Source organism: Prionailurus viverrinus, chromosome C2 (genome assembly GCF_022837055.1).
Source record: "Prionailurus viverrinus isolate Anna chromosome C2, UM_Priviv_1.0, whole genome shotgun sequence".
NCBI classification, from domain to species: Eukaryota; Metazoa; Chordata; class Mammalia; order Carnivora; family Felidae; genus Prionailurus; species Prionailurus viverrinus.
The window spans coordinates 34,868,216-34,940,304 of NC_062569.1; the positions used below are offsets into that span (position 1 = coordinate 34,868,216).

The 72,089-nt window shown below is 39.5% G+C and overlaps 2 protein-coding genes across 4 annotated transcripts; one reads left to right on the forward strand and one right to left on the reverse strand.

The window, feature by feature from the left end:
• The first annotated feature begins 4,231 nt into the window (after window positions 1–4,231).
• Window positions 4,232–25,517, forward strand: MRPS22 (mitochondrial ribosomal protein S22). 3 transcript variants are annotated; one of them, XM_047874745.1, is made up of 9 exons: window positions 4,305–4,436; window positions 14,694–14,799; window positions 14,901–15,064; window positions 16,134–16,298; window positions 18,147–18,290; window positions 19,178–19,261; window positions 20,521–20,666; window positions 23,959–24,067; window positions 25,022–25,158. In XM_047874745.1, exons 3-9 carry the CDS (start codon window positions 14,936–14,938, stop codon window positions 25,115–25,117), a joined length of 873 nt encoding a protein of 290 aa, XP_047730701.1. In that variant the 5' UTR covers window positions 4,305–4,436; window positions 14,694–14,799; window positions 14,901–14,935; the 3' UTR covers window positions 25,118–25,158. The 3 variants fall into 3 exon arrangements, with proteins under 3 accessions (XP_047730699.1, XP_047730698.1, XP_047730701.1); XM_047874743.1 differs by lacking the exons at window positions 14,694–14,799; window positions 25,022–25,158 and adding an exon at window positions 25,301–25,517 and having other exon boundaries at window positions 4,232–4,436; XM_047874742.1 differs by lacking the exon at window positions 14,694–14,799 and having other exon boundaries at window positions 4,233–4,436.
• Window positions 25,518–25,664: 147 nt separating this feature from the next.
• On the reverse strand, window positions 25,665–57,483 carry COPB2 (COPI coat complex subunit beta 2). Its single transcript, XM_047874741.1, has 22 exons — window positions 57,296–57,483; window positions 50,983–51,120; window positions 47,431–47,517; window positions 47,106–47,232; window positions 46,113–46,261; window positions 43,634–43,780; window positions 42,217–42,316; window positions 41,466–41,608; window positions 40,759–40,958; window positions 38,761–38,871; window positions 36,958–37,046; window positions 36,767–36,873; window positions 35,469–35,612; window positions 34,698–34,828; window positions 34,177–34,384; window positions 30,008–30,118; window positions 28,399–28,613; window positions 26,918–27,010; window positions 26,644–26,824; window positions 26,428–26,496; window positions 26,249–26,320; window positions 25,665–26,021 (listed from the first exon to the last, which is right to left on the reverse strand). Exons 1-22 carry the CDS (start codon window positions 57,296–57,298, stop codon window positions 25,929–25,931), a joined length of 2,718 nt encoding a protein of 905 aa, XP_047730697.1. The 5' UTR covers window positions 57,299–57,483; the 3' UTR covers window positions 25,665–25,928.
• Between the last annotated feature and the right edge of the window lie 14,606 nt (window positions 57,484–72,089).

Consider the following 72,089-nt stretch of genomic DNA (forward strand, 5'->3'; position numbering starts at 1 on the left):
TCTGTCTGGCCCCAAAGCTCTTACCATGAATCTGCTCCCATTCCCAGGCCAGTAGACACATGTGAACACATGCATGTTCACCTGTACACAGAAGAGACCACATAAACACACACATACACTCACTTTGCATATACACGTATGTACTTGCACACATGGACATACATGCATATTCATATGTATTTGAACGTGCACACAAAATGATCACCCATGCATGTGTACACACGTATGCATGCATCTATGTCCCCAGATGACACACACATATACACGTTTGCATGACACAGCCAAACACACACATTTGCACATACACATAGGCACACACACTTAGGGCACCCTAAGAATCTATATTCTGCTCTTTTGGCTCTGGCTTCCAACCACTGCAACCCACTGCCAGCTTCTCCCGGTCCAGGCCCCAGGAATCTTCAGGACGCTGAAGTTCTGAGGCCAAAGTGAAATTATGCTCAGACCCTTGATCTGGGAACTGCATGCAAGTCAGGGAAATCAGATGCATCACATTTTCTCATGAAAGAAATTTCTGACAGGCTTATTAACCTTTGAAAATACCAGTTCTCCATCCAAAGGACTTCCGGAGTCCAGATCGAACTGAAAAATAATCTTGTGACAGACCACCCGGTTCTGAGCTGATGGGAATTACTTTCAACCCAGGCCAGCATGTCCCTCTGACAAAATGTTCCACATACCAAACCTGACAGCAGCCAGCTCTGGGGAGCAAGGGAGCCAAGTGTCAGCTATTATAGATCATATCCATGATGGCCATGACATGGGGTGATTACTCTGGGCCTCCGTCATTGCGAGGGCATCTGGGATGGCAGGAAGGAGCCAGCCTAAGTGCCTTTGACATTTATGTCACTGTGCTATAGGACAGAGGGTCTGCCTGTTATCACAGACAGATGTAGCTTTGGCCTCTGGCGATCATTTTCTGTCTTGAGTGTTCAGTTTTGGGTAGAATTATAGTTGAGCGGGTGCTGTCAGAAGCAAGGAGACAGAGTGTCATGTGGAAATTTGGAGATAAACTGATAACTCCAGGGTTGGAGGAAATGACTCATTCACTCCCACTATTTCAGGGTGGAAGACAGTCTTCCTGCTTGCTCTCTTTTGGGCCACCTTCTGGACTCAAAAGAGAGTCTGTATCATCCCTGGAAGTCTCAGTGTTTTTCCTTACCCCAGGAAACACATGTGAAACAACTTTTCCACCATAATAGCTGCCAGGGACCCTAGAGTGTACCTTGTGTTTGCTTTGAATAAATTGGAAGGCCTTGGGCAAGCCCAACTTTGGAGCCTCAGCTTATATGTATAGAAGATGGTCATATTGGTGCCTGTCCTGTCTGCCTCACCAGTTTGCCAGGAAGACCAGCAGGACTGATGAGAAAACAGTGCCCTCCGAATGAAGGGATGATGGCTGTGCTTTGTCACATCTTTCAACATCCTCACCATTGCTCAGGATGTTTCTGCTCAGGTACAGATTTTCACAGGCTTCCAGGCACACATTATTTCCATATTCCTTTAGAACTATCAGGAATAACTTCCAGGCTTCCAGATCCTGGTTCCTCTTCTCTTGCACTGCTGTGACTGCTCCACCACTTGGTGGACTGCTGTTCGTTCAGGTTCTGGCATCACAGCCAGATGTACAGCCCCCAGGAGCACCATCAAACTTCTTGCTCCTGCAGCTACCAACACAACCCCATTTTTTCTCAACCAATGGCTTTGCTTTCTGTTGCCTGGAGAACAGAGGCAGAGAGGCAGGAAGGCCCTCTGATTCCTTCCTCAAGACCTATCCACACTCGACTCACCTTAAACTTCTTGCCTCCTGGTACAAAGATTGCTTCCCATCAGTGGCCAGTTTCCCCATTTAGGGCCTCATTCTCTGCAGCTTCCTTGGGAGCCTCCCATCATTACTTGTCCCTCCTCATTTCACTTCTTGCCTTATTACCCATCTCTTCTCAGTGCACAAAGGGGCTTTGACCATGGAATTTGTGTCTGTGGGAACATGTTGGGAGTTGGGACCTGAACGGGGGCAGGGAAAATACACTCTGGGTGAAGACCCAAATGGGGCAGATGTGGTCCTTCGGGAAGATGGTGTTTTGAAGACCTGTGGAAGTTTCAAGGGTTTGCTGGAGATTGCAAGGGCTCTTGGATTTTCCACACTGTGACTTTTCCTTTTCAGGCCCTGTCCTTCCTCTTTCCATCTCTCTACATCCCTCTTCCAGTATTCTGCCTTCAGATCATCATATTGAAGAATTCTAAAAGCCCAGGGCAAAATCCCAGTCCCTTTAGGAAAATAATGAAAATTCAGACCCTGTAAAATCACTGGCAGTTGAGTAATTGAAATGTCACTATACTTTTGTTTTACAAATAATACCCACTCTTGCTCCACAGAGCTGGTGATCCCAGATTTGACCTGATGAATCCTACCACTGGATGCTTCTAGGGTGTCTTAGGACTGTCCGAGGGCCAGCCCTCCCCATTTCCCAGGGTGTGAATAGGACCTCACCTAGGCCAGTCAGTTTCTCTCACCAGGAACTCGGCTTTGATGGAAAGCAAGTAGTTGGGACCAAGGCATTCTGACAGCAGCCTCCTGGAGAGATTTCTCTTGAGTTCCTGCCTCTGGGAACCCTGGAGCTTCCATCCTTCAAGGCCTTCCTGCGGCTTTGCTATTCACCTTTCCCTTTCACTCTGTGAGATAGTCAACATCTTTCCCAACACTTCCATCTCTGTTTTAGACAGGAAATATTTGTTGCTTATAACCAGATAGCCTTCACTGATAAGTGTTCCCTCTGAAGATCTTCAGACAGGCCCCGACTTGCTGCCACCCAGCTGTCTTGCACCCACCCCATTTATGAAATGCCAGACGTCAAATCCTGAAAGTCCTTTATCCTCAAAGTCTGCAAGGTAAGTGCTCTCATTATAGCCATTTTGTAGGTGAGGAACTGAGATTCAGAATGACGTGGGCGACTGTCCATGGTTACAGCTAGAACTAGGAAACTTGGTTAATACTTGTCAGTAAAACTTAGTGTGGCCTGAATAAAGGAGATTAATGAAAGGAACATGGGAGGGTCTCTGGCCAAGATAGCACCTTTCCTCATCTCTCTTTTTTTCAAAGCACATAGTCAGCCATCTCTACAAGAAATATAGCAGCCAATGGATTCATTCCTCCTGCATTAGGTGTCCACTCATTGTCCAAACAGTATTATTCAGGGGAGTGATATACAAAAACATAGCCAGTGAGGCCTATCCTCTCAGCAGTGCCTATGGGAATGAAGTAGGTGGGCGATTCTTAGAGAAAGGGCACGGGCTGGGAGACACTTGCATGCATTTCACTACCACTCCCTGACACTTGCTACCTGCTATGATGTAGGTGTGAGCGGAAGTGTTGGGAAGCATAGGGCAGCAGCCATCCCTGAATGCAGCCTAGAGCTCTATGCTCCCCCACCCAATCAGGGAATCTGTTCAGAAACAGAGATCTAAATGAGCCATGGTGGAAAAGAGGTTAAGGTTAGAAGATGAGTCTACCTGTCCAACTAACTCAAACAAGTGTTAACATCCTCCTTTGGCCAGGCCTTGGGATGAGTTCTTAGCACAAGTGCCAAACTACAGGGAAGAGAAAGACCTACACATCCTGGACAGCTGGTAAGAAAATAACAGGATCACTTAATCATTCATTCAGTCATTTATTCAACACATGTTTGCTGGACATAGACATTCCAGGTTAGGTGACATACGTAGAGTGATTGTCTTCATGGGATGAGAAAAATAAGCAAATAAATGAGCAAAATAATCACAAATTGAGAAAAGGGCTATGAAGTAAAGAGGTAAGGTTCTGAGACAGAATGAAGTGTATGAGTTGGTATGGATGAAGTTGGTGGTGGCAATCGGTTATATTTGTCATGTGGGAGGGTCTGTGATAAGCTGGAATGGATAAGTAGAATAGGCAGTTGGATTTAAACCTGGGGCATGGAGAGGAGGTTTGGGCAGGCCATGGAAATCGGTTAGAGCCATGGAAACCGAAGGAAAGGTCCAGGAAAAAATATATAAGGCAGATGTTGTACGTTTTACCTTTGGCTGTATGCATACACAGGACACGAACATTTTCCACGTGGTAAGAAGCGGGTTACAAGAAAATCGTAAAGCTGCGCAGCTTCGCCTCCCACCTCCCGCAACCAGACTACATTTCCCAGAATGCCGCGCGAAGTGCGCGAGACCCGAAATGGCTCACAGCCACTTCCGGCGCAGATGGCCCCGGATAATCATGGCGACCCTCAGAGCGTCTGTGTCGCTGTGGGGCCTCCTGACAGGTACTCGGAACATCGAGCGGGTCTCTTTCCCGGCCCGAACTCGGCTCCATCTCGGCACCCTGCTCCAGCCGCTGCCCAGGCTCTGCGGGGCGGGGTTGCCATGCCGTCGGCTTGCCTCTGAGGCGGGTAAGTGACCTGTCAGACGTCCGCTGGCGCGTTTTCCTGGGAGACCCAGAGCGTCCTTCTGGCTGGCGAGAACCACGCGGGCCCCACCCCCTCATCCCAGTCTCCGGCTCCTCTAGCAGTGCTCCCTTAGACCCAGCCGGCTTCCTTCTGTACCTTGTACCTGAAGGGTCTGTTATCGCCCACCTTTGTAATTCTTCACTCGCTTAACTAACAGTGCCTGAGTTCGGTTCCTTGCAAAGCACAGCTACGTTTGGGGAAACGGCCAACTAAACTTTGAGGGAACTCGTGGCCCAAGGGGGAGGTGGCAGTGTAGTGTGACTCAGGCACAGGGGATCGCACATAAGAGTAGCGCTCAAACTAGGTTGGAAGGGGCAGGGAAGGGTTCCTGGAGATGATGACGAAAGCTGAGACCTGGCTAACCACGCTATAGGGAGAAAACAGGAAGCATTTCAGGCAGAGGAAACAGCATAAGCAAAAGTCCAGAAATGAGACTGAAATACAGGTAGTTTGGAAACCCATGTTTTAGGTAGGATTGATAAGGGTTGGTTATGGCTTTGGCTCTAAGTTTAAAAGGAGAAATCAGTGTTGCTTCTCAGGTTTCTGGCTTGCACAGTTGAGTGGAGAATAATCCCATTTATACCAAGACAGAAATTGTAGGAACAGGTAGGGAGGTGAGGGAAGAAGAGGCAGGAGTAGATGAGATGAGCTTGGCAGGAAGGCAGAACTAAACGTCTGTTTGCACACGTTAAATTTGAGGTGCTTTTGAAATTCTAGTGTAGGTATCTAATACGCAGTCATATCTGAAGTGAGAAACATCTGGTGAAAGTGGTAACTCAAGCTGGGGGAATGGGTGAGACGGTCTGGGAGAATAGTGCTGAGCACATATTGTCTGCCAGGTGCTTTAAGTGACCTGGGTGTTAGAGATGAGTATAAATAGACAGGGTTCTGGCCTTTGGGGGAGCACGTTGTTTAGTGGGGGATATAGTGAGAAAGCAGACTGCCTTAGTTTTTTTTTCTAAGTGATATTGGAAGTCATTGGTGAGTTTCAAGCATGCATGATCTTGATCATATTTAAATTTTTTTGTTTTATTGAGATACAATTAACATACAGCATTGTATAAGTTTAAGGTGTACAACACAGTGATAATATGTTGTGAAATTCATATGTCATGAATTTTTACTACAGCAAGATTAGTTTACATATTTTCTCCCCTGTAGATACAAAGAAAAGCAAAAAACATTTTTTCTCCTGTGGTAAGAACTCTTAGGATTTACTTTCTTAACAACCTTCATATATGCTTTTCAGCAGTGTTAACAGTTTTTATCATGTTGTACATTGCATCCCTAGTTCTTATTTATCTTTTGGCTGGAAGTTTGTTTCTTTTGACCACCTTCTTCCAATTCCCCCTCCTCCTACCCCTTCATCTGGTAACCATAAGACCACAAGTCTGATCTCATTTTCTTTTTTCCTTTTAAATATTTATTTTGAGAGAGAACCCATGAGTGGGAAAGAATCTCAAGCAGGCTCTGTGCTGTCAGTGCAGAGCCAGATGTGGGTCTTGGTCCCACAAATCATGAGATCATGACCTGAGCTGAAATCAAGGGTCAGACGCTTAACTGACCTAGCCACCCAGGCACCCCTGATCTCTTTTTCTGTGAGTTTTTGTTTGTTTTAAGATTCCACATGTAGTTGAGATCATACATTATTTGTCTTTCTCTGCTCGACTTATTTCACTTGGCATAATGCCTTCACAATCCATCCATGTTGTCCCCAATGGCATGATTGCCTCCTTTTTTGTGGTCAAATAATATTCTTTTACACGCGTGTACATGCACATACACACACACACACACACACACACACACACACACACACATACCCCACAACTTTATTATCCATTGATGGATACTTAGTTGTCTCCATATTGTGGCTGTTGTAAATAATGCTGCTTTGAACATAGGGGCACATATATCTTTTCAAATTAGTGTTTTGGCTTTTTTTGATAAATAACCAGTATAGTGGAATTAACTGGGTCATATGGTATTTCTATTTTTAGTTTTTTCAGGAACCTCCATACTTGTTTTCACAGAGGCTGCACCAGTTTACATTCCCATCATCATTGCGCTAGAGTTCCTTTTCCTTCACATCCTTGCCAACATTTGTTGCTTGTCTTTTTGAGTCTAGTCATTATGACAGGTGTAAGGTATTATCTCAATGTGGTTTTGATTGGCATTTCCCTGATGAGTAGGGATATTGAGCATCTTCTCATGTGTCTGTTGGCTATCTGTATGTCTTCTTTGGAAAGATGTCTGTTCAGGTCTTCGGTCCATTTTTAATCAGATTATTTGCTTTTTTGGTGTTGAGTTGTATTACCTTCTTTATATATTTTGGATATTAATCCCTTATCTGATTTATCATTTGCATTCTTCCATTTAGTAGGTTGCCTTTTCATTTGTTGGTGGTTTTCTTTGCTGTGCAAAAGCTTTTTATTTTGATGAAGTTCCAGTAGTTTGTTTGCTTTTGTTTCCCTTTCCTGAAGAGTTCTATCTAGACAAATGTTGCCATGGCTGATGTCAGAGGAATTACTGCCTTTTTTTTTTTTTAATTTTTTTAAAGTTTATTTTCGAGAGAGAGAGAGAGAGAGACAGAGTATGAGCAGGGGGAGGGGCAGAGAGAGAGAGAGAGAGAGAGAGAGAGAGAGAGAGAGAAGTAGACACAGAATCCAAAGCAGGCTCCAGGCTCTGAACTGTCAGCACGGAGCCTGACGCGGGGCTGGAACTCACAAACCACGAGATCATGACCTCAACCAACTGAGCCACCCAGGCGCCCCTCTTTCTTTTTTTTTTGTAGGAGTTATGCCTTTAATCCATTTTTAGTTTATTTTTGTGTATGGTGTAAGAAAGTGACTCACTTTCATTCTTTTGCATGTAGATATCCAGTTTTCCCAGTATCATTTATGGAAGAGACTTTTTTTTCTCCATTGTATATTCTTGCCTCCTTTGTGGTAGATTAATTGACGACATAAGGGTGGGTTCACCAGGGATATTGGCCTGTGGTTGTATTTCTTTTCTTTTCTTTCTGGTTTTGGTATTAGGGTAGTGCTGGCCTCACAGAATGTATTTGGAAGCTTTCTTTCCTCTTCTACTTTTTTTTTTTTTTCTTAAAGTAGGTTATATATGTAGTGTAGAGCCTAATGTAGGGCTTGAACTCATGACCCTAAAATCAAGATCTGAGCTGAGATCAAGTCGGATGCTTAACCCACTGAGCCACCCAGGTGCCCCTATTATTTTGGAATAGTTTGAGGAGAATGGGTACTAACTCTTCTTTACAAGTTTGGTGGAATTCACCTGTGAATCCATCTGGTCTGGACTTTGTTGTTGTTTTTAAATTGTGGTTTAACTTTATCACTTGTAAGGGGTCTGTTCACATTTTCTATTTTTACCTGCTTCAGTTTTGGAAGATTGTTATATTTCTGGAAACTTACCCATTTCTACTAGGTTGTCATATAATTTTTCGTAGTAGTCTCTTATAATCCTTTGTATTGCGGTGCTGGTTGTTACTTTTAATTCTGATTTGGGTCCTTTTTTTTTTCTTGATGAGTCTAGCTATAAGTTTATCAATTTTGCTTATCTTTTCAGTGAACCAGCTCTTGGTTTCAGTGGTCTTTTCTATTTTTTATTCTGTTTCATTTATTTCTGCTCTAAATTTTTTTTATTTTATTCCTTCTAATGTTGGCCTTGTTCTTTTTCTAGTTTCCTTCAGGTAGAAGGTTAGATTGTTTATTTGATACTTTTCTTGTTTCTTTGGTAGGACTGTATTCCTATAAATTCCCTTCTTAGAACTGCTTTTGTCATGCTCCAAAGATTCGCGGCTGTTGTGTTACCATTTTCATTTGTCTCCATATCTTTCTTTTTGATTTTTTTTTTGACCCATTGGTTGTTCAGGAGCATGTTGCTTAGCCTCCATGTGTTCGTGTTTTTTTGTTTTGTTTTGTTTTTTTCATTTTTTTTCTTTTAGTTGATTTCTAGTTTTATACTGTTATGGTTGGGAAAGATGCACGATATGATTCAGTCTTAAATTTATTGAGACTTGTTTTGTAGTCTTAACATGTGATCTAACCTGGAGAATGTACCATGTGAGCTTGAAAATAATGTATATTCTGTTGTTTTTGGATAGAATATTATGTATACATGTGCTAAGTTCATCTGGTCTAAAGTGTCATTCAAGAACATTGTTTTCTTACTGATTTTCTTACTGGATGTTCCATCCATTGATGTAAAAGTGGTGTTAAAGTGCCTTGCTATTATTTTATTATTGTTAGTTTCTCTCTGTATGTCTATTAATATTTATTTTATGTATTTAAGTGCCTCAATGTTGGGTGCATAGATATTTACAATTATATCTTCTCATTGGAGTGATCCCTTTATCATTATGTAATTCCTTGTTTCTTGCTACAGTCTTAGTTTTGAAGTCTGTTTTGTCTGATGTAAATATTACTATTTTTTTTTCTTCCATTTGCATGGAATATCTTTTCCCATCATTTCACTTTCAGTCTCTGTGTATCTTGAGTTCTGCAGTGAGTCTCTTGTAGGCAGCGCATAGATGGGTCTTTTTTTTTTTTTTTTTTTTTTTTTAATCCATCTGCACCCTGTATCTTTTGTTTGGAGCATTTACTCCATTTACATGTAAAGTAATTATTGATAGGTATTGTACTTATTGCCATTTTAGTAATTGTTTTCTGGTGGTTTTTTTTTTTTTAGCTCTTCTCTATTCCTTTCTTCTTTTGCTTGTTGTTTGGTGGCTTTCTTTACTGTCATGTTTAGCTTTTTTTCCCTTTTTTGTGTGTGTGTGTGTATTACAGGTTCTTGATTTGTGGTTACCAGGGGTGTATATATAACATCATATATGTATAGCAGTCCCTATTATTAAGGTGATGGTTGCTTAAGTTTGAACACATTCTGAAAGTACTATGTTTTACATTTTTCCTCCATGTTTTATATATGTATGATGTCATATTTTACATCCTTTTATTTTGTATATCCCTAATATTTCTTTTAATTTTTGTAGATATAGGTGATTTTACTGCTTTTGTGTTTTAACTTCCATAGTGGCTTTATAAGTGATTAATGTCCTACTTACTATATGTTTGCTCTTACCAGTGAAATTTTTTCCTTTCACAATTTTCTGAATTGTAGTTATTGTCTTTTTTTTTTAACCACTTAAAGGATTCTCTTTAACACTTCTTGTAAAGATGATTTAGTGGTGATGAACTTTAATTTTTGTTCGTCTGGGTAACTCTTGATCTCTCCAATTCTGAGTGATAGATAATTTTGCTGGGTAGAGCATTCTTGGTTGTAAATTTTTTCCTTTCAGCACTTTGAATATGTCCTGCCATTCCTTTCTGACCTTCAGATTATTTGCTGAAAAATTAGGTGATAACATTATGGGAGTTCCCTTGTTTGTAATTGTTTGCTCTTGCTGCTTTTAATATTCTCTCTTTATTGCAAGTTCTGTCATTTTAACTATATGTCATGGTGTGGACTTTTTTTGGTTCATCGTGTTTGGGGATTTTTGTGTTTTCTGAACCTGAATGTGTTCCCATATTAGGGAGATTTTCAGCGATTACTTCTTTAAATAAGTTTTCTGCCCCTTTCTGTCTCTCTTTTTCTTCTGAGATCCCTATAGTACTATGTTACTGTGCTTCATGATGTTATAGAGGTCCCTTAACCTATTCTTACTTTTTGTTATTTTTTTTCTTTTTGCTATTTAGGTTGGTTGTTTTCCATTACACTGTCTTCCAGATCACTGATCCATTTTTCTGCATTCTGTAATCTGCTGTTGATTCCCTCTCGTGTATTTGTTCTTTCAGTTATTGTATTCTTCAACTCTCATTGATTATTTTTTGTATTTTCTATCTCTTTGTTGAAGTTGTGAATTCATCTATTCCTCTGTCTCAAGTCTGGTTGGGTATCTTTATAATTGTTACTTTGATCTTTTTATTAGGCATATTCCTTATCTCTATTTTGTTTAGTTCTTTTTCTGTAATTTTTGTCTTGTTCTTTCCTTGTGGACATATTCTTCAGTCTCCTCATTTTTTTCTCACTCTCTGTATCTGTTTCTGTGTATCAGGTAGATATGTCTCCTGATCTCTAAAGTAGTATCCTTGTGTAGAAGAGGTCCTGTGGTGCCCTGTAGCACAATCCCTTCTTGTCACCAGACCACATGCTCCAGGGGTGTCCCCTGTGTGGACTGTGTATGTCCTCATTTTGTGGCTAGGCCACAATTTCTGTGGGCATCCTGATGGGTTGGGCTGGCCCTTAGCTCAGTGGGCTCCATGTCCTGCTTCATTTGCCGCAGGCACAGTGGGCAGTGTACTGTCCTGTTGAAAGGCCTGGCTGCGGCTGCCATGGGCTTGCCGGTAGGTAGCCTGGTTGTTTCCAGTTAGTCGTTGCGACAGCTGAAGGGGGCAGGGTTTGTTCCCCATGCAGGCAGTAAGAGGCCTGGCTGGCAGGAATTGAACACATGTTGGTGTGTGGGACTATCTCCCCCACTCCCCGTGGCAGGAATTGCTTTGGAGGGGTGCCTACCAAGGCAGGTGGGTTGGGTGGGACAGGTCCACGGGGCAACACTGAGGCAAGGCACATGCTGCTAGCAAGGTAGATGAAGAGTGTGTTAGAACAGGCTCCGTCAAGAGTCTGGCCGTCTAGGCTTGGGGAGGGCAAGAAAAATGGCACCACCATCACTTTTGTTCCCAGGGAAGTTTCCTGAAGATTCCTGTCTTTCTGGCATACGTCCTCAGCTTTGTCCATACATATCTTTCACATATGCCCTAGGTGCTTTTCCAACTGCTGCTTTTGTGCTGTGTCTGCGGTGAGTTACTTAGCATGCTGGGTCTCAGGTTTTTTAACCTCTGGCTGTCTCAGAGTTTAAAATCAGCATCACTCATTTTCAAAGCCAGATCTTGTGGGGACTCCTTTTCCCAGTGTGGGTCTGGGAAGGAGTCCAGTCTGGGAGTCTGATCTTCTTGCTCCTCTTTGCTTGTGATATCCTTCTTGTTTTCGGTTAGTTGAGCCAGGGGTTTGATTACTGACTGTGTTTCCACCCATCCTACCCTTTTTGATGTGGCCTTATTTCTACAACCAGCTGTGGGAGATCTGTTCTGCCAGGCTTCAGGTCATTTTCAGGGTTAGTTGCCATACATGTAGTTGTTGCCTCTGTGCATCCTTGGGGTGAGGTGAGCTCAGGATCCTGCCACTCCACCATCTTCCCTGCATTCCTCCTCTTTGATTTCTTTCGCCTCCTTGGCTAAATTTATTCCTAAGTATTTTATTGGTTTTGATACTGTTGTCGATGGGATTGCTTTCTTTCTTTTTCACATAACTTGCTGTTAGTATAGAAATGCTACTGATTTTTAAATGTTAATTTTGTATCCTGCAACTTTACTGAATTTGCTGATTAGATCTAATAGTTTTTGTTTTTGGTGGGTTTTTTTTTGTGGAGTTTTTAGGATTTTCTACATACAAAATCCTATTGTCTGCAATTGGATACAGTTTTACTTGTTCTTTTCCAATTCTGAGAACCTTTTCTTTTTCTTGCCTAATAGATTGGCTAGGACTTGAAGCATTATGTTGAATAGGAGACATCCTTGTCTTATTCCTGAACTTAGAGGAAAGGCTTTCAGTCTTTCATGGTAACTGTGGGTTTAGCATATATATAGCCTTTATTATGTTAAGGTATGTTCCTTCCCTACCTAATTTGTTAAGAGCTTTTATCATGAACCAATGTTGAAATTTGTCAAATGCATTTTCTGCATCTGTTGAAATGATTATATGATTTTTCTGTCATTCTGTTAGTGTCATGTATCCATTGATTTGTGTATGTCAAACCATCCTTGCATCCCAGGGATAAATTCCACTTAATCATGGTGAATGATCTTTTTAATGTGCTGCTGAATTTGGTTTGCAAGTATTTTATTGAGAAATTTTACATCCATAGTTATCAGGAATATTGGCCTGTAGTTTCTGGTAGTGTCCTTTTCTAGCTTTGATATCAGACCAGATTGGGTGTGTTCAGGGTGGTATGGCTGTAGAGTCTGGCTTTGGTAGCAGGATAGTGCTGGCTTCATAAAATGATGTTGGGAGTGTTCCCTCCTGTTCAGTTTTTTGGAGGAGTTTAAGAAGGATTGGCAGTAATTCTTCTTTGAATGTTTGGTAAAATTCACCTGTGATGCCATCTGGTACTGGCCTTTTCTTTGTTGGGACATTTATTATTGCTGATTGAACCTCCTTAGTAGTAATTGGTGTGTTCAGATTTTCTGTTTCTTCCTCAGTCTTGGTGGGGCATATGTTTTTAAGAATTTTTCCATTTCTTCTAGGTTGTCCAGTTTTTTGCCATGTAATTGTTCACATTAGCCTTTTAGGATCCTTTGTATTTCTGTAGTATGAGTTGTAATGTCTCCTTTTTCATTTATAATTTTGTTGATTTGGGTCCTTTCTTTTTTTTCCTTGCTTAGTGTAGCTAAAGGTTTGTGAATTTTCCTACCTTTTCAAATAACCAGCTCTTAGTTTCGTTAATCTTTCCTGTTGTTTTGACTGCGTTTTTAAGAGATTACTCTGGTTGTTCTGTGAACAATGGTCTACAGTGGTGTCAGAATGGAGTCTGAGTCATTCTTGGAGTCAGGGAGACTGGTTAGGAGGCAAAGGCAAGAGATGAGGATGGCCTTGATCAGAGTAGTGGCAGTGGGAAATGGAGGATTAGAGAGATTTATGAGGTGTAACAGGCAGTATGTTCTGTGTTAGTGTGCTTTTTTTGTAAAATGGGGATAATTATGGTATTGCTGGGGTTGTGAAGATTAAATGTGCTGAATACGTAACATTTTTAGGTCAGTAAGTACTGGTGTATAGTAAGCACCTAACAAATGTTATTTGTTATCATTGCTGTTGCTGTTACTACTGCTCTTTGGCTAGATGTGGAGAGTAAAGAAGTCAGGAATGACTGCGAGATTTCAGGCCCACATGACCTATGGATGCTGCTAAGATAAGGAACAATAGGAAAAGCAGGTTTAAGATGGGAGAAAGTTGATGGGTTCTGCTTTGGCAGTACTGGGGTGCAAGTGAGATGTCCATGGATTAGGTGGTTGGAGGATGATCTTAACTGAAGATTCAGATTTTAGAGTCACTAGCATATAGAAGTAATTAAAGTTGGAGTGCCTGGGTGGCTCAGTTGGTTGAGCATCTAACTTCAGCTCAGGTCATGATCTCACGGTCTGTGAGTTCGAGCCTCGCATTGGGCTCTGTGCTGACAGCTCAGAGCCTGGGGCCTGCTTCAGATTCTGTGTCTCCCTCTCTCTCTGCCTCTCCCCAACTCATGATCTCTCTCTCTCAAAAATAAATTTAAAAAACTTGAAAAAAAAAAGAAGTAATTAAAGTTATATTGCTAGGATATCATTCAGGGAGAATATAGGAAGGGAGAAGAGAAGGATTTTTAGGGGACTCAGCATGTACAGGACTAGCAGAGGAAGAGGTGGCTGGGAAGGAATGGTACTTATTTCCTCTCTTTTTTTTTTTTTTTTTCTCTCTTTCTTTTTTTTTTTCCTAATGGAAATGGAACAGGGGAAGTTAGGCAAATGGATAGGCAAACTGCATAAGGCAGAGATGATATCTGGTCTCCTCTCCTGTCCAAGCCTCTTCCATGACACCCGCTTGGCCTTTTCAGTCACACGTCGTAATCCAAGCCTGTGTTTCCTAGTTGCAGCCCCTTAGCTTGGAATTTCCTTCCCTTTATTCTCTGTGCTGTTCAGGCCCTTGGGAAGCCTTCTTTGACCCTGCCGTGTCCATCTCTGCTCCAAGAGTATGTATGTGGCACGTGCACTGGGGGCCACCATGAGAGACTAGAGCTGATCTAGGCTCTAGAAACAAACTTTGGTTTAAATCCTGACTCTGTCACTTAATAGCTAGTTGTCTTTAAGGAGGCTCCAGTGTCCTCATTTATAAAATTGAGATATCAATACCTATTTTGTGGGTTGTTTAAACATTCCTGAAAATATGTGTAATGCCTGACGTATAGGAGACAACTCTGTAAGTTATTATGATTAACATTATTACATTACTTAGTTTAAAATTTTTTCTTTGAAGTAATCTCCACATGCAACATGGGGATCGAACTCACAACTCCGAGATCAAGAGTTGCATGCTCTACTGACTGAGCCAGCCAGGTGCCCCAGATTAATTAGTTTTTTTATGTTGCTTTTCCACTAGATTGAGTGCCTTTTTTCCAGTATTCTTAATCATTGTAAGTGGTCAGTAAATTTTATCAAGGAATGGATGAATGGATTTCATAGGGATTAACATTATGCATACTGAGGTAGACATTTTGTTCATCATTTCTATTAACTTTTCTGTTTTGAGGTCTCGTTGGCTTGTCATTTTTACCATCTTCTTATTTACTACAATCCATTTTAACAGAATCTGGTAGCTCAGAGATCAAGAAACCTACATTTATGGATGAGGAAGTCCAAAACATACTCATCAAGATGACAGGCTTGAATCTGCAGAAGATTTTTAAACCAGCTGTACAAGAATTGAAGCCACCAACCTATAAGCTGATGACCCAGGCACAGTTGGAAGAAGTATGTGAATGCAGACATATGGGCAGGATACTTATCTTTCAAGGGTTAAATTAGATTTCCAGAGGCCCCCTGGACGCTGAGAGCTGCTCTTCCATAGATGCTCATGATGGGAGTTCCAGGCACAGACTGAGAAGAGAAATGGGATCAGGCAGGCAGATAGGAGCAGGGAGCATGGCTGAAATTAGGCAGACGGGGGGCACGTGGGTCAGGCCTGCGTGTCCAAGCAGAGCTCCTCCTCTGCTCCCAAACCTGCTCGAGTGTCTTTTCTTTGTCCTGCCTGCTTCAGCTTCTTTCGTCAGAAGCCTCCGCTGTGAGCTGCTTTGAAGCTGATGCTTTCGTGGGATTATGAGATCCTGCTGAAGCACATCCTACTCTAAGCTACCAGGGTCCTCCTGGAGTCATGCGTATTGAGTGCTTTGTGGAAAATGCTTTCATGTGTGAATATGTGAAGCATTATTGCCCATTACAGTCAGAGCAAAACATTCAGATATCCAATAGTATATCACATGAGTAAAAGGTCCCCTTTGAACTTCTCAGAGGTAATCATTGCTAACTGTGTGGCATGGAGCACTGTGGTCAGTGGTTAAGAGCATGGGATTTGGAGTTGAGTTGCCAGGGTTCAAGTCCCAGTGTTGCAACTTCTTAGCAATTTACTTAACATTTGTGTGCCTTTATTTTCTCTTCCATGGAATAACAGTGTCAGCTAGCTCATAAGGTAGTTGTGGGCATTAAATGAGCCAAATATTTTCAGAGTATGTAAACAATATATGGTACATAGTATGCACACAATAAATGAAATCCTTTCTTTAATTTTAAGCAGCTTTTGTGGCCTGGCTCAGTCTCTGAGCATCTTTTGCTGTGTCGAGAATGGTTGAGTCTGTAGGTGGTGCTCTCAGCCACAGTGGAGAGGCAAAAGCCAGGGTGCAGGGGCCTTTTCACTCACTGAATCGTGGCTACAGCTTCTTCTCTTCACAGTCCTTGGCATTTTATATCAGTATCTGCTTTTGTCAGATGATCCTCCTTGTCTGTAACGTTGTAGCTTTCCTTAAGAAATGTGTTATTTCATTAGGCTACAAGAAAGGCAGTTGAGGCAGCTAAAGTACGATTAAAAATGCCACCGGTTCTGGAAGAACGAGCGCCAATAAATGACGTGTTAGCTGAAGATAAAATTTTGGAAGGAACGGAAACAGCCAAATATGTGTTTACTGATATATCGTATAGCATACCACACCGGGTGAGTATATATCTAACTGCAAAATGATCTTTATTTGAAATATGTGCGGTTGGACCTGAGGAACGAGGGTCGACATCACTGTGACCCAGCTGTCTCTGAATCTTCCAAACCAGAATTCCTGTGACTGGGTGAGACCCTTCCGGAAGATCCAGCCCAGCATAAGGAAGAAGAGAAATGCAGACTAGTCCCACATCATCATGTTACCATTTCCCTACAGATTATGGACACAGTATATTCCAGATTGACTTCAGAGAAAGGTGTGCTGAGACAGAACGAGGGGTTTACAGACAGAAACCCACCCCTAAGCCACAAATAGGCAGAAATCTTCAAGGCAGTGGCAGAAGGGGATTCTTTCTGCCCAAGTTAGACTGACTTCCTAAGCTGAAACGTTTTTCTTTCCTGTAAATTCTTGAGGATGCCAGAAAAACCCAGACTGCCCAAAGGATATTCGCTCTTCAGAATTTGCAGCAAGAGTGACAGGTTTCCCCAGACAATTCTCAGATACCACTGCTTCTTCTATTGTGGTTTTTATTCTCTAGCTCCTCTTCCCTTGATGACCAGTTCCAAAAGGGAACTGTGTTTGAGCCTTTTCAATTAAGAGTGAAACAAGAGCGATTTATAATTTAGCCCAAAAAATGCACTAGAGTACTACGTAACGCTATGGTTGGGGGAAGGGCCACACCACATTATTCTTTTTATCATATATGATTATGGTTAGAAGACATGATTCGAGCAGTGTCCATGTCTGTGTACATCAGCTGCCTGTATGCCTGACCTGTTGAACAAGGATCTCAGAGTTTCATTTTAATTAAAATTTTTGCTTTGGGCTGCTTTATTATACGTTTGCAGTGCTTTGAAGGCTGTTTATGGGAGCATTTTATAACTTGAGAGAGGAACTTAGAATTCAAATTACCTTAGTCCTTTTGAGAAATAATTGTGTTATTTAGGCATCTGCTATTTTTTTCTGTTTGCAGTACTTGATGAAAGTTTTTATTATCCTCAAAACACATTCAGAGACTCTCACATCTCTGAAAAGGTGAAAGTCAGTTCATTTAAACATTAATCAGATGTATATCAAGTATCTGCGATGTGCAAAGTTCTTTGTAAGTCACCGGGTATTGTGAAGAATTATAATCCATAGCTCCTGCCCATTTTAAGTTTTCTAACAGTATCTGAGCAGTGTCAGGAATCTTGCACATGATAAATTGCCCACTGAGTGGCACACACAGTGGGTGGAATTCAGAGGGAAGCCATCTCATGGCCTGGGATTTGGTAGTTGGAAAAGTAAAGAGGTCGGAAGCAGGGAGACAGTCTCTCTGATACATTTATGTCTCCTGTCACTATAAGGAATTACACAGGTGAGGAATTAAGACTCCACATTCTTGGGTTTGTTCCTTTTATCCCAGGGACTTTAGAAGTAGATCACAAAGTAAATAAAGTCTGTTTCAGTGAGACTTTGGAATGGGGAAATGAAACAGTTTGAAAGGTCTCATAGTACTTCTTTCCTCTGAAATGGATTTAGATGAATCTCTGATCGGTTTTTTTTAGTTAGTTGAATCATTTTATGTATTGAGCTCACTTTAGGACCATGGTTGGCACTTAGTAAATACGTTCATTTTAGATTTCTGATTGTCAGAGGCAGAGCAGTGATTAGTGAAGGAAGTATCAAATCTTGCCAAGTCTTCGAGGTTTAACATTATCATTGAAATCCTAGACCATTGCATTTTATGTCTCCCAGTTGCATTTTATATTTTGATTGCAAATTATTCATATAATGGTGCTTAATGGAACACTGGAACTAAAAATAAGTCTTCAGAAACTCATTCTTGATTATGTTTTCTATTTCAGGAGCGTTTTATTGTTGTCAGAGAACCAAGTGGCACGCTACGGAAAGCCTCTTGGGAAGAACGGGACAGGATGATACAAGTTTATTTCCCAAAAGAAGGTCGTAGGGTTTTGACACCAGTAATTTTCAAGGAAGAAAATCTTAAGGTAAGGTGACTGTGCTTTCGTAGAGTCAGTGGTGATGGTTTCTTGGTTGAACATTGGCTCTGGTGCTGTAGAGCATTCTGCTTTGATAAGCACAGATATGCAGGGTTTTGTGTTTTTGTTGTTTTTTTCTTTAATTTAAATCCAAGTTCGTTAACATATAGTGTAGTATTGGCTTCAGGAATAGAATTTAGTGATTCATCACTTACATATAACACCCAGTACTCATCCCAGCAAGTGTCCTCCTAATGCCTCTCACCTTTTTAGCATATCCTCCCACCCATCATCCCTCCATCAACCCTCAGTTTGTTCTCTGTATGTAAGGGTCCCTTATGGTTTGTCTCCCTCTCTGTTTTTATATTATTTTTGCTTCCCTTCCCTAATGTTCATCTGTTTTGTTTCTTAAATTCCACATGTGAGTTGAAATCACGTATTTGTCTTTCTCTGATTTATTTCACTTAGCATAATGCACTCGAGTTCCACCCACATTGTTGCAAATGGCAGGATTTCATTCTTTCTGATCACTGAGTAATATTCCATTGTATGTATACCACATTTTCTTTATCCATTCATCAGTCGGTGGACGTTTGGGCTCTTCCATAATTTGGCTATTGTTGATAGTGTTGTTACAGACATTGGGGTGCATGTGCCCCTTTGAATCAGCACTCCTGACAGATAATGTGTTTCTAATGATGACTCTACCACTGTTATCAGTCTTGCAATTGGCTTAGCTGGGATTTGAATGTGGGTGTGACTTGTGGAGCCTGTATTATCTCTGCCTACCTCTTACTGGGCACAGATGTGGATGAGTACATCTGTCATGGCATCAGGACGGGTGTTGAGCTTTCGTGTTTATCTCATCTAATTCCATCTGTGCTGTGTGGTTTTAGACCATGTACAGCCAGGACCGGCATGTTGATGTCCTCAATCTCTGTGTTGCCCAGTTTGAGCCAGATTCTGCTGAATATATCAAAGTGAGTATATTTTATAGTTTCTAAAGTATGGACTTAAGTATGGTTATGAGTAAGATTTATTCAAGGGAAAGAGAAATACCTGAACATTTATGGAGTACCTGAAGTATACCAGATGTTTTATCCTTACAGCAACCCTTACAGATGAGAGAATTTAAGTTTGGAGAGTTGAGTACCTTGCTGGAAGTTGCACAGTTAGTAGGTGGTAGTTTAGGACCCAAACTTGAATAGGCAAAGCCTGTTCTCTTTTCATTTTATCATACAGGAACAGAGTCGTTTGCTAAAATTTGCCAAAATGTCGTGTGTCTTACAATTCAGTAAGTAATCACGTAGTGCCTTCCATGTGTGAGATAGTGTGGTGGGTAATATAGACGAGTACATGAACTAAGATCTGGTGTGCTCTGTTAGAGCTGCAGTCTGGCATTGACTGTGGAGAAGGGTGCTAGATAAGTATGCAGATAATTATCACCTTGGGTTTAAGATGTTAGGTGCTAAGAGAAGATTACAAAGTGCTCTCAGGAAAGACTTCATAGGGGTCTTGATCAGGGTTCTACAAGGGCAGGGAACACGGTGAAGTTGAGTGAGAAGAGGTGTTTCAGGCAGGGAGGGGGAACAGTGTGAAAAACAGGTAGGAAACTGTGTGCTTGTAAATGGCTAGTCATCTGGTTTGCTTGTACATACAGTGTGTATGGGAGGTGTTCAAGATGAAGCTAGAAAAGTAAATGGGGCCGTACTTGACCTCAGAGGCTAGACTCAAGAATCTGGACTTTAGTCAGAAGGCCTTTGAAAGCCTTTTGAACACAGAAATGCCCTATTTATCATATGCAAGATGAATCTGGAAGAACTGAAGGAACATTAGTTAGTAAGAATGGAGCAGTTGATGGGATAGGAGAAAAAGGGAGGAGTGGAAAAACATTCTTGATTTCTTTTCTTTTCCCCTAGTGACCAAGATAGTGGTGGTCTATTATTTCTAGTGGTCTCCAACATATGTAATAGGTGCTTCGTGAGTAGTGCTTGGCTGCTGAAAAGTAATTGATCTGACTGTAAATGTGTGGCAAACTTGTTTCAGGCTGCCACACACTTCCACAGTGGAGGGCCAGTCTAAACCATACCTATTGGTTAATGATAGTGGAGGCGGGTATCAGTAGACCTGGTTTACTGATTGATACCTTTTTGGGCAATGCTCATGTTAGTAAATGTGCATCCAGTAATCCTCACTTTTTATTTTCATGTTTCTGAAAAATTACATTTTGTGTGGATAGATTCATCATCAGACTTACGAAGATATAGATAAACATGGAAAGTATGACCTTTTACGCTCAACAAGACACTTTGGTGGAATGGCTTGGTATTTCGTAAATAAGAAAAAGATTGATGGTTTACTGATTGACCAGATTCAGAGAGATTTGTAAGTACAATCTTAGTAAGTAAAAGAAATTCTCACAACTATTATAGTAAATCTGTATTTAAGCTATTTTTCCCCATTGATGACAGTGTATTGTCCAATAATAAATACCTTTCATTTACCTCATTTGTTTATGGGTTTGTTCTTCCAGCACAACCCAGTTTTCTCAAGTCTTTGCTTTTGTGGTTTTTGTTTTTGTTTTTGTTTTAATGTTTATTTTTGAGAGACAGAGACAGAGCACAAGAGTGGGAGAGACAGGGCGGCGGGGGCGGGGGGAGAGACACAGAATCCAAAGCAGGCACTAGGCTCCAGACTGTCAGCACAGAGTCCGACACGGGGCTCAAACTCACAGACTATGAGATCATGACCTGAGTCAAAGTCGGATGCTTAACCAACTGAGCCCCCTCGGCGCCCCTTCTTTTGTGTTGTTTAAACAAAGCTAGATTCTTTGAAAGATACGTGGTAGTGCATCTGTATTATATACCTTGGATACTGACTTATCCTGGGCCTCACCAGAGTTCCTGGGGACCAAGTGAACTTTCCAGAGACTCAAAAAGGGATTAAATAGAAAATGTAAAGACATAAACTCTGACAGGTGCTTGTTTTCTGGTGGGACTGGAGGTTTTCAGTAAAAGTCATCATTTAATTTATGAAAATACTGTTTTTAATGTCCCTTGCTTTTGCACGACTTTTAAGATGTTGAAAAAATTAGTTTTCCAAAATTGCATGAAACAAGGAATATCTGTTGTATGTTTTTTTTAATGTTTATTTTTGAGAGCACGAGCAACGGAGGGACAGAGAGAGGGAGACACAGAATCTGAAGCAGGCTCCAGGTTCTGAGCTGTCAGCACAGAGCCTGATGCGGGGCTCAAACCTGCGAACTGTGAGATCGTGACCTGAGCTGAAGTCAGATGCTTAACCGACTGAGCCACCCAGGCGCCCCTGGAATATCTGTTGTATTTTAACATGCATGTATTTTAACTGGTGTGCTCCCAGGTTCTAGCTGAAACTGTACTTTACAGCTTGTGATGAAACTGTGGTTTTTGATTATCAGTTGGATTAGAAATGCCAAGATGACAAGGAAAAGAAACCAGCATGGTTGCAGTAAGGTCAGTAGGCAGTCCTTGACTGACTCAAAAGTCTGAACTACAAGAGGGTTATAGGGATTACTGCCACCTTCAGACTATGAGGAGCTTTGACTCAGAGTATCCTCCACGTAATCTCATCTAAGTCCTTCACATAAAGTTCCTAAGGCATTTGGAACTAGAAGGTGCCACAGGCATTCTTTAAGAAATACAGCCCATATTTGGAACCAGAGCACTATTTCTCATAGAAGCAGCATTCCTAATGGTTGATGACTTCAGGCCAGCCTACTTTACTAGCAAGTGTGTTGTAACCCCAGTTCAGAGGGCAGACACATAACCTCATCCCACATAAGCAGGGGGCCGGTTGGCAGTGACATCTCCTGTGAACGAATTTTCTTATAAGGTTTTTAAGATGGAATCATTCTGAAATTTTTTTATTTTAAAGACATGTAACATTTTGTAAAAAATGTGTAACTGAAAATCAAAGTTCTTTATCAAAATGTAGTAATATATATTATAGTAATAGTCATTACCGTATTTAAGCTTTACATTTGAAGCAGTTTACTTGTATACTGGGAGGGAGTTTTGAGTAATCTTTTCTGCTCCACATTAAGTAAAACCATTCTTGTGTGGTTTCTGACCTGGACAATGTGCTGCAAATCTCAGACCGGACAGTAGAGGGTGCACATCCTCACTGAATGAAACACAAGGCAGAACTGGGATTCGGCTCATACTTATTTCGGACTTAATTAAGTCCCAGTGTTGGTTTGTGGTTGAGATTCTTTTAAAATCTGTTTGAACATGGAAACTTATTTGCTCTTATTTCAAATATGGCTAGGTGTTAAGCTAACTTGTTTAGTAAGATACAGGCATTATACTTTAGCATGAATGTAATAAAGCCCTAAATGGAATCTAAATATATATAGAAACCCATTTAAGCTCCTAACAGGACCACATGCCTAAGCTCTAAAGGGAATTCTTTTTTTTATTTGGGGAATTTTGTTGCCATGTTTATTGGACTTTGTTAGATTATAACAAGCAATACATTTGTAATGAACATGTTTGAATTTTTTTCCCTGGAAAGTTTTACTATATGAACAGCTCTGGTTTCTCATTTCTCCCAGAGGATGGCCTTGGAGTGGATGGGCCTTGGGATAAGCTTAGAGCATTTCTCTAAGTTCACCATGGCTTGAGAAATTCTTTAGTCTCACGATCACTCCACTCTTTATCTGCCAGCTCATATGTAAAGCAGAGAAAATTAATGAAATGGCTGGGAGAAATACTGAATTAGGATGTCTTTATCCTTCTACCCCCAACTGGAAGCCAGTACCTCACTAGTGTGCACAGCATAACCTCAAAAGCATAAGCATTTCAGAAAAGTTGTTACCTCCTCAGTTTTGAGGTGACAAATGGTGGGCAAGTGTTGACTATGTGAGAAGACAGTGACTGGTTTGGGGAAGGCTAAAGAGGTTTTTTTGCTGATAGAAGTTGTCTATAGGTTTCTAAAAAGATAAGTACAAACCAGAAGACTGATTTTTAGATTGCAAAAGTAGAACCTGACGTTCCTTCTGACTCAGGTGCACAATTTCAGATTGGCTTCACTAGGATGCTAATTTTTGACTAGTGGGTTCCTGTGAATAGATAGGTAGCCTGGGAGTCTTTCCTTGGACTCCTAGGAGGCCTCTTGTAAAGGCATTTTCCCACTAATTCAGAGTCTTAATGAAAATTTGTTAGCTGCCAATAAGTTCACTGCTAATGAACTTAAAGGCAAGTGGCTTTGAGCATCCCCTGACCACCAGCCTCTAGCTTATGTGGGAGGTAGGTAGTATTCCTGACCTCTGAGTAACAGGACATTATTAGCTGCTGGTGAAGTGGGCTGGCCTGGCAGCCATCTACCATTAAGAATGCTGTTTCAATGAGAAGTAATGCTCCGTTTCCAAAGGAATATAGTCACACTTAGAATATATTCACTTTCATAAATTGGGCACTCCCTGTACTGATTCCCGGCCTGCCTACCTCAGAGTAGAAATAAAGCCTAAATTGGCCTGTATTCTGAAAATGCCTTTGAAAGTATAAAACCTGAAGGCTTAAAAATGTCTGGCCCGAGGAAAGTTTGAAGTGTAATTTAGTTTTAAGTTGGCACACATTTTTATAGAACTGTGAAGCAAATGAAGAAAACCCACTGACAGCAGTAATTCCTTTCACCCTAGACTGGATGATGCCACCAGCTTGGTCCAGCTGTATCACATGCTCCATCCAGATGGCCCGTCGGCTCAGGAGGCCAAGGAGCAGGCTGCTGAGGGAGTACATTTAATTAAGGTAAAGGGACTTTTTTCACCTGGCTGTTGTGTGGTGCTAATTGAGATGGGAAGAATTCTAAAGTGGGTCATATTTAATAGTAACTAAACATTTGTGATCTTGAAACAGTGACCAGAGTCCCATATTTCTTCAGCCTGGATAACAGAAACAGATGGGATGGGAGTGGAGGAGCTGCACGCTCAAGTCCCAAGTAGTTCAGATAGTAGGGCAGCCGCCCCCTTGTTCTTTGAGGGGATCAAGTGATGAGCAGGGCAGTGTGGAGCAGGTAGCACGTGTTCCCAGTGTACCTTCCCATCCTTCAGGGAGGTCACAATCCTGTCCAGAAGGGGAGAGGGTGGTGCCTGTATTATTACTAAGTCTTAGTTGCATTAGCACTTTGGAGCTGCCTCCCTCTCCCAACCATGGCCTTACACAGAGTTCTCTGTCACTGTATAATTTTCATCACTTCTAATGCTCAGAATAGACATGGTTTTGTGGATCTGGCTTCTCTCCCAATATTATTTTACCCATACCGCAAAGCAGTTCTAAGGATAAAAGTGACCAGTGATGGACCCCCTAGGAGTAGAGAGAAACTATGGTACTAATTTTGGTTTTCTGTGATCGGTCAGGTAAAGCAAAATGCTTTTGGGGAAAATAAAGTGATTTTTTTTGAAATCTAATGATTTTCATTTTGACCTAGCAGGGGGTACAATGTCAGGTTTTAATTTTTTTCTGAAAACAGGCTAAGAGACATGGCAACCATGTTAGAATTCTTCTGGTATTTAGAATTACTGTGGCTTGAACTGTACTGGATGTTATTTTTTGGTCCATGTAGTATGCTTATTTTATAATCAGAAAAAAAAAATGTGAAACTTGGAAGACTTTTTAAACTGGGACTTTGCTAATGCAGAAATGGAAAACTATAAATAGTACATGTTCTATTGCTTAAGAGTTTCTTTTTTTAAATTTAAACAGGTCTTTGCAAAAACAGAAGCACAGAAGGGAGCATATATAGAATTAACACTACAAGCTTATCAAGAAGCATTCATTAGCCATTCTGCAGCTTCCTGAAAATATTTTTTTAAATAAATTTCATTTTACTTAAATTATAACTAGCTTTCTGTTAATGTTGAGCTGAATGTTTAAAAATGTCAAAATGAAAACTACAGATGGGAGTTACCAATAAAATTGTTTTTTAACAGTGCCTCTAACAAAAATGCAAAGAAAATCTTGTTACTCCACTCATTTTCCTAGGCCACAGGGGGATAACCGAAGTATATCTGAGTACCTGGTTATGAATTTCTCTCACCAGAGTGGATGGTGCAGTATAAAACAACAAAAAGGTACTTCTTTCTGTATTACCAACTAGGTAGTTTAAACAGAGCCCAGCTTAATGAGGTTTCTGGGTTTCAGATCCTGATTCTAGAAGCAGGTAGCTACTAGACAAAAATCAGGACATAATAATCCAAGTACTAAAAAGTTAGGGCAGGGGTAGAAGGATGAGATCAAGAAAAAAGGGTTAAGAGAATGTGGGCTGATCCCTAGGTGAGGTGTAGTTTTGGTTCAGCCTTCTAAAGCTAGAAGCTTATCTTCACTATTTAGAAAGGAAACTTTTGAGTATTTTCATTAATTCAAAAGGTTTTATGAGATGTGATCTAGTGACAGTATGAAAAAAAAATCAAAGCCCACATCTGTTTTACTTAACAGGAAGCAGTGATTTAGATGCGGCACATAAACTCCTAGAATGAGGAGAGCACTGTGCTCCCAGTGGGCCACAGCCTTTCCCTATAAAAAAAATCTCAGGAGTTTCTTAGAGTCAAAAGAACTGTGGTCACGGTGGCAGTCAACACCTGTCCTTAATGGTTCATGGGACACATTACACTTAGTCATCCAAAATATCTTCATCCAGGTTGATGTCTGTTGTGTCAATATCTTCTAATTCCAAATTATCCAGATCTTCTAGTTCGAGTAAACTCTGCAAAGAAAAGAGTTATTGGTAGGTAACTTTTTGAAAAGTTTTCTGATTCCTGATCAAAAGAGAACCAAAGCAAGAGTCAAGAGGGGCATTTTCTCATTTCAAAGCCCCTGCTCTGAAAGTGATTCTGTCATTGAAATGCAGAGGCCTGCACATCCTGTGGCCATTCATGAGGAGGGAGGAGTGACCCTGGGGTTCCCATGGGAAGTTTGGGTATAATGTCCTACCTTTTCTTCTTTGTTGGCTGTGTGGGAGGTCACAATAACTGGAGTAGGAGAAGCAGGTTTCCCATTAAGTTCCTGAAAGCCCAAGTGGAGAGAATAGAAAGATGAAGGAATTTGTTCAGGTAATTTTCCCCCAAGGAAAAAATCTTAACCAGATTATCTGATTAAGATATTCTACTGACCTGCTGAGCTGCAGATCTTGAGGGCTGAAAGCCTTTTGCCTCTTCCATAACATTTCTTTCTTCATTTGGCTATCAGAATAAAGCAATGATGAATAAAGCAGTGTAATCTGAAGTCCTAATTCATCTATGGACTTGGCCTAAATCCCAGATATTAGCTCTCAATCCACCAATAATGTATATAAATTATAAAAGAGGCCTGGCTCCCTGGCAACTCACCGTGACAAGTGGGTACTGCTTGGCCGGCCACAGATCAGCATGTGTTTCCTTCACCCATTCTTCCACAACAAAGGCTTCTTTTAATCCAGGAAAAAGGTTTTCGTACTCTGTTGGATCAGCAAGGGATTCTGCTGCTTTCTGATTGACTTTTGAAAGATTTTCTCTCCAGAGTTTTACCACCCTGTTGTAGGTATCATGAAACCAAAGGGAAAGTGAGTTAAGTGTGCTCTAGTTTTTATCTAAACCATTTGTTCCTAAAATTAAAAGTCTGTACCTTGAAACCTGACTAGGTAAGTAAGTCCGGGCCAGGAAGGCAGCTTCTGGCAGTCGGCCAGTTCTAATCAGGAGTTCCAGGCAAGCATCAAGCCTAAAGATTAAAAAGGAGAGGCACTAATTATCAAGAATAAACAACGAAGTGTAGATGTAGTGTTGCAAAGTCAGCACTTCCTCCCCAGCTTCCACACATACTCCTCATTTCTGTCACTGAGCCATTAACTGGTCAGCACTAGTGTGTTACATAATCAATGGACTCCAAGAGTGTGAGGGGTAGGGCAGTTGGTGACCATTTTCAATCTCCTAATAACCTATTTTAACAATTCCTAAGAAGAACCTAAGGGGGCTTTTCAAGACCAGCTAAGGCAGCTTATAAGCAAGCACATTTTAAGAGCTTTCAGGGGATATGGGAGTAGAAACTCGGTTTCACAAGTGGGAACATCGAGGGTGGGCTGTGTGCAGCAATGTAGTGATGTCCAGCAGGGCAATGTCCTAGTGTCTATTTGGTTTCTTTTTCGAAGTTTGATAAAGTGGATAATGTGTTTTAGAAGTCGTATGTTTTTGAAAAAAAACACAGGTTTTTGGATATTAGAAAGGTAGCAGTGCATATACCACACACATTACCTACCACCCTCAGCATCAAATAAAAGTAATAAACAATATTTTGCAGGAACACATGAATACTAAATATGATAAAAACAAGTGGCATAAGAGCAACTAATAATAGTATTTCGGAGTTTAGGTCACGTTTTGCTATCAAGTAAGTTATAAAAAACTTTCAGGATATTTTTGGGTTTTTGAATTATGGACCTATTCCTACACATATGCAAATTTACAAACACATTATAAATACACATTGGGGTGCACAAGGTTTCTATAATGAAGCATGAGGTTTAAATGTATGCAGGGCAAGGTTAATGAATACTTCGTGTTTTACTTCATAATATGGTCAGCTAATGTTGAGATGATCTGGTCTGCACTGACTGCTAAACTTTCAGAAGTATATGACATTTTTATGCTTTACAGTTGGGACTCAAATCTAGAAGTAACTGGCATCCTAAACCCCTTTATTCTTGCCATGGACAGGTCAGAATTACCCAATTTGGGCAAAATTACTTGCCTTTTGAGTACTATGGGAGCATCACAACAGCCTCCTGCCATGGGAAAATAAAGTGGCTCAGGCAGGGAGAGGCAGGGCTTTTGAGAAACGGCTTTCACGTTTCTCTCAGTCCAAACCTCCTTGAACAGCTCATTTTGCTCAGACATTTCGACCAAATTGGTAAGAACATCCCTTGCTGAAGGCCAGTGCCACCAAGGTAGGACTGTCCTCCAACTGCCCCTACTAGCCAGGGTCTAGGCCAGGCATCCATCCGTCTCTTTCCAGGGTTTGTTCCTCTCTCAACCACCCTCAAAGTCCGCGAGTGCGGAAATCAGTGCTTTAAATTACTACACTCACCTTTTAGACCTTGATTTGATACTTACTTGCCCTGTAAAAAGTAGCTCATGAATGCCACATTATTCTTGCCGTCTCTCTCCGCACCCTCTGCTAGTTTATTCACCATACTAGCATTTCCAGAGGCAGTGGCCAAGAGCAACAGACCCCCGTAATCCTGTGCATGGTGCAGGCACTCCTGGGCGAGGCCAAACTGACATTTACTAATGGCAAGTTCAGCAAGTTGTTTCCACTTCTGCTCTGACTGTAAGAAAGAGTTTCCAAGTAAACACATCTATGGAAATAAACATTTGAGTTTTCAACATCAATATTCTTCTGTTAACCTGAGTGTTACTGTGCTGATAATGGGAGATATTTTACACATATACTGAGCTGTGCTTGTTAAATTGGTTCTATCAATCAAAATAAGAATGTAGTGACAAAATGTGTAATGAGAAAACAAGTTATTCGCATATACAAAACTCAAACACAAATCAATTTTAATGATGCATGAATAATCATCAAACCCATGTTATTTTTATTTTGTAATTACCCAGTAAAACTAAAAGTAATACTATCTAATTGGAACTTTAAGGTAATTAGATTGTAAGTATTTTAATGAATGATTTCATACCATTTTTTGAAAGAATAAAATTATTTCATACATCCTTAAATATTTAACAGTAATATTATCTGTCATTTGTAGCTTCTCAGAAATCAAAATACTACACATTTAGATTATCTTAACATAGCTGAAATTTATTTAGCACATTTGAAGTGAATTTACCAATAAATACTACGTGTAAACCATGGTTGGGGGCCCCTCGATATGTAACAGTTCATTAAAATGTCATTAAATTGTGTCAAAATATTAAAATCTTTAAAACCAACAACTTTCTCACTAATTTGGGATACTGGCAAATTAGTGCTTTGTCTGCACTCCTAGAGTTCCCAGACTATAATATCTAGTATCTTACATCTTTTGCAAAACAGATCTCATATAAGCTATGAAAACATTTTTCCTCTTTTTTTTTGAATGTTTATTTTTGAGAGAGCACAAGTGGGGGAGGGGGAGATAGGATCAGAAGCAGGCTCTGTGCTGACATGGGGCTCAAACTGAGGAACCACAAGATCATGACCTGAGCTGAAGTCAGACGCTCAACCAACTAAGCCACCCGGGTGCCCCCAAAACACTTCTTAAATCAGAATGCTAAGAATATCTGCAGTAAAATCCATTTAATTTAAAGACAAACAAAATGCATTTTTTTTTTAATTTTTTAAAAAAATTTTTTTTTTTTCAACGTTTATTTTTGGGACAGAGAGAGACAGAGCATGAACGGGGGAGGGGCAGAGAGAGAGGGAGACACAGAATCGGAAACAGGCTCCAGGCTCCGAGCCATCAGCCCAGAGCCTGACGCGGGGCTCGAACTCCCGGACCGCGAGATCGTGACCGGCTGAAGTCGGACGCTTAACCGACTGCGCCACCCAGGCGCCCCACAAAATGCATTTTTTAAAAGATCAAAGAGAGGCACTAACGTCACCAAAGAGTGTCACTAATGTGTATTTCGGAAAACTTTAATGAAGAGAACTTACACTAAATACACGTAAGTACCTACTGACTTTTGCATTAGTTATGAAAAATCATGACTTAGTACATACCTCTGCTTCTACTGCTAATTGGTATGCAATTTTTAGTTCTCCAAGCTGAAGAGCAAGTTCAAAGCGATGCTCAGGATCTGTGGATACTGTAAGAGCTTGTTGCTTGAAGCCCTAAACAGAGAATAGATGTAACAATGTGTGGGCAGTCTGTATGTGTAGATTTACAGTGCACACACAGCAAATCATCATTGATCCACTCCCTCTTGAACTAAGAATACCCTGCTGACATAGAAACCCCATGGCCTAAACAAAAGAAACAGAATACTCTTTAATGAGAAGACAGAAAAATTAAGGAGTCATTAAATTAATTGGTAAGAACCAACCTAGCAGAGAGATTTCAGTCCCACAATGCTGTTTTCTAAGCAGTGAAAGTTGACTGATGCTAGCTAGCTAAACTCCTGTAAAACTGGTAAAATCAGAAATTCAAAAGTAAACAGCTGTCAAGAACAAGATTTTGGAAACTTGACTGAACAAGAACCATTTCAAAAAAAGAAAGGCACAGTGGTGTAGACCTAGCTGTTCATAATCTACTCACTAAGCTAGGCTTAGAGATCATCTAGTCCAGTCCCTCAAAGAAAAGCAAGTCAAATGTAAAAGTCTTCCTTTCAGTTTTTCGTAATCTAGGTCATTTGGCAAACATTTGCTTCCAGGTCCTAATGCCAATCAGGTATCCTTACCTAGGACTTTACTATTGGTCTTACATCCACTTTATTTATCAGCCAGCATTCCAGAGGGCAGGAAATCTAAAACTGTCTTCCATTTTCCACTGTGTCATAAAAACAGGCTTTAAAACCAACTACTGTAATTACCAAATTAGCTTCTCCTCTAAGAGTACTGATGGGAGTCTACACTATGGGCAAGTTCTTCAGCTCTATGGATGCGGTGTGTTGGACAAAGCTCAGACTTCAAGAGACTTCACTGGAATGAGGAACAATGCTCAGTTACAGGGTGGTTAAGAGGGAGGAACTGGGCAGCTTTCCAAGTTCTGGCTGGATCTTCAGGATGGCTGTATCACTGTGTTTAAAATGTTTTAACTTCCCAGACTATCCAAGCTGTCCCTCCTCTCATTCATCCATCTGAACAATGTAAACAAGGCATTCTGAATAATCTGCATACTCCTTTTCTTTCCTAGCAACTGGTGTAAATAATAAAAATCCAAGAACAGAGTATATAAGATCTATGGAACTCATCAGACATAAGCAAAGCAGATGAAATTAGGTGGACTAAATAAACTTTTGTTTTCCCCCAAATCCCCACTGAAATGACACTAAAAGGATTCTTTTTTTAGGAAACAAATTCTTTTTTAAAAAGTATTTATTTAGAGAGAGAGTGGGAGAGGGGCAGAGACAGAATCCCAAACAGGCTCAGTGCTGTCAGTGCAGAGCCCTACATGGGGCTTGATCCGAGGAACTATGAGATCATGACCTGAGCTGAAATTAAGAATTGGAAACAACCCAACTGAGCCACCCAGGTGCCCCTAGGGCATAAATTCCTTAGGATACAGAAAGACAGAGGAGACCTCTGTAACAAAATTTTGGAAGCTAGAAAACTGGCAGAGGAATTTAAACAGTTAAAACACTAAAGAAAACTAATCCTAAATCAGGAGTGAGGACAGCATAGAAACAACTTCATTCACACATCAGGATCCCCAGTGGCATCTCATGGAAGGCAATGCTAAAATAAACAAAACTGCCTGAAAGTCTCTGTAACAAGCAGGTAAGAAATAAGATACCCCAGGTCCCCACTCCTCTCCTCCCCCAACCTCTGGACACACACAGAAGACAGCAAGTTTATTCCTCGAAGAGGATAAACTAGAGGGTCTCCAGTCTGAGGGATACCTTATACATCTTTCGAGAGGAAAATAGGAAATTATGAGAATAGAGATTGAGACTAAATGAAATACCAGATGCTGAGACACCAACCTGTTTTCTACTTTGCATCCAGAATGATGGTGATTTAAGCTCAATCTTACCCCTTGGGCTGTAAACCCTAACCAGCCTAAGGGGTAACACTTACTAAAATATCAACAACCTGCGAGCTATATGTCAGCTAGAACAGTACCTGGTGCAATGTTAAGTGTTCATTAAATTCACAAGATGAACATATGGACCTTGAGCATCCCTAATCAAATGGCCCAGCCACATCCATAGTGTGAAGTCTGTATCGAGCAAGACCTCTCACAAATTCAGGCCTTTTATCTGCTTCTTAGACCTCTCCTCTTAAATGAGGGCCCAAGGATCATCAGATGCATGAAGAAAATCTCTAACAGGAAAGGCACAGATCAAAATGAACCAATAACAGCAACTTGAAGGAAGCATACCATGAAGGAATAAAAGAAAACCTCAAAACAACAAAACCTATCATTCAGACCCTGAGAGAAATAAACTTTCATCCATACACAAGAATAAGATTTTAAATTTTTTTTTTTAACGTTTATTTTTATTTTTGAGACAGAGAGAGACAAAGCATGAACGGGGGAGGGTCAGAGAGAGAGGGAGACACAGAATCTGAAACAGGCTCCAGGCTCTGAGCTGTCAGCACAGAGCCCGACGCGGGGCTCGAACTCACGGAGAGCAAGATCATGACCTGAGCCGAAGTCGGCTGCCCAACCGACTGAGCCACCCAGGCGCCCCAAGAATAAGATTTTAAAAGTACAATAATAACAAAATGAGACTAGTGTAGGAGGCCTAACATTTCACTAACAGTTCCACAAAGAATACAGAAAGCTAAGGAAGGACATCATCAGAGAAATGAATCAAGAAAATCTCTCAGAAATAAGTGTCCAATTAAATAAGCTTGTCTAATACCCAAAAAAATGAATTTGTTCATAATTGACCTCTACCAAGGCCCACCATCATAATATTTCAGAACAATAGGGACAAGGTCCAAAAAGCTTCCAGAAAGAAAAAAACAGATCGGGTACCAAGATCAGTAATATAAACCAGTAACACTTCAATAATAACTAGAAGCTAGAAGGCAATGGAACAAATGCCTTCAAAATTTTGAGAGAGAATTGCCTCCAGCCTAGAATTCTGTATCTAGTTAAATAGTCAAATATGTTTTAGAGGAGAACAATGGCAGTTTCGGAAAATCAAGGTCACAAAAAACTTTACTTCCAATAATAATCCTTCTCTCAGAAAACTACTGAAGGACATGCTCCAGCCAGATAAGGGAGTAAACCAGCAAAGAAGATAGGGGATACAGGAAACAATGGATCCAAGTGAGAGGCAAAAGGAAGGCCCAACCTGATGGTGAGGGGATATCCATGATGATAGGAGATTTCAAGGAAATCTGGAGAACCACCAGAATCTAATGAGAATTAACTGTAAGTACACAGAAAAATAAGCAAAGGAAAAAAGACAACTCCAGGGAAAACAATTGCAGGAAGGGAAAGCTACACTATACTAAATGGCTCAGCTATGAGCAGTGTTTACAATAGCTCTAAAAATGTAAACACTGAAAACTGATGTAATCAAAATCATCCAACTATAGTGGGAGGAGGACAGAAAAATGGCATGTATGTTGTATAAGTAGCAGGAGAGAGAAAGGTAAACCCTCATCTTCTACAGAGTGTTAAGTCACAAGAAATGCCTAAAGCTCAGTAACAGCATACGTTATCTAGAGATGTAGAAATAAATTCCAAGAGAATCAACCAAAAGAATTAAACTTCTACTTCCTTTAGGAAGAAGATATGATAGAGGGAAGGAAGTGCTGCTTTTTTTCCTTGAGCCTTGAAGAACTTTATACTTTGTGCACAACTTTGACTTAAAAACACTCCATTAAGAAAAAACCTACCACCAATGCTAAATTTTATGTATATTTTACAATTAAAAAAAAGAAAGAAAAAAAAAGAAAAGCCTGCTAGGATAGAGAGAGAAAATGCAGGGCAGAAATGAAAATATTGATAGAATGGAAAAGAAGTCTACAGAAAGAGAAGACTGATAATCATTTCCAACAATTAAAGAAGGTACTAAGGGCATTAAGAAAGGACAAGGAAGAATATAATAAGTGACTTAAGTTTATAAGAGAAATTCCACTGCCATAAGGAAATCAGTGGCAATAAAGATATAGTATTTTCAAATCCACATTAACATTCTTTTAAATTACTGGTTTAAAGAAAAAAACCCACAAAAGAAAACAAGCAAAAAGACAAAACAAAATCCTTTTACCTGCTTTTCCAGAAAGTGTGCAACTCTGGTCCTCTGTTCTTTTGGAATGGTAGGAAGAACTTTATCAGCCATGCTAAAATCCCTTCTCATGACAGCTGTCTGGTATTCCAGCACTGAAACCAAGAGAGAGTAGCTAACGATGTTCAGTTCTTTATCCCCCAGATAAAGCCTGTTGTCTTTAGGAATATAGCCCAGAAGATACATTGTTCTGTAATAGAAACAGAAACTAATTTAGGAGTAGGCCCAAATTAGTAGGTAAACACACACACACACACACACACACACACACACACACACACACACACACACATACATATGCTACCTCTTGCTCAAAATCTTTCCACTTTGATGCAATTTTGATCAACAACAGCCCATCTATTAAAACTCTAACACTGAAAAATCAGGCCCATCACTGCTACAGGCCAGCAATAAGTTTCGTTTAAAAAAAAAAAAGAAAGAAAAGAAAAGCATAATTTTAAATTCAGGATGCTTAAGACACAAGCAAAGCAATTCTCAGTTACCTATCCAAGTGGGCAATGGTGACTATTTCTCCTCCAACATAATAATTTAATCTGTTCACAGAACTCGTGTAAATGAAGCAGTCGCCTACCCACAGCCCTGTTTTCACAATTTCCTGAATCTCACCAAGAACCTGCAGAGAGAAAAGAGTCTATTATTACCTTATTCAGCATTAGAAATCCAGTTACAAAAACTGAATATGATTGGGGGTGATAAGGGAGATTAAGAAATGCAAAGTAAAATCCTACTTCAAGAAAGAAAATATTTCCCTGGAATTTCTATCTTCTTTTTTCATTTAAAAACAGATTCCTGGATGAGTATTTATAATATAAAATCTCACTGCTGCATCAAAGCTGTGATCTAAAAAGTGTTGACCTAAATTTCTTATATACATGAAACTGGAATAGGAAGTATTTCATAAAATCTTCCAGGAACATCTCCAGGATAGGTGATTTATCTTTACCATTTGAGAGCTCATTTAAATCACTGGGTAAAATGTCTTAAGACCAAAACACCTTCTAATTTCCTTACTGAAAGATATCAAAGTCATCTGAAGATTCCCTAAAATCAAAGTACAAATAAATATCTTTTAAACATATATACTTTCAAACTCTGATCTTTGAGCCAAGGCTTTAATCTTCACATTTCACCAGAATTCCTTAAATGTTTACTTTCCTCAAACCTAACTTAACAGAATATTAAAATCAGTGAAGTTAGGTTACACGAATATAAATCATTTAAGAACGAGGGTAAAGTTGTGCTGAAGCAGTCACCTCAAAGGCATCTTCAATGCCATCTTCTGTAACTCCTTCATGTGTTTCCTGTGCAGCCAAGACTTTCTCCGACAGATACTTAAGGATAAAAAATGACTCCTCAGTGGCAATACAGACCAGCTCTCCAGAGTCAGACCAGAAAATCTACAACATGACAAACAGAACAGACAAATGGTTTCGGATTTCCGAGTGGTATGACAAACTGCATACACTTTGTTTCTTATAAGATTCGTCTTAGGACAGTAAGTACGCATTGAACAATTTTATGTAGTGCATAGTGGGTATATACATACGTACACAGATACACGAACACACATATATATATACACACACATGTGTATGTATATGCATTTAGAGGGTGGGCTGGGCTATTTGTTCTAGAAATGGAAAGACTAAAGGGAGACAGGAAGGAAACTGTCAGTGAACAGTGGATATAATGTAATTTAGGAGCAGCAGCCTATTCGCTATTGCTCTAGAACAGTGTTTCTCAGCCTTTTTTTTTTCCTATTATCACCCACATCCACCCACCCAGGAATGTTTTTAGACATTTTTCTCCTAATCACCCTCACCTACAAAATTTTAAATCCATAGATACTATATACATATTATACATATACAATTATATAATACATGTTATATATAAAATTATATAACATATATGCACACTGTATATACACACATATAATATATATACTTGCATAACATATAAATACATGTGAATATCTATGCTTTATAGATAAAATTTTCTTCATCCTCAAGAAGCAATTTTTGCCGTTGGGGTACTAGTGCTCACTGAGAATGCATGCTATAAAAGATAGAACCAGGACCCAAGAGAGGTGGATTTGTCTCCAAAGAATTTTGTGACAATGAAAGCTGTCAAAGAAGCAGGTAATTCCATAAGGTAGAAAACTTTGTCACTGGAGACATTTACCTAAAGTTTAAATAGCATCAGGGAAACTATGAAAAGCCTTTCTGATCTGATCCTGGATCTTTCCAAGTCAAGACCTTTCTGACTTCTTGTCTTCAAAGCAGGCTTTTCATACTCTGTCAAACGCCATTTAAAATATGAATAGCACTTGGCATTTGTATAAGTTTTCCTGCTTTTCAAAATACCCAATGTCTACCACCTCATTCAAATACTGCAAGTCTGATTTTCTAAGCAATCTTGAAGTAAATGACACTGTGTCCAACACAATGGAACCAGGACAGCTGGGTACAAGGACATTTCTTTGCCTCAGGGACTCAGAGCTCCTCACAAAGTTACACATTCTAAAAGTGACAGTGGAGGGAAAACTCACATGTTTGGGCTGAATTTCAATTCTGCGTATGAGTTCTGTATTGTCCCAGTCATAGAAAGCTAAGCCGTTTACAGATCTGACTCCCAATAAGAAGCCTCCATAGATACCTGAAAAGAAAAAAGATTTTTGGGTAGATGTTTCTGAGCCATTGCAAAGCTTCTAAAAATCTATCATTTATAAATAGCACTCACTTTCTGCTCCAAAATCTGGTTTAAAGGATTTTTTTTCCTTAAAGTTCTTAAATATCTTTACAACACTGTTGCTCTCTCTTATTGCGTATCTGGGGGGAAAAGGAAGGCAAACACAGCATGTTATATACCAAACCATACTTCCATCGAATGTCAGAAATATCTTCAGGTATACTTGAGTAATGAGTTATGAGTTTCACACTGTCTGTTACACAAATTATTAGGGTTTACAAGCTATTTTAAAAACTGAGAAAGACCCAACATCCCTCAGTAGGTGAGTGATTAAACCAACTGTGGTACATTCATGCAATGGAACACTGCTCTGCAAAAAAGGCGACCAATTACTGACTCATGCAACAACATGGACGAATCCCAAAAATACTGTGCTGAACAGAAGAAACCAGACATATAGACTGGATATTGGAGTTTCATCTATATGAAACTCTAAAGACAAATCTAATCCACATGGTGAGAAAAAGCAAATCAGTGACTGGGGCCAGGGAACTGACTATTAAAGGAAAACGAGGATTTTCTGGGGATGGTAGAAATGTTCTCTGTCTTTGTGCTGGCGGTTATAGATTGTATACATTTGCCTAAAGTCACTGAAATGTTCACTTAAAATAGTACATTTAATTCTGTATAAATTATACTTCAATAAAGGCAACTTAAAAAATAAAAACTTTTGTTAAGTGGCTCAAGAAGTTAGCCACATTTGGCAACAACTTACAACACTGTATATTCAGGCGTCTTGAAAAAGGGGGACTGTGGCTGTTGCTGGACATTCAAGAGTATTTAAGGAAGTGATCTGATGAGTGTTCCTATCAAGATAGGAAAGATGCTGAATAGGACCTTAGCTGGATAAAGCTAAAAAAAAAAAAGTGAACTATCAAAACAGAGAGGTATGGTGAGAGAAGAATTCATGAACTATAATTTTGTTTAGGATGGTAACAAAATACATTTAGAAATGGAGCTGTGTATATATGAGTGTATTTAGGAAATTTATGAAAAGATCAAAACAAATTCCTACTCTCAGTGTATCTTTTGTTAAAAAATTTAAAAACATGCATCTTATATGCAACACTGAGGCTCAGGTTACTCTGTTGAGGGCAGGGGCAATAAAAAAATATGGAGGAAACAAAACTAAGAAAACTATGAAGATGTACATCAGTTGTGTGGTCAGGTGGGGGGACTGGGGGGAAGTCCTGGTGTTTATTATGAGCACAAAAAGGAATCAAAAAAGAACCACTCAGTAACCAGTATCTAGTATAAATAATTACAAGAAATTATAAATAACCAGTATCTAATATGATAATTCAGAGTTAAATGATTTTTCCTGTTTTTAATAAGAATATTTTATGAACACTCTAAATTCAAACAGAATTTGTTTTAAATATAGGGGGTGGGTAACATCACAGAAAATACGTTTTAAAGAAGAGTCAATGAAGTTAGCATCAAGATGACATCAGACTGTAGTCTCTCCCAACTAGCTCGGGATCCTAGCAGCAGCTCAGGACATTAGCTCATAGGGAAAGCCTACCTCGTCTTGAGCCCATAAGCACCAGGCCCAAATGCAGGCTCCATCAAGGAAATGGGTGCTGGGCTCCCAGTTTAATGGGATTAGTGGATCAGCCTGAGTGAGCCTGCTGCATACTGAACACAGAAAGGGCAAAGACAGCTCTGGTGAGAACTGTTCTTGAAAGGCAGAAGCACAGCCAACACCGAGCCCTGGGAACATGATTCATACAGCCACACACAGATGACCCATCTGCAGTCAGGGCCAGCGGGACAGCACAAGCCAAAACTTACTCTGAAGAATCATGGGCCCATGCAAACTCCTGGGCAGATCCAAAGCTTTTGTTTCTCAGGGCCATTGCTGTATAGATGATGTACTCGCCATCACCACACACCACGACAAACCTGGAAATTATGGAAGCCAGAGAGAGAGAGAGTAGGATCAATGACATGTGGAAGTTATGAAACACTGATTCCTCTGCATAATAAAATATTTCTGATGACAAATGCTACTTTGGTTGACTTTTTTTTTTTTATTTTTATTTTTTTTAACGTTTATTTATTTTTGAGACAGAGAGAGACAGAGCATGAATGGGGGAGGGCCAGAGAGAGGGAGACACAGAATCTGAAACAGGCTCCAGGCTCTGAGTGTCAGCACAGAGCGTGACGCGGGGCTCGAACTCATGGACCGCGAGATCATGACCTGAGCTGAAGTCGGCCGCTCAACCGACTGAGCCATCCAGTCGCCCCTTCAGCTGACGTTTATAATTGAATCTAATATCTTCTGAAGTTATACATTTCTTCAAATACAGAGCTAGACATAAATATTTTATCAACAAATCCCAAAACATATCATGAACATGGGCATTTGCTGAAAATCTTACTGCAGTGGCCTTCTCTTATAAGCAAAGGAGACTTGAGGCAGGAAGACAAGAATGGCTGCTGATGCACAGGGGGAGGATTCTAATAATACAACGGATACTTGTTGAGCACCAAGATGCCTAGAACTTTGCTCATTACATTTACACCATTAGGAGGCACTATTTGTTGCAAGACTATCTTAATTTTAAAGCACATCACTCAAATGAATAAAAATACTCATTTTTAATGACTGTTAAGTTTATCAAAATAGAGTATTTTAACATTTAAATAATCAGTAAAAACAGGATGTTGCACAGTCGAGTAACATTTTCTCCACAGATATAAAACAACTCTATTTAAAGTTGCATTGGCTGTATTGGCTGCTACCAGATTGCCAATGCTGAAATGCAAAACTTATAGGAAGAAAAAGCTTTGTGTTATTTATAATGCATTCTTAATCTTCCTAAGAAAATTACATTAGAAATAACTGTGGATGCCATTTACTGAATGAGGCAGCATACCTGGTTTACATAATTTGTCTTTTTCAATACTCAGCACTGAATTATAAGATGCCCAGATCTATTGTAAGTGACTTTTAAAGAACCACAGGCTTAATTAAAACTCATGCTTGAAACTCCTCTCTTGACAAGATGTTGGGTGCTTTCTAAATCTTAAGAAACGAAACTTGATGGTTCAAATTATAGCTAAGAAGCAGAATTATTATCAGTCCCCAAATTGTTTCTTTTTTTTTTTTTTTTTTTTTAATTTTTTTTTTTCAACGTTTATTTATTTTTGGGACAGAGAGAGACAGAGCATGAACGGGGGAGGGGCAGAGAGAGAGGGAGACACAGTATCAGAAACAGGCTCCAGGCTCTGAGCCATCAGCCCAGAGCCCGACGCGGGGCTCGAACTCACGGACCGCGAGATCGTGACCTGGCTGAAGTCGGACGCTTAACCGACTGCGCCACCCAGGCGCCCCTGTTTCTTTTTTTCTAATATAATTTATTGTCAGATTGGCTTACATACAACACCCAGTGCTCATCCCAACCCAAATTGTTTCAACGGACACAAGCTTCAGAGTCTGCTTTTCTTCTTAAGTCAGTAAGTATTTAGAGCACCTAAGTACATGTTACCTGCCCTCAGAGAAGCACAAGGACACAAACCCAACACATTTAAGATGAGTAAATACAAAACTATTTAACTGTTCAAAATTGCATGGTGGGACAAAGCCAGGAAGGCAAATATGCTTTCCCCTTGCATGCCAACTTAATCAACTGGTAGGGCTGCCTGTGGCCATGCTGAGGATTGTGAGGCCAGGGCAAAAGCTCATGAGGAATGCCCACCCTAGAGGAAGAGCAGCATATGCTGTGGATTTGCAAACCCACATATCTAACAACACAGAAGCTCAGAGAGAGATTGTGGTTGACTTACCGCCCATTAGGATTGTGCTGAATGGTCTGAGGGTATATTTCACAACTGCCCATATCCTTTACTGCCAGTGGCAGTCTTTCTCCATCTTTAATTTCAGCATCTCCCATTGCTTTTAGGTTGGCCTGCTGGACTTCTGAATGCTTAGCCCAAATTATCTTTCCATTGGCATCCATGGACATGGCAGGTTCCTCCCGACCAAGCTAGAAGAATTAACAAATGGCTCATAGCAATAAAAAGAAAACAAATAAAACCACAAAATAAACACTTTCTATTTTCGTTTAACAGAGGGCTCCATCCTTTCACTTTATTTTTTTTTAAATTTTTTTAATGTTTATTTATTTTTGAGAGAGAGAGAGAGAGAGCGAGAGAGAGCGCATGAGAAGTGGAAGGGCGGAGAGAGAGGGAGACACAGAATCCGAAACAGGCTCCAGGGTCCGAGCTGTCAGCACAGAGCCCGACACGGGGCTCTAACCCACAAACTGCGAGATCCTGACCTGGGCCGAAGTCGGACACCCAACCAACTGATACACCCAGTTACCCCTCCATCCTTTCACTTTAAACCTCCAGTGTTTAATCTCTTGTGCTTGCTTAATGAAAGAAGAGCCAGTTTAATAAAACTGGTGACTTAGAAGATGACTGTACAAAAATACAAGGAAAACTGCTTCCACTATGTTCATTTATTCAGAGAGAGTATAATTAGAGATTACCTTAACAATGATGCTCCCTTCATCATAGCCCAGAGCGACATTGTTGGACCCTCTAAGACTGGCCACGCACCACACCCTCTCCATTCCATAATTTAATGTGCTCTCAAGGCGATACGTGCTTGAATGCCAAATACGCACGGTTCCTAAAAAGAACAATGTGAATACTCCCTTTTAATTTGAACATCTAACGATGGATTAGGTCAGATGAACCAGCCACAGCGAAGTCCTTTTTTATTAGCTTCCTGGCAGCATAAAGTTTTGATCTACAGTCTGTAGGTGATTTTATCAAGTAACAAATAAATAAACAGAAAATTACAGGTAAGAAATGTGATTTTCCGTGTGAAATAATGTATTTCCCGGGCACAGTGCCTACTATGTACCTGCAGATGCTTGATACACATGATCTTTTATGTTCACTATAATCCTGTGAGGTGGATATGTCTGCTCCCATTTCATAATCTGCCCAAACCGCACATCCGTGAAGTGGCAGTGCCTGAATCTGACCCCAAGTTTGTAGACTCCAAAGCATTGACAGGCTTTTTCAGTTTTTCGCTAGGACTTCTGGGTGTCCTCTTATTTAAACACATTAGGATGATGACGACGATGACAATAACAATGTCCCTTCATTTTATAACTCAAATATTCTATTCTAATAAAAACAGCAAACCTAATTACAATGCCAGGCACTACCTGGCTTAAATATCTACTTTGTAATTAAAAGCACAGGAATAAACATACATTTCTAACTTACCGTCTTCTGAACCTGTGATGATGATTGGCAACTCAGGATGAAAACTGGCACAAGATACATTTTGGGCATGTCCCTCCAGTGTCTGTACACAAGTTTTATTCTGTAATCAAAAGACAGCAAGACACAGAAAACATTTTTTGTGTGTGAAAAGTAACTTATCTTTAATTTTTCCAGTGCACATACATTATAAATGATAGTAGTAATGATAATCTATATAGTATTCGACACAGAAAGTTTTGAAACACAATTATCTTATTGTGTGCATACTTTCTCTAACTCTTTGATAGTACAGGGAAATGTAATTGCAACCATCCTATTTAAAGAAGAAAACACACACACCTCAAAAGATCTGGTGTTCATTTGAATACTTTCTCGCCAAATTCCTAAGGTAATGTCTTTCATATTTTTATTTCTGTACTTAAGCACAAATTTGAATAAGGTTCTAAGTAACACTGATTTTCTAGGCTTCATTTTTTTTTTTTTTAATGTTTATTTATTTTTGAGACAGAGAGAGACAGAGCATGAATGGGGGAGGGCCAGAGAGAGGGAGACACAGAATCTGAAACAGGCTCTAGGCTCTGAGCTGTCAGCACAGAGCCTGACGTGGGGCTCGAACTCACGGACCGTGAGATGATGACCTGAGCCGAAGTCGGCCGCTCAACCGACTGAGCCACCCAGGTGCCCCTAGGCTTCATTTTATTAACTGTTTATGGACATTTTGATGTGAGAAGGAAAAAACAGAAACTGAATCTGTCTCTTAGAGATAAAAAGCATAGTAACAAGAAATCATAACTAGGTTTGCAAAGTCTATGTGGCAAAATGGCTATAGCATGGCTGTGTCATGATATTATTAATCTGCTAGTTTCCAATTATAAACAAAAGTTTACCAGTGAGGATATTAGAGGATGTAATAATTCATTTTAATCAAATGTTTAAATTTCTAATTTCTACTTTAAAAAAATTTTTTTTTTCAACGTTTTTTATTTATTTTTGGGACAGAGAGAGACAGAGCATGAACGGGGGAGGGGCAGAGAGAGAGGGAGGCACAGAGTCGGAAACAGGCTCCAGGCTCCGAGCCATCAGCCCAGAGCCTGACGCGGGGCTCGAACTCACGGACCGCGAGATCATGACCTGGCTGAAGTCGGACGCTTAACCGACTGCGCCACCCAGGCGCCCCTCTAATTTCTACTTTTAAATGAGAAATAAACATGATGGCATTTTATTTTTAAAACCTTGACAGGCATTTGTTTTCATTTTTATGGAGAACTCTGGGATCACTGTTTAGGTGTAAATACTGAAGCCTGAAGTTATTTTGTGCTATGAATGGAGTTCAATAACCCAAGTTTTAACTGTCCTGTAAGAAACAACGAAATCCATGTCTAACATATGGCAAAGTAAGGTTATGAAAAAACTGTACCTGATAGTCCCATATTTTAACAAGACGGTCATCTGCGCCTGAAATGAGGTATGGTTTGTCGCCACCACTGTAGTAATCGATGCAATTCACGCCTTTCTCATGTCCTTCCAGAGTGAAGTTTGGGGAGGAAGACCCCAGCTGCCACACCTTTAGAGAACAACAGCATCTGACATTCAATATGGTGACTCGCCTTTCACAAGGCAGATCCACCACACTTCTGACATGTCATATAAAACACCAAAGCACAGGGGAGGGAAATTAAAGAATGTACATTTTTTTAACCCATTTGTTTCTGTTGTTTCTTACTTTACTTGAATTTATAGGGGGTAGAATAACTATGGCATTCTCTGAAAATTCCAATTTCCAGGCTTCATCCCTAGAGATTTTTCTTTATCCCTAGAGATTCCCCAGAAATCTAGATTTTTTTTTTTTTAATTTTTTTTTCAACATTTTTAATTTATTTTTGGGACAGAGAGAGACAGAGCATGAACGGGGGAGGGGCAGAGAGAGAGGGAGACACAGAATCAGAAACAGGCTCCAGGCTCTGAGCCATCAGCCCAGAGCCTGACGCGGGGCTCGAACTCATGGACCGCGAGATCGTGACCTGGCTGAAGTCGGACGCTTAACCGACTGCGCCACCCAGGCGCCCCTAGATTTTTAATTGAAACCCCAATGGTCCATAGGCTATAGTGTGAAGAATAATACTTTAAGGGTAAGAAATGATTTTATGAGAATTTTAACATAAAGATCATGAAAGTGAATTTAAGAAGATCTATTAAAAAGAGAAAATTACCACTTAACTAAAAAATTTTAAGTTGTAAAAGTAGTCAAACATTACTAGAGCACTAGTATTGAGCTTTACCTTTACAAATATTTCCTGAGTGCCTCCTACACGGGAGGGGAGGGTAAAGATGTGTAAACAAATGTTTACCATTGACTGGATCAAACACACTTTACTAGAGCCAAAGATAAGACAATTTATGTTTTCATGATATGCCTAATTTAGTGACGCAAGTCTGAAACTAATTCAAAGTTTCCAACTTATGTCAAAAGCAAGGACAACCCAGCAAAAGGAAAAAAATAAGGCCAAACGCTAAGATATTCAGAGAGGTATCATTTAATAATTATCACACAAATAACATGTACCATTTTCTATAAGTTAAAGGAAAACTAACAAAAATGTTATACAGACATAAGTATACACACATAAGCAAAAGTTAATGCAATATATAATTTTAAATCTATGCATGTAGAGACATTTTAAAAATCATAATGGAAAAAGGAGTATGGCTGCACTCTTGCATCTTGTATTAAGCATCTAGTACAAGCAAGGTACTGTGTTGCTTGCTACTGAGTATCTGTTTGAGGGAGTGGAGGTGACACATAGTTCCTGCCCCAAACATCAACATTTCGGGGGGATACAGATTGCCATACACACATCAGTTATCATTCAAAATGAAGGCCATAATGGAGACAAAAGGAATGGAAGGAAGGGACTGAGCAGGACTGCCTCTGTCTGGAGATGAAATGGGTGTCTGAAAAGAGCTTCTCAGAGTAAGTAATTGTGCTAAGCCTTGAAAGATAAGTAGTTCTCTAGAGGGGAAAAAAAAAAAAAAATCAAAAGGGAGAATAGAGAGTGTCACAAGCAGAGGTAATAGCTGAATATGATTATGTGAACATTCATGGCATCTCTAGAGAATGGTGGATAGACCAGGGTTATAGGAGATGTCTCATCATATTAGCTGTGGCTAGTCTTGGAAACCCTTGTAGTCCACACTAAAGTACTGGAACTTTACTCTCAGACTAGAAACTGAAAGATGAAACCCATGTTATAGAAAGATAATTGGCAGCAGTATGGAGAAGTAGAATAAGAAAGAGAGAATGGAGGCAGATGAAATTTAAATGTAAAATAGATTAACAATCAGCAGAGGTCAACAATGAATACACTAAAAGGAAACAGGAAATAGAGGAAATACACTAAAAGGAGAGGGAACAGAAGATTCTGGCATTTTTCTTATTCTGGGTTTGCGGTGGTTTAGGTGGTTTAAAAGTCTTTCAGTATACTGCTTTGATATGGAAAAACACTCCTTCCATTAAGAGCACCAAGTTGCAGTTAGAGAGGGAGGGAGCCAAACCATAAGAGACTCTTAAAAACTGAGAATAAACTGAGGGTTGATGGGGGGAGGGTGGGTGATGGGTATTGAGGAGAGCACCTGGTGGGATGAGCACTGGGTGTTGTATGGAAACCAATTTGACAATAAATTTCATATTAAAAAAAAAAAAAAGCGCCAAGTTGCTACAATATTCTTCTAAACAGAATTATGTCCTTCTGGATCAAAGTGAGAGATCCTATTTTGACTTCAATACAAGCTTTTGAGAGAAACTTATAATCAGGAATAACTTTCTGGGTAGCCAGTAGTAAAACACCTAAACAACTGTATTTCACCACCATAAGTGATACAAATAGTGGACACCCTACCTTGATGGTCCTGTCCAAAGATGCACTGGCAAACTGGTTGTTATCTTTGGGATTAATCACAATCTGCATAACATAATGGGTGTGTCCTTCAAACACTTGTGAGCAGGACCATTTTTTATCCCAGTCCCAGAGCTTAATAAGCATGTCATCTAGGCCAAAAGAAAGTCTTAAGTTAGTTGCAATTTATATTTCTTTCAGTCAGAACTAAGATGCAGTCTCTGTGCTTTTTAAGGCAGCAAATCTAAGAGAAATCATACATTCCATGACTTAAAGAATCAGAACTGAATACATTTTTCAAAATCCATATTTATCCTAAGAATAAACTTAACTCTCTACACAAGAGCGGAGATAAGATACAGAAATTACTAATGGCAAATACAAAAGTTTCATGAGAAAATTTAAGAAAGCCTCAGTGGGCTTTACAGAATGACAAAAGAATAACACAAGTTTGATTAGAATCTAAGTATGACTGAATAACGGGGTCGGTGACTAGGGAATAAGCATTCCTCTTATATAAACGGCTAAAAAAAGCTTTGAATTACTTCTCTCAATTTTAACTTAAAAATGTTTCAAAGAACCATTACCAATTCAATGCAACTTGTCTTAATTGCCCTCCAAAGAGTCCACTGTTTTAGATGGAATACCATAGAGCAAAGTAGCCCAAGTATAACCTGAGTAGGGTATATGGCAATCCAGCAAAAACTCACTTACCAGCATGTAAATTAGCTTTCTGTTCAGATGTTTAATCATCTAGACCTGTAGGCCTTCCCTGACAGGAACTGGAAGAAGTGCTATACAAATCCTAAGCAGAGTTGATATTTCATTAAATACAAAAGCAAGCAGCATTGATAGCACGCTAATGGATTTAAATAGTTTAAAGGGTGCTTGGAATTAGAACTCTACTTGTAATGGCAGTGAAAGAATTGCACGTCTTGCTGAATGAAAATGAATGACTCAAAGAGATGCACGTAACCAAAAGAAGTCACTTCTTACCGCTGCTAGTGAGAATGAAAGGCTGGGTTGGATGAACAGCAATACAGCGAATGTAGTCCGAGTGTGCTTCAAACATATGAACCCTCTCCAGAGTGTTGTAATTGAACACTCTGATCTGCATATCATCCTGGAAATGAAAATCTAGAAGTCATTACTACTGTTACGAAGTCAACTGCACAAGAAAAGTGGATTATAGGCTCAAGGATTAAAGTCCAAGCTTCAAAACATTACACTAATTAAAAAATCAAGAATTAAATCATCCACATTATCACTGACCAGTTCAGAAATTGAACCGAAGGGATTAGAGATTCACAGAATTACTTACCGCTCCTGTCACAACCCAATTCTTTCTTGCAACAAACTTTGCAGCTCGAACAGGAAGATCACATACTTCAAATGTTTTCACCAATGTCTTTAAAATTAATAAAAACACACACACTTTGAGTTATGAGAAAATAACTGAAGAATCTATTGTTATATGTAAAATATCTATTTATTTAGATCACTTCTAATTTAAAAATATTTTCAGGCTAAAATACAAAAGTTCAACAATCAAATGAAAAACACAGACCAATCTTCCCTTCTTTAACAGTTTCAAAATTAAAATACTTACAAAGGATAAAAGAGAGCAAATGTCCACAAGATGAAATTCCAGATCCCCTGTGCTCCAGCCTGCCCTTTCCTTTCTCTCTAGCCTCACCTTTGGCTACTCCCAGCCTTACCTTTCCTCCTCCTGAAAACCTACCCACAGATCCTTACACTCCCCTTTCAAAACACAGCACCTTCATAATTATGTGTTTAATGTCAATCTTTCCTACTAAGCTCCCTGAGGGTAGGAATCTTTTCACCACTGTATTTCCAGAGCTTAGAACAGTGGCTGGCAAACAACCAGTGTGTAACAACTATTTGTTGAATAAATTGGCTTAGTTTATTTATTAAAGCTTACTTATTTATTTAGAGAAAGAAAGACACCACAAACAGGGGTGGGCCAGAGAGAGAGAATCCCAAGCAGGTTCTGCACTGTCAGCATGGAGCCCGATGCAGGGCTTGAACTCACGAACTGTGAGATCATGACCTGAGCAGAAACCAAGATTCGGACGCTTAACCGACTAAGCCACCTAACACCCCTGCTTAGTTTTCTTTTTAAAATTAAACCCGTCAACTCACAAAATAAACTCCTAAAAAAGATGCAGTTGTTTTGTACATCTCAGCAATATGTTTCCATACAAATGCTATTTACCTGTCTTTAGTGAAGTTATGCTTTACACAGTGATTTAGATATCTCTTCAAGTTGTTCAGAATGGAATAATATACACAGGATAAAAGTAGATAACTAGGAGACCCCTCCTAGAAAGAACAGGGATAAATGCATCTTTTTGTCCTCCTACTTTGATGCCTTATTTTTTAAAATTCTGAAAATCAAGCTATCATTTTGCAATATCTTTTTTTGTACCAGAGAGTAATGGAAAAAAGTACAATCTTACTAACTGATGAACCATGTGCACTAAATAAAAAGAACAGAAGCCAGTAAACCTGAAACTAATGTAACATCGTTATGTCAACTATACTAAAACAAGCAAACAAACAAAAACTAAGTTACAAAAAAAAAAAAAAAAAAAAAAGAATAGAGACAGACCTCAAAGATTCTTTACACAAAGACATTAAATGGGGAAGCTCCAACCTGTACAACCACTGTCAGTTGATTACAATACAGACACTGAGAGCAGAAAAAACATGCAGTCTCTAAGATGATGGACAAATCCACGAAAGCTTATGAGTAGTCAATAAATCCAGGGATCTGCTGAGCCGTACACATAAAGCAGCTGCAGAACAGTCATGGTTCAGGTCCATGTTAAGTGCTATGACTGATACAAATAACACAAGAGACGGTCTCCACATTCTAGAACCTAAACAGTCTAAACGGGAGGAAAGGCTATACACTCAACAAACACTCAATGTAAGTCAGGAAAATAATGATTAATACTTGTATGGTACCTTACAGGTCTCACACACAATTTTATCTAATTGGATTTAATCCTTTTGATACTCCTGTGATATAGGGAAGGCAACAATATCATCTTCATTTTAGATAATTAAACTGAGCCTTAACATGGTTAAAAGGCTTGCCCACACCACTTAATTGGCAGGATGGCTTCAAATTCCAACATACTGATTTTTTTAATCATTGGACTCATCACCTCAAAGACATATTTGAAATTCAAGTACATTTGAATATACTTCCAAAAACTTTTTGCCTCTTTCAAGAATTTTGCTCTCAATATACATGAGTGCCAAGTAGCTTCTGTTGGTGATAGAGGGGAAAAAGCAGGGAGAACCAAAAGAGACAAACCATTCAACAAAGACTTACTGAGTGTCTACTATAAATCTGTCAGATATGCACTTGGAGTAACAGTAGGAAATAAGACTAGGATAATCCCTGTCCACCTCAGAACCACCATTCTTGAAGAAAAGAAGGAAATTAGACGACAAGTTACCAATGAGGTAAATTATGAAAGTGGAAGCAAGCGTCCCTGCCAGAGGGCATAGGAGGGCACAAAAGAGAAACATGAGGCAAAGTGGGTAAAGATAAAGCAGAGTTACGTTACAGGAAAACCTAGAGAAAGGTAAGGGAAGTACACCTGGGATTTAGAACACACTACAGTGAAATGACAGCTGAGAAATGGCTAAATGGAGCGGAGACAAGGGATCCCCAGGAAGAATTAGGAAGCGCAGTGAGGGCTCGGGGAGGCACCAACATATCTGTTTAGCATAAAATCACAAAGATTTTAAACGTGTGAATGCAGGAGTAGATAAAAAAAAAAAGCAATTAGCATGCATATTATCTCCATTAATACAAATGGATTCACAAGATGAAGATGTGAAATTGCAGAGGTGAGAATTCCTGATACAGTGAAATAGGGATAAATGGAATGTTCATTATTCATTAGCTCAAAAAGTAATTATTGAGTGCTTTCTACGTGTGAAACAGTGTTATCAGCAGTAGCATAAAGCAGAGAACAAAGTGTTAATGTGTATAAATTGTCACTGATGGGGTTTTGGTTTAGTGTGCAGTCATTCTGTGTCATTAGTGACATAAGACTATAACGGTGTTTTTACGTTTATTCCTGGCCTTGATTTCCTAAGCCTATTTTTGCCATCTTAAATTATTCAATGTGAGGTTTGTCGGGTATTAAGAACTTAAACGTGGATGTTGAAGGTAATTATTGTATAAGTAGACACAGAAGTGTATGGAATATTGCTGACTACATGTTCTGTATTTTGAAGGAAAAAGATTAAGAATGGTCAACAAAAAGGAAAACGAGACAACCAATTTGAAGTTAATTATTTACTCAGATGAAAAAGAGCAAAAGAAGCATGTAAGGCAGACAATCCGTATAATGCATATTTTAATATGTGTGATCAAAAGCTGACTATAAATACTTCTCTGACATACTCTATAATTCATATGGCAGATTGAAAGTTATCTGCAAATAATTATATCAAGTACTTGGGAAAAATAAATAAAATTAAAAATCCCATTCTTAGGAACGTTAGAATATTCACTGAATAGAAAATTAAGTACTATTAAATACTTTATCTAGAGCAAGTGACCTTATATTGGTGGCAATTTCCTTAATTTCAAAGAAAAGTTAATACTACCTACGTCAGAATTTAACATTTAAATATTGTGTATGACAAGACCCAAACGTTTTATCCCACAAGCTATTACCCCATAAATGTTAGTTCTGCTTTACTGAAAATACTTTGTACCAATCTATTTGAGAAAGCAGTCTGCATATAGCTAGTGGATTCTATTTCTTCTCTTTCATTATAATCACTAACACACTATTTCTAAAAAGTCCTTAAAAATTCCTACCTGTGTTTCATGATTCCACACGCACACACTGCCATTGTAAAGACTTGCCAACATCCATGGCTCTGTAGGATGCAAATCCACACTCTTAACTCGATCTGATCGAGCAGTTAGCTTTCTCTTTATATCAAGTCGCAGAGGCTAAGGAGAAACAACATCAAAAACCCACAAAACATTAAATTGCTACGCCAAATAAAACATATTTGAGATCTCAACTGAAACACTACATTAACACGCATTAATAGGCCTGTAAAACAATTCAGTTTTTACTTTGCTAAACTGTAGGCACAGTTTCAGGTCTAAAGCACCTACTTCTTCACTCATAAAAACATATGAGTACTTAAGTTATTTTTAATTTACAGTAGTTGTTGTCAAACTTGTTGGCTTCGGGAATCTTGTACACTCTAAAAAAATTTACTAAAAAGCTTCTGTTTATGAAGTTTATATCTATTGATACCATGTGAAATATTAAAATTGAAACAACTTAAAAATACTTATTAATTCATTTTCAAATAACAAAAATAAACTCATTACATGTTAACTTAACATATTTTTATGAGAAACAACTATATATTCCAAATAAATTTAGTGAGAAGAGTGGTAGTGTTTCACATTTTTGCAAAACTCTTTACATTCTATCTTAATAGGAGAAAGTTGGTTTCTCATATTTGCTTTGGCCTTCAATATGTTGTTCTGGTTGATGTTAGTCTCATGAAGATATGTAGATGGAAAAAGAGAAATATTTAAATAACTTTTTTCAAACAGCTATGAATATTCTTCTTTCATACACGTTAAAACTTGACAAGTGGTAGTTTCTTAAAGGTTAGTTGCAATATGAAAACTGAAACCAGAGCCTGATGTGGGGCTCGATCTCATGAACCATGAGATCATGCCTGAGCTGAAATCAAGAGTTAGACACTTAACCAACTGAGCCACCCAGGCAACCCTTAAGGACACTGACTTTTAACTTACAAAAAAAAAAAAACCAAAAACTGGTAATGAAGAATATACTAACAGTACAATTTGGTGACACTATACCAGTTCAGTTTTATCTTCTACTACTTTTACACCAACAGTGCAAATTATCAACATAGTGAAAAAGGCCAATAGTGTCTTACTATAAGGAAAACAGTTTTAATTTGTGAACCTCCTGAAAAAAAATGGGGGACTCCTAGGAGACTGCAGATCACATTTTGAGAACCCTTGGTTTACAGAGTATCTACGTAAGCATACATAAAATATCCACTAAATCACAATGTTGTGCCCATGTCATGAGTGTCCTATTCGAAAATATTCTAAAGTGTTATTCATGAAGTCTTAGTAATCCTAAACTATATCAATCAAAACAGTATGATACTAGCATAAAAACACATAGATCAATGGAACAGAACAGAGAACCCAGAAATAAATTCATGCATATATGGTCAATTAGCCTGCCAAAAAGAAGCCAAGAATATACAATGGGGAAAGGATGGTCTCTTCAATAAATGTTTGGGAAACTGGACAGCCATATGCAAAAGAATAAAACTGGACCACTATCTTACACCATAGTTAATTTTACAAAAATTGACTCAAAATGGATTAAAGACTTGAATGTAAAACATGAAGCCATAAAACTAGAAGAAAACATAGGCAGTAAGCTCCTTGACATTGGTCTTGATGATTTTTTTTGGATCTGACACCAAAAATAAAGGCAACAAAAGCAAAAATTAACAAGTGGGTCTACATCAAATAAAACGCTGCACAGCAAAGGAAACATCAGCAATGAATTTCATTTCATTTCATTTCATCAATGAAAAGACAACCTACTGAATGGGAGAAAATACCTGCAAATCATATATCTAGATAAGGGATCAATATTCAAAATATGTAAAGAACCCATACAACTCAAGAACAAAAAAATAAAAAGTAATAAAAATAATCATCTACTTAAAAATAGGCAGAGGTTCTGAATGGACATTTTTCCAAAGAAGACTACAGATGACCAATAGGTACATGAAAAATGTTCAATGTCACTAATCATCACAAGTCAAAACCATAATGAGATAGCACCTTACACCCATTAGAAGGGCTAGTATCAAAACGACAAGAAATAACAAGTGTCAGTGAGGATGTGAAGAAAACAGAACCCTTGTGCACTGTTGGCTAGAATGTAAATTGGTGAAGCCACTATTGGAAAACAGTGTGGAGGCTCCCCCCGCCACCCACCCCCCCACACCTCTGCCAGAATTAAAAACAGAACTACCATATGTATGACCTAGCAATTCCACTTCTGGGTATTTATCCAAAGAACAAGGAAAGCACCAACTTGGAAAGATATATACACCCCAATGTTCACTGTAGCATTATTTACAATAGCCATGACATCGAAACAATGTATAAGTGTCCACTGATGGATGAATGGATAAAGAAAACATATGTAATATATGCATACTATACATATAATATTCCATTGTATATATGTACATAATACATATTGCATATATTTATATATAATATTCCATTGTATACACACACAGGAATATTATTCAGCCATAAAAAAGAATGAAACCTTGCCATTTGTGACAACATGGATGGACCTTGATAGTATTATGCTAAGTCAAATAAGTTGGAAAAAGACAAACACTATATGACCTCACTTGTATGTAGAATCTTTAAAAAAAAATAAACACACACACACGCTAAACAGCTCAAGCTCATACATTCAGAGAACAGATCGGTGGTTGCCAGAAGCAAGGGGTGGGGATGGGCACAATGGATGGAGGAGGTCAAAGGGTACAAACTTCCAGTAATAAAATAATTAAGTCCTGGGGATATAATGTACAACACGGTGACTAGTTAATAATACTGTGTTGTATATAGAAAGTTGCTTAGACCTTAAAAGTTATCACAAAAAAAAAATTACTCTAACCACGTATAGCGATGGATGTTAACTAGACTTACTGTTGTGACCATTTCACAATATATACATATGCTAAATCATTATATTGTACACATGAAATTAACATAACATTATTTCAATTATACCTCAATAAAAAAATTGATTTCTTCAGAGAAAAGTATTTTGGCAATAGTATTAGTAAATACTAGATGAATGGGATGTGTGATCAATATGGGTTATATCCATGTCCATGAAGGCCTTTGGAGGCAAATGGGAATATTTATAACATTTTAATGGATTTAAAGTTATAGGAACCTAACATACTTAATTAGGAACCTAACTGATGCATTACTTAGTAATCTAATACAAGAACCTAATTCTAATTAGAACAATTTTAAACAAAAATTAAAATACTCTTGAGTCAGAAAATGCTAACAGTTTAAAACAGCTTTTTTCAACCTGGATTCATCTACACCACAGACAAGAAAATGATGTGAATAAAGTTTTCTCAATTCTCCCAAGAATACTTACCATTCTAGAAAAAAAGTTAATTCATTATAAACAGTGATACCTTTGGATTTAGTCTTAATTCTCTCTTGGACACAGATTGGGGAAGGCTGATTTAAAATGTTTCCCCTTCGACAGGTTTTAAACACAACCGAAAAGTTTATTTGGCAAGTTGAGTTACTGCGGAATCTTTATTTCTGTAATCTTCCAGAATGATCATGAATGGAACAGAAATTTAAGGTTACTTTTCAACACAAAATGAAGATCACTAGATATTTTCAGCAGAGATAATTTTCTGAAACAAAGCAAATGCCTCACAAGGCTTTTATTCATCTACTACTTCCAACCCTGTTACCACTTCTATACACGCCTCTCCCACTTTTAGCAATAACCTAGATCTCTTTACTTTAAAAGATCAGAGTTCTTTGGCTCTTCTCTACAATCACCAAAAAATGTTTCCACTGGTGTGCCTTTCTCTCCATCTCAAACTCTCTACTGTCAAATCACCATCCTGACACTTCTTGGTCATTCAGGGAAGCAGGACTTTTTACTTCATCCTTTTCTCAATTTTGCCTCATTAATTTGCATGACAAATTTCAACTCCTTTTGCTGGTCTCTTCAGAGTGAACAAACATGAAATGTCTATTGTGTGCCAGGAACCACAGTGGGGGCTTTCACCTAAGCCAGCACATCTCACACTTTTCCTCTAGCAAATGAGGAAATCCATCACTTACAAACTGTATATATTTTACCACATGGATGTTTAATGATTACTGAGTAAAAGTGATGCTATGGAAAGTTGGGCCGGGGGACTAAGCAACCCTAGAATACCTCCAAGTATCCCTAATTCACAAATCCCAGTTTAAAAAGCACATATGAAATCTCTTGTTACATTTCTCCCAACATTTCAGTGACTACTTTGAATGAGACACTGTATTAGACACTCTAGGATACAAACACGAGTAAGATATTCATACTGTACCCTTCATTCTAAATGCCTCCATTTTCCAAAAACTGGATGCATTTGGGACTCTTTTTTTTTTTTTAATGTTTATTTATTTTTGAGAGAGAGAGAGACAGACAGACAGACTGTGAGCAGGGGAGAGAGGTAATGAGAAGGGGAGACAGAGAATCCGAAGCAGGCTCCAGGCTCTGAGCAGTCAGCACAGAGCCCGACGTGGGGCTGGAACTCACGGACCGCGAGATCGTGACCTGAGCCGAAGTCGGACGCCCAACCGACTGAGCCACCCAGGCGTCCCCATTTAGGACTCATCTTAAATGCTGCTGCCACCAATAAAATCTTTTGGATTACCTTAGCCAGAACTATCCTTTCCTAAGGGATCTTACAGAAGTTAATTTTAACCTTTAACATTTGTATACGTATCTCTTTTTGCTTTATAGAGTCGATTCTTCTTAAGGGCAGGGTCATTGCTTTACTCGTGTCTTTACCTCCACAGCATCTTCTATATTTGGATATGGGGTTTTAGGACAGATGGTATAATCCAGGTCTAGGGGATTATGCTGCACCCAAATTTCAGTTCTGCCACTCATTTCAAATATGCAATAACGGGCAAGTTTACTTAGAACTTCTCTCAGGTTCGACATTAAGAAAAACGGGGATAATACTTTTATCTACGTCTTAGTGTTATGAGAATTAAATTCAGTGTTAAGCAGTTAGAATAGTGCGTGGCCTATCATAACCGCTCCATAAACACTTCTTATAACTCATTCTCCCAGCTGTTGAAAGACTTAGGAAGCAAATGATTAGCAAATTGCATGGGCACATAATAAACACTCTATGGTAAACAAGTGAAAAAATAAGTTCGTATTTGTATCTCATAAAAAAGATTTTAAATGTATTAAAGAATGAAGGATATTTCGTTAGAAAATGTCCATTACTGAAAGCGCAGCAGATCCCAGACCAGAGCGGATCATTGGCAATATGAAGTAGGATCATTAAGAGACCTGAGATCTTGTTCCGGGGCCCTTAACCTGGGGACCCAACGAAGTTCATGGATAAGGATAGGGGAGAGGTGGTCTCTAGGAAACCCACTGAATTTTTTGCAACGCTGTGTGCTTCTCTACCCATTATCCATAACTTTCACCTGTTTCCCTAAGGACTCAACCTCTGCTGTAATCCCAACACTGCCTCAATTAGCTTTTTACAAACTTTTTTTTTTTACCGCAATATACAGATTTTGTATTTATTAATCCCAAAGTTCTTCAAGCTCCAAAATCTCTGAACCTATGCTCCAACACAAGTAAAAAGTGGGGGGAGGTGCGGATAATGTTTAAATACAGAATACCGACTTTCTTACTTTTTTGCAGAAATAATATCCTCACACTATTGTACTTTTTTCCTTCTTATTAGAACACTCTTGGGCAAAAGTACTTTAGGGTATTTTTGAGGGTGAGAATGACAATAAAAAAAGTGCTATCTGTCCTGACTGCCATTCTTACCAGCCACTATACTTGCAAATGCAGAAAAGCACACCAGTTTTATAAGCAACATCCTAACCCTTCTTTGCCCCCTAGAAACTTAAACTGGGATGCCAAAGCATTCGAAATTCCACTTTGAACTCCATATACACTTTATTTACCTATTTCAGAGGGAATGCTTTTCTGTTTAAGATCGTCAGTGCGGTCAGCACACGCTATTATAGTAAGAACAAGCCCAACATGAGAGTACGGTCAGCTGCCGCCGTGTTAAGGGCAGAATGAGGTAGTTTTGCCAAAGCCCAGGCACTGCGTCTCCAAACCACCTCAGATTCCTGGGCCCCACCGCCGCCGCCTCCCTCAAAAAACTCAAACCGGACCAGGACCCCTCAAGGCCTGAGGCGGCGGCCGCATCCGCAGCCCGCACTCCAGCAGCTCAAGGCTGGCCTCAGACGAAAAGGCCCCGCTCCCTCCTGCAGCGTCTGGACCTACCATTGCTCCGTTGGTCAGAGCCCGGGAGCCCGCACTTGCCACCGGCGACGCAGACCCTGAGAGACCCACCGACCTGCTGCCGGCCGACTGACTGACGTGGAACTTCCGGGAGGCGATTCTCGCGATAACGGAAGCCAGGCCGCTAGCGCCTGCGCAAACGCGACGCAGCGTGGACGTTTTCCAACGCCCTTCTCAGTTTCCTAGGCAACGCGGCCTTCTAAACTGTCCGGAGCCGAAGGGTTTGAGAAGGCTGCGTGTGGTCTTTACCACTAAACGAAATGGACTCGAACCCGTGAGGGAGACTGAGAACTAGAAACCGAGAGAGAAAAAAAGATGAGAAAAAAGAAATGCTTAATCCCTTTGGACGCTAACGGCAGGGGGAGCACCGCCGTAGTGGAGTTGTGGTTTGAGGAGCCGCGTCCGCCTCTTCCGACTCTGGCTCTGATGGGCGGGACGGGGAGAGGAGGCGGAGCACGGGTCCAAGGCCTCAGTACTAAGATGGCCTGAGAACTAGGACCAGGAAATTCTCTGCGAGCCCTGGACCGAGCGCCGAGTGAGGCTGGGAAGAAATGGGCAGACTCAGGGCCGGGCTTGAGGCCAATAAGCTTGCAGGGAGGCCAAGAGCCTTCAGTCTGGAGCCCCCAGGAGATAGGGACTCCAATCATGCATGATCATTTGTTACTGAGTATCGACTGTGTTATTCATTTATTTAACAAATATTTATCGATCTTCAGCTGTGTGCTAGACCTACTTTCCTCTCAAACCCTTCCATCAAACTGAATTATCTCCATTTGACTAATGAGGAAACTAAAGTTCAAAGAAGTGGCCTGACCAAGGCCACATAGTAAGTGGTGGAGTCGGGATTTCATCCCAGATTCATGTGTCCTCAAAGTCCCGTGATCTTTCTACTACATCAGAGTATCTCTTCATAGAGGTAACTGTAGAAAGGACATGAGCCACAGGTTGCAAAAACTGCGAGAGCGTTTGCCTGTCACTATCCTCCTATATTCCTGCTTTTATTTTGTTTTAAACACCGTGGGCCAAATAAAAACTTGTTACGTTTAAATGAGTACCTCTGGCCTGACAGAAGCCTTGGCTTTTTAAGACCTCTGTATTTTCAGAAAGGCAAGAAGTGTGTGTGTGTGTGTGTGTGTGTGTGTGTGTGTGTGTGTGTAGAAACATTCAGAGAGAGACATGGACTCTGCGTGTCTTTTAGTGAGATCTTTGCTGCTAATGTGATCCCTTTGTGGGCCTAAATTTTCCTGATATTAAAAATAGGTTGTGGCCGCCTGGGTGGCTCAGTTGGTTAAGCCAGAGGACCTCGGCTCAGGTCACGATCTCCCTGTTGGTGGGTTTGAGCCTCAGGTAGGGATCTGTGCTGAGGGCTCAGAGCCTTGAGCCTGCTTCTGATTCTGTGTCTCCCTCTCTCTCTGACTTTCACCTGCTCGCGCTCTGTCTCTCTCTGTCTCTCTCTCAAAAATAAACATTAAAAAAAAAATAGGCTGGATAATCTCTAAAGATCTTTCCATTTCTACTATTCTGTGTTTTTGCAATATTTAATAGAAGAGTGGGTCTGGAACTGGATTTTAATGCCAGCAGTTTTATCTTATGAAATATAAATTGAGAAGAGTTCGTTGAAAATTTTATGAATTCAAACTATATGTAATTTGCTTGAATAGTGGAGCTTCTACTATTTCTGATTCCTGGATACTCTTGCACTTGAGAAAGTATCTTAAGACTTGGCACATTACCAAGCAATACAAAATAACATATTTTCTCTATCCTCAAGGCACTCAGTTGGGGATACTTAAATCCTTAAATACACTAGGCACCCAAGGATTTATTTAGTTAGTATTGATGAGAGCTGAGCCCCCCGTGTCACACTCACTGTGACTCTACCTTTTCTCATTTTTCCCACTGCAGTTAACCAACATTAAGTTCTGCAGTTGTATACTATAAATTCATTCTTCTTTCAACCATTACATACTGAATTTGTACTATATCCAAAGCACTATACTAGGTGCTGCCTATAAAAATTTTAGACCTATAAAAATTTAGTTTTGGATTTGGTTAAAAGAAATTCCATTTTAAATAAGATTCTCAAATATGAACTAATAGATAAAATAACTAACTGCATGTGTGTATATTCCTAAGTTTTCAATGGTGGGTTTAAAATCTTTTGTTTACTCTGTTGTTTAGAGGAGACTGGAACGTTAGGAAAGTAGCTCTGGGGAAGAAAATAAATATGGACAAGCTTAGCAAATTGGTAAAGGGTTTCCCAAGAGGTTGATTGCAATTGATCAACAGATCTTAAAGTCTTACCTGGTCAATTTCTAGGATGACTGTTTCACCCCTTCCTTTTTTCCGCTGCTGTGAGAAATCCAAATGGAAGTTCAGTCAGCAATGCCTCTATCAGTACTCTGTATACACCTTGCTCTCCCCAGTCTATTCCCACCCCTTGATCAGAAGTTGAGGAAGTGAAAATAATTCCTGGAAAAGTCTAGTTGGCATTTTCAAAAAATAAAACTCTGTGTATGAATGTGTGTGTGTGTGATCATTTAGCCAAGTGGTGAGTAGGCACATGAACAATAGCCTAGTTTCTCTCTTCAAAGGGAGGTGAGTTATGTACAAATAATGAAATACTATAGCAAATATGAGTACCCTGAGAAGTACCAATAAAGTACTCAAAGGATAAAATATCCATCCAGGGATATCAGTTTGATAAAGGAGGAATAATGTGAGCAGGACTTTGAGTTAAAGAGTACGTGGTATATTTGAGAACCACAAAAGTCCAGTTTGCCTGGTATTTGTTTAGGACACTGAGGGAAAAGCATGGAGAGGAAGGACAGAGCTAGAGCCTGAAGATTCTTAAATAGGGAGGAATTGGACTTTAATTCAGTAAGCAATTTGGAACCATTAAACCAGAAAAGAAACCTGTTCATACCTGCACTCTGTAATATTTACCATTTGTTGATGTGTATGAACAAATGGATTGGGACAATGAAATACTACACAAGTTTAAGGGAAGTAAGTGTGGAAATAATGGTTATGAATGAATTTTATTGAGTGTCCACTAAGTACTCAGCATGAGAATATGCACTTTGCATACTGTGATTCATACAGTAGTACTAAAAGACTTTATTTTCTCCAACTTATAGATGAGAAACTGAGGTCTGCTTGGTTAAGTGATATGCTCCATGCCACACTGCTCAAGAATGAGTGACAGCCTTGAGATATGAATCCAAGTTTATCTCCAAAACAAGTGCTGTTTGTTTTTTTCAATAGAATCTTTTAAAGTTTATTTATTTTGAGAAAGATACAGGCAGCATGAGCAGGGGAGGGGCAGAGAGGAAGAGAGAGAGAATCCCAAGCAGGCCCTACGCACCAGTGCAGGGTCTGACGTGGGACTCAAACTCATGAACCACAAGATCATGATCTGAGCTGAAATCAAGAGTTGGACGCCCAACTGACTGAGCCACCTAGGTGTCCCAACAAATGCTGTTCTTACTAGACTGACATTTCTTCCTTTTTCACTAAGAAGCTAGAATCAACAAGATACACAAATGATTTGAGTTTGTTGTGAATTAAGGGGTTGGGAGGTATCTTTTTTTTTCAATATATGAAGTTTATTGTCAAACTGGTTTCCATACAACACCCAGTGCTCATCCCAAAAGGTGCCCTCCTCAATACCCATCACCCACCCTCCCCTCCCTCTCACCCCCTCATCAACCCTCAGTTTGTTCTCAGTTTTTAAGAGTCTCTTATGCTTTGGCTCTCTCCCACTCTAACCTCTTTTTTTTTTTTCCTTCCCCTCCCCCAGGAGTTTCTGTTAAGTTTCTCAGGATCCACATAAGAGTGAAAACATACAGTATCTGTCTTTCTCTATATGGCTTATTTCACTTAGCATAACACTATCCAGTTCCATCCATGTTGCTACAAAGGGCCATATTTCATTCTTTCTCATTGCCACGTAGCACTCCATTGTGTATATAAATCACAGTTTCTTTATCCATTCATCAGTTGATGGACATCTTAGGCTCTTTCCATAATTTGGCTATTGTTGAGAGTGCTGCTATAAACATTGGGGTACAAGTGCCCCTATACATCAGTACAGGAGTACTGGGTAAATTCCTAGCAGTGCTGCTGCTGGGTCAGAGGGTAAGTCTATTTTTAATTTTTTGAGGAACCTCCACACTGTTTTCCAAAGTGGCTGCACCACTTTGCATTCCCACCAACAGTGCAAGAAGGTTCCCATTTCTCCACATCCTCTCCAGCATCTGTTGTTGCCTGGGGTTGGGAGGAACCCTAATGTTAACGTTTTGAATCTAAAGAACCTGGAGGAACACCTTTAATTAGAATAAGAAGTGGAGCCAGTAAATGATGCAGGTAAGAAACACAGGAAAACTGTATGCCAGATACATCTAGGAAAACTATGCCACAAAAGGAAAAGAGAGGGAGAACATAATAGGGTGACCAGCAGTCTAGATGGCTTTAGAAAATTTAAGGAGGTTTGGTATTTAGAAAAAAACTGTTGCCATTGAATTAAATGATTGCGAGGATACAAGTTGCCTTCAAAAAAGCATTTTCAGTTAAGTAATGCTAAGGGAAGCAGGTTTTCAAGGGATTAAGAAATGATTGGATGATAAGGAAATGGAAGTAGTGAGTATACACTATTTTAGCAAAAGAGTGGTATGAAAAGGCAAATATTGATGTCTCACTGAAAGTGAATCGATTGTTTCTGTATTTAGGGTGTAGGTGACATTACTTCATAATAACACTCCAAATGGATGTACACAACTAAACAAACCTTTGCAGTGTGAGTAGGAATTAGCCAGAAAAATGTCAAGAAGGTTATATGCAGAGCATTTTAAGTGGAGGGAAGTGAGAAGTTCGATTTTCCCAGAGAACTAAAAGTGGTTTAGCATGTCTGGGCCAGATAGTAAGAAGGGGGAAGAATCGAGAAATGGGACTGGAAAGATAGATGAAGCTCAGATCTTGAAGGTCCATGATTGCCAGTTTAAGGAGTCTGGACTTTATCGGGAAGGCTCCAGGGAACCATTGAAGAATGTTAAGTAGGGTAATCTTCATGCTCCATTACTGATTCATCATTGCGTGTCAGTTACTTTTCCTATTAAAGGAAATGTTAAGGTTATCAGCTGGATTTCTGCATGATGTGAGTAAGAAGAGTTTGACCACATAATCACATACCAACCATCAGCAGACTAAATTGAGTTGAAGAACCACTGAGCTGTCTTCCAAGAAAGAAGCTTGTGGACGCCCTACACTAGAGGCAAAAGCTTTGATCGCAAAAGCATTGATTAACTATAGCGTGCTGTGCATTTCATCTGATTACCTTCTAAACATTTAAAAGTTGTTAAATTACTCCATGTGATGTGGGACAGGGGATGAGGGAATGTTCACTTTTGTTTACCTGAAAGCATAAAAATCTAAATTTTTAGTAACGTTTTTGGTGTGGATATAAATTTTACCTTTTAAAAAAGATTGTATTAACCTCATGTTTCCTTAATAAAAAAATTTTAGAGGAGGCAGTTTAAAATGAGCTTTGAAGGAAATTAAGGAGGTGATTACACAGATTGGAATTGACAGACATTGTAAGTATGGTAGTAGAATTGGAGGAATTTGTTGCCTGGTGACCTCCATAGTGTTTTGATATGTGAGGACATTCTATACCCCACTCTTCTCCTGTGGAAGGCTAAGACCACCAATGTTAAATCATGGGCAACAGAATCTGGAAACTTCTCTGTCTCAGGGTTGTCTTGTGCGGTGAACTTTCCTGGTCTCAGTTTCATTACCTGTGAAATAACATTGGACAAAATGAACTCTGAAATCCCTTCCTGCTCCAAGCTTCTTTCGACTTTTGAGCGTGATTCTGTGTTCTTGTCAAATGAAGAGGGCAAAGGGTTGCAGGATGTGCTAAGAGACATTTGTTTTTACTTCATGTGTCAAGGCAGTAGTTCTTCCCACATATTTCACAGCACATATTGCTCTTTTTCTCTGGAAGCCACCTTTACTCAGCACATTTTTGGTGAGGGTTCATTATCCTTTGAACAATACTGTATAAACCCGAGAGTCCTAGGGCTTAGAGCAAGGAGCCTGATGGATGTGAGGGGACCAGGAGCAGAGGCCCAAGTGTGCGTGGTATGCAGAGGTCCTTGGTGAACATTTTCTAGCAACCAATGCTTAACTTTCTTTCCAGAGAAAAGATTTTACAAAGTTTTACATAAGCAAGTTGATAGGTTTAGAGCAATTATGTTTCCTTAAGAATTATGTCCTTGTAAATGACAGTGCTGCATATAAATAAATGAATAATAATGACAAATAGCCTGGATATCTGGCATGTAGCAGTTACCTTTAAATTAATTGAAAAAAAAATTTAATGTTAAAGTGAAATATCTGGAGTGACAAGGCAGTGCACAGTATAATTTCCATCAAATTGCCTTATTCCACTTTCTTCTAAAGAATTTGTCAGCTCAAGTTGATCTAAGGGCATTACTGAATTTGAATTCAAATGTAGTTCAAGCCCCAAGCTTTAAAAACTGAAGTCCTTGGGCTCTGAGCTCCTGATAGGCTTTTGTACCTGAAGATGATAATCCAAATCATATTGAGTCTCCCTACTCCAGGACTTTTCATTTGATGTCAAAGCAACCAGTGCTTGATCCATCACTAAAATCCAAATAAAGGTACTGTCGCTAGGAAGAAGAAAGTATTTCTTTTGCTAAATATGGCTATACCTTGGCGTATCTTCCATTGACAATGAATGCAGATATAACTTTATCTTGAAAAGGTTTATATGTAAAGTGTTAGCTAACTGGATCATATATGGGTACTACTTACACACACATACATACATATATAGGCAGAGTCAATATCTGAGGGAGGTGAAAGGAGATTACAGGTGTTTTATTTGTATTTTCTAACTTTTCTATTACAAACATATTGTGTAATAAAGAAAATAAAAGTTTCTGTAAATATATAGCAAAGGAGCTTGTCATTTGAGGGAAGCCTATTTTGAATCTGACCATAAAGCAAAGAAATACCTCCTGTTTTCTGAATAAATCTGGATTTTCATTTTATAAAGCCCATTTAAGGTGCAACAAAATGATATAGTCATATCAAGAATGAACAGTTTGCCAAAAGAGAATATGCAATCGCTGAGTGTTCCAGGGGGAGTAAGATCCGGGTTTTGCAAAAGGAAGTTAGTGGATGGATTTTTCATTGAGGTGTATTCCTGGAAGAACTAGACAAGGAAGCAGCTGTGTCAGAAGATTACAATGTGCAAGGGGGTAAGGTAGGTGAGGCAGTGATCGGGAGGGAGGAAGGATGAGTCCTGCTAAGGAGCCCAGTGGAAGGGCTGTAAGTAGCGCTTGTGTTCAGCTGGTATGTATTAATACTGCCAACACGTGTTTAACATGTCAGTTGCTAGGGGCGCCTGGGTGACACAGTTGGTTGAGCCTCCTGATGTCAGCTCAGGTCATGATCTCACGGTTTGTGAGTTTGAGCCCCGCGTCAGGCTCTGTGCTGACAGCTCGGAGCCTGAAGCCTCCTTCGGATTCTGTGCCTACCTCTCTCTCTTTGCCCCTCCCCTGCTCATACTCTGTCTCTCTCAAAAATGAATAAACGTAAAAAAAAAAAAATTAAGTGTCTGTTGCTAGAGAGCTGATACTTTGATCCCTAGTTGATCAGGTCCCTCTCCCAGGGTTCTCCATATTCTAGCCACTAAAAGGGTAACAACTCATACCACAAGGGGCACCCAGGCCGCTGGTCTTGTGCAACAGCCAGCATCTGGTCTGAGACTTGGGAATCTTTTCTGACTGATGAGTGCTGGTACTTTTGCCTTTCTAGGTATGGGTTTTGTTCTATTCTGCTTGGAATCCACTGAGTCTCTTAATTCTGATAAATTGTCAATCACTATGCTAGTCTCTCTTTTGTCTCTTCCTGGCATGGCAATGTTAGACCTTTGTACTGTATTTTCCACATCTCCTATACACTTTTGTGTGTTTCTTTGTCATTCTCTTCTCTCAGTACTACATTCTGTATAAGGTCTTCTGCCCCATTTCCCATTCATTATTTCTCCCTCACATTGTCAAAATGTTGCAAATATGATCATCGAGTTTTTAATTTCAATTACTGTCATTTTTATTTCTAGTTTGGTTCTTTTTCAGATATGGGATGTAACATTTTATAGCCTCCATATTATAGTTAATTTCAAGGTTGTGATTTATTTCCACAAACATAGGCATAATTGTTTTTAAACCTGGGTCTTATAGTTAAAGTCTGTATGGGTCTATTTTTTCTGTCTTGTTTTGCTGGTTCTTATTCCCTTGATGCTTGGTTATCTTTGATTGGAGAAGTAACTGGTCACTGTCCTTAAATTATTTATGGGGGTACACCAAAGTCTAGTTTGGGTGTGCCCCCCACACCCCTAGAGCCTTTATTTTGGTTTTGCCAGGCATCTGGGATCAATAACAACTGAGATCTCTTTACACCAAATTCATGGCTCAGAAGTCTCTGATTCACCCAGGCTAAGTGTACACGCAGTACAAACCCACAAGAGGGTGGTCTGTGGCCACAACTTCTTGAAGATTTTTTTGTTCTTTTTCAATTCTCCTGCCTTGCTAATTGCCAAGGAGAGCTTTCTGGAAGCCCGCTGAGATTGAGGGGCAGCGGCAGCAGATTGAGATCTGTATGCTTAATCCAATGTGTACTAATCTGGGGGAAGTTGTCCGATAATACTCTTCAGGTTCTTTGGGCTCCTGGTCTTACCTGGATCCATCCAGCCTCTAGTGGCCATAGCAGTGTTGACAGACACCCTTAAGGGTTTTGATCATCAGTAATCTTCTTACCATTTTGGTAGCATCCAGATATTGGCCTGAAAATTCTTTCTTTCCCCAAGTCTATTTATTTATTTTGAGAGAGAGAGAGAGCACACACACACATACACGAACAGGGGAGGGGCAAAGAGAAAGGGAGAGAGAGAGAATCCCAAGCAGGCTCTAAGCTGTCAACATGGAGCCTGACATGGGCTTGAACTTACGAACCATGAGATCATGACCTGAGCCAAAATCAAGAGTGGGTCGCTCAACCGACTGAATCACACAAGTGCCCTGACCTAAAAATTCTTTATTGTGTTTTCAGAACTTTGGTTATTTTAAGGTAGTAGTGTATTTTTTGTTGGTGTTTTCAGCAAGAGTGTTGATCTGAACAACCTAGGTCACTATTACCTGAAACCAGAAACCTCTAGAGAGTTTATAATTTAGTCTTAATAAAAGCTTTTTGAGCAGAAAATACAATGATGATAAGTTATTCTGATTTAGAATAAAGGAAAGACGTTTAGGCTGAACTGGCAAGGAGGTATTAACACCAAAGCTACATTTTTAAGGGAGATGAGACAGAAACCTTCCCAGTGCCCCTGAAAATTGACCTCATCTATGGGAGATGTGGCAGTGTAACACTTGGACATATTTGGCAAGAATTTTCCCCACATTTCTTCATATGCCTATTTTCTCTCAGCATCTCTCAACTTTGACCCTCCCACAGCCTCTGTTGAATCATCTGTCTCAAACTCTCCCTCCATTCTCTCCACCATTGCTCCCTCCCTCACCTGGATCAAGATATGAGGGAAGCGGTCACCACTATTCCCAGAGTAGAGTAGGATTTTCCCCCAAGCACAAAAAAAAAATACACACATATACTTTTTCAAACAATTTCAACACTTTGTGGAATCCATGTTAAAAACCCAAGCACCAAGTCTATGATGTAGACATCGCAATTAAATTCAACAAACATTTCCTGATGACCTATTTTAGGCTAGGAATCATGAAGAGTGAGATAAAAAAGACACCATCCCTATACTAAAGGCCCCTGATCTTATTATGATAATATAATAAAAACATTGTCCTCCTAAATATACCCAGGGGGATTACTCTTCAAGGGACTTTGTAAAATTATTTTCCATGCTTAAAAAAAAAAAAACCAGGAAGTTTGGATGCACTGTCAATTCCATTTGCAGCAAAAAGAGCAAGGGCCTAGCTATAGATTTTAGTGGCCTATATTCACGTGGTCAAACAAGTGAAGAATATAATGACCACTCTGCAGGTGTCAGCAGCACTTACACAGAGCCACCTCCCTCTGTACTCTCGGCAGGGAAGGCCACGTTCCCACAGGAAGTTGGAACCAATGGCAGTGATAAGAAAGCATCCATGGGACACCAAAGAGAAATGCAAACTGTATGTTGCCATCAGGCACATGGCCTGGATAAGAAGAAACATAAATTTTGCTTTCAGCATTAGCGGAGTAGGCAGAAACACCAGAAATTTAGCCACATCTTCCAACAGTCAAGATTACTGTGAATAGGGCTCTTAATGTCTTAATGCAGCATTAGAACATTTCCCACAGATCAGATATGTTCTCCTTGTCCCATCCCCCAACACTCTCCTTTGCAATTCACTGAAAAGTTGGGTATGGGGCGCCTGGGCAGCTCAGTCGGTTGAGCGGCCGACTTTGGCTCAGGTCAGGATCTCGCGGTCCGTGAGTTCGAGCCCCGCGTCGGGACCCGTGCTGACAGCTCAGAGACTGGAGCCTGTTTCAGATTCTGTGTCTCCCTCTCTCTGACCCTCCCCCGTTCATGCTCTGTCTCTCTCTGTCTCAAAAATAAATAAACATTAAAAAAAATTTAAAAAAAGAGTTGGGTATAAAGTTCCACCCTGAGTGAGATTCACCAGTGGGATAAGATGAGGTAAGTTCCTTAGCCTGTGACTACATGGTGGAATTGCATCATACATTTACATTTATGCAAATTCAGCTATTTGAGCTCAGAAATAAAGATAGCTTAAATAATATTAGCAGTACCTCTCTCTTTCTCCTGGAATGAACAGAAACTAGAAGAAGGGAACCTGTTATTTTTTCAAAACACCTCAGTTCTTCTGTATCTTCGACAATAAGAACTGTTTCCTCAATGAATGAGAGTCTAGGTGATTTTCTTATCACATGCTTCTAAATGTGATCCACCTGTTATCTAGAACTAAGGAAACAATCATCAAAGGGAAAAACTGCTATGTTAGATTATTAGGTGCCACTACGGATACAATGAAGATCCCTGCTATCCAGTAGCCTTCACTGCCTGTACTGAGCTCCATGAAGAAGGTGAAAACCAAAGACAAAAGGAGCACCCAAGACAAAAGAAGGAAGCTTGCATCCATCAGCCTGAGGAGATTAAAAAACCTTCTTGGAGGAGGAGACGCTTTAGAATGGGTCAGATTATTTCACAGTTGACCATGTGTCACAGAGGTTGGTGCTTTTCAGCCAACAACTCCGAGAACATCTGCATTTTATAGATGAAAAATCTCATGGTCACAAAGATTAAGTAACTTGCCTAAGTTCACACAATATGTGCTACAGCTGGGCTTCAAACCAGGCGGATACTGTAAGGTAACATTCCTACCTCTTACAAGGATAATGTTAAGTTAACTAGGTTCTTACAACACTTAATAATAAATGAGCACTCAGTAAATATTAATTATCTTCCCTTTTGCCCCTATGTCATCCCTCTACAGCACCTAGGTCAGAAGCATATGTTCAATATAAAGGTCAAGAGAAAGTGGAGTGGAGGATGGGTTGAACTGTATAGGGCAGGAAAGTGGTACAAATCAGTGGGGCTTGCCAGGGGCCTCAGTGCAGATCCCATGTAAAGATTTCTCAGGACATAAAATCAATATATAGAAATCTATTGCATTTCTAAACACTAATAACTAATTATCAAAAGGAAAATTAAGAAAAAATCCCGTTTACAATTGCATCAAAAATAACAAAATACCTAGGAATAAATTTAATTATTTAATAAATTTAATAAGTTTAATCGAGAAGGTGGAAGACCTATACACTGAAAACTATAAGACATTGTCAAAAGGAATTGAAGATAACACAAATAAATGGAAAGATATTCTGTACCCATGGTTTGGAAGAATTAATATTGTCAAATGTCCATACTATCCCTAACAGTCTGCAGGTTCACTGCAATCCTGGCCAAAATTCCAGCAGCGTTTTTTCACAGAAATAGAACAAACAATCCTAAAATTTGTATGGAACCACAAAAGACGCTGAGTAGCCAAAGCAATACTGAGAAAGAAGGATGAAGCTGAGACATCACATTTCTTAATTTCAAACTATATTACAAAGCTTTAGTAATCAAAATAGTGTGGTACTGGCATAAAAACAGACACGTAGATCAATGGAGCAGATCAGAGAGCCCAGAAATAAACCCACACATATACAGTCAATTAATTTATGAAAAGAAGCCAAGAACATACAGTGTCCTCTAATAAATGGCGTTAGGCAAACTGGAAGGCCACATACAAAAGAATGAAACTGGACCACTATCTTACACGACACACAAAAATGACTTACTATGGGTTCAAGACTTGAATCTAAGATCTGAAACCGTGAAACTCCTACAAGAAAACGTAGGCTGTAAGCTCTATGACATTGATCTTGGTGATAACTTTTTGGATTTGAGCCCCAAAGCAAAGGCAACAAAAGCAAAAGTAAACAAGTGGGACTATCATTCTAAAAAGCTTCTGCACAGCAAAGGACACCACAACACACTAAAAGGCAACCTACAAAATGGGAGAAAATATTTGTAAATCAGGTATCTGCTAAGAGGTTAATATCCAAAATATATAAAGGAGCCATACCACTTAATAGCAAAACCAAAACCAAACAAACATAAAACCAATCCAATTAAAAAATGGACAGAAGACCTGAATAGCCATTTTTCCAAAGATGACATGCAAATGACCAACATGAAAAGATGCTCAGCATCACTAATCATCATAAATCAAAACTACAATGAGATACCACCTCATACGTGTTAGAATGGCTCTTATTAAACTATTATCACATGTTGGTGAGGATGTAGAGAAAAAGAAATCTTTGTGAACTGTTGGTGGGAATGTGATTTGTTGCAGCCACTATAGAAAACAGTTTGATGGTTTCTCAAAAAATTAAAAATAGAATTACCATATGATCCAGCACCACTATTGAGTATTTATCCAAAGAAAATGAAAACACTAACTCAAAAGGATATCTGCACCCCCATGTTCATTGCAGCATTATTTACAGTAGCCAAGATATGGAATCAACCCAATTGTTTAAAAACGAATTAATGGATAAAGAGATTGTGGTGTGTGTGTGTGTGTGTGTGTGTGTGTGCGCGCGCGTGCGCGCATTGGAATATTATTCAGCCATAAAAAAGAATGAAGTCTTGCCATTTGTGATAACATGGATGCGTGGATGCACCTTGAAAGCATTTTGTTTAAGTGAAATAAGTCAGAGAAAGACAAATACCATGTGATCTCACTTATATGGAATCTTAACAAACAAACAAAAAAAAGCTCAACCTCATAGATACAGAGAAGTGTCTGTAGTGGCCAGAGGCAGGGGATGAGGAGTGTGGGTAAAAGGGGTCAAAAGTACAAACTCATAAAATCATTGAATCATAGGGATGTAATGTGCATCATGGTGACTATAGTTAATAACACTGTACTGCATATTTGAAAGTTGCTAAGAAAGTAGATCTTAAAAGTTCTCATCACAAGAAAAAAAATTCTATAGCCACGTATGGTGATGGATGTTAACTAGATTTACCGTGGTGATCACTTCACAATATATACAAATATTGAATCATTATATTGTACACCTGAAACTAATATAATGTTGTATGTCGATTATATCTCAATAAAAAGGAATGAAAACTTGAAAAAAAGATTTCCAGCTGGTCTTCTATTACTATTACTGAAGAGTTGAAAATAAGGCCTTCACTGGGACATCCAAACCTACTATATATATATTTGTTGATTGATTTCTAAAAAACACTTATACACACAGGTGGTATATACATGATATAGTGTATATTAATAAGTATATATAGATATATATATATATATATATATATATATTTAAATTGGATATTACATGGGAGTAGTTATTTTTATTTTATCTTTTTCTAACTCATATACAGTGAGCATTGTTGTTTTAGCTGCCTGTATACCCTTCCTTTTTGAGGAAATCCCCATTCCCTGGCAGTTTGAGCTCAAGCATGGCCATGTAGCCTCATTACAACTTATATAGGGTGCTTCTATCTGTGCTGAACCTTGAGAGGCTGGTCAGCTGGTGGTAATTTGCAGAGGGAGTCCAGCAGCATGGAGGGCATGACCAGGCCATGAAGTACAGCAGTGCCCATGGAGAAGATACAGAGGCAGTGATACCCATGGTGCCTTGCAGAGGCCATGGTGCTGTGTTGAGCAAACAGATCCTGTGGTGGGATAATGGTTAGGCCTTCATCCTCAGCCATTATACTTCTGATACATGTCTAGAGTCAGTCTATGTTGTTTTTAATCAAGAGTCCTGCTTAGTGTGGTATCCAATAGCCTGCTCACAAACAAAAGATGGTCTGATGGTCTCGACAGTAATTTTGAAACCTGAAGGAAAGCCCCAAATATCACATTGATTTTAACAATAGCCAAAGCGAGTTTGGGATGGCTAGTAACCATTCCAAATTGGCCTTGGGTTAGGTTACCATTTATGGAAATAATACTTCTTTCTCCCTAGATATATGGGTGGCAAGAAAACAATCAGAGTCAATCATAAAACCAGGCCTGACCCTTGGCTCTATGTGGTTCAGTTGGTTTCTTGGCTCATTCCTTATTTTATCCAAAGCCAGGTCAGATTGTCCGGGTGGAATGTTCATAAAAGCCGAAACCTTAGTGTGAACATTTTC

Coding starts and splice junctions, on each gene's coding strand:
- COPB2 (XM_047874741.1), bottom strand. Junction 40,959..41,465: donor AAGGGAGCATCATTGTTAAG/GTAATCTCTAAT, acceptor TAATTCTTCTAG/CTTGGTCGGGAGGAACCTGC. Junction 26,321..26,427: donor CAAGATCTGCAGCTCAGCAG/GTCAGTAGAATA, acceptor TTGGGCTTTCAG/GAACTTAATGGGAAACCTGC.
- MRPS22 (XM_047874742.1), top strand. CDS start 4,265: ATGGCGACCCTCAGAGCGTCTGTGTCGCTGTGGGGCCTCCTGACAGGT. Junction 20,667..23,958: donor GACCAGATTCAGAGAGATTT/GTAAGTACAATC, acceptor CTTTCACCCTAG/ACTGGATGATGCCACCAGCT. Junction 24,068..25,021: donor AGGGAGTACATTTAATTAAG/GTAAAGGGACTT, acceptor AAATTTAAACAG/GTCTTTGCAAAAACAGAAGC.